Source organism: Onychostruthus taczanowskii, unplaced genomic scaffold (assembly GCF_017590055.1).
Source record: "Onychostruthus taczanowskii isolate IOZ18803 unplaced genomic scaffold, ASM1759005v1 scaffold35, whole genome shotgun sequence".
Classification (NCBI taxonomy): domain Eukaryota; kingdom Metazoa; phylum Chordata; class Aves; order Passeriformes; family Passeridae; genus Onychostruthus; species Onychostruthus taczanowskii.
Window position 1 is genome coordinate 3,197,261 of NW_024500905.1, and position 57,539 is coordinate 3,254,799.

The 57,539-nt window shown below is 38.3% G+C and overlaps 1 protein-coding gene across 4 annotated transcripts; it reads right to left on the reverse strand.

Annotated features, from left to right (window-relative positions):
- Positions 1-1,754: 1,754 nt before the first annotated feature.
- On the reverse strand, positions 1,755-33,419 carry CPSF6 (cleavage and polyadenylation specific factor 6). 4 transcript variants are annotated; one of them, XM_041411180.1, is made up of 11 exons: positions 33,283-33,419; positions 22,777-22,986; positions 21,523-21,626; positions 20,644-20,789; positions 19,824-19,997; positions 18,227-18,731; positions 16,923-17,015; positions 15,814-15,929; positions 15,328-15,481; positions 14,547-14,735; positions 1,755-7,079 (listed from the first exon to the last, which is right to left on the reverse strand). In XM_041411180.1, the coding sequence occupies exons 1-10, from the start codon at positions 33,340-33,342 to the stop codon at positions 14,549-14,551; spliced, it is 1,749 nt and encodes a 582-aa protein (XP_041267114.1). In that variant the 5' UTR covers positions 33,343-33,419; the 3' UTR covers positions 1,755-7,079; positions 14,547-14,548. The 4 variants fall into 4 exon arrangements, with proteins under 4 accessions (XP_041267114.1, XP_041267113.1, XP_041267116.1 ...); XM_041411179.1 differs by having other exon boundaries at positions 14,547-14,738; XM_041411182.1 differs by lacking the exon at positions 16,923-17,015.
- Between the last annotated feature and the right edge of the window lie 24,120 nt (positions 33,420-57,539).

Here is a 57,539-nt window from a genome sequence, read left to right on the forward strand (position 1 = left end):
AACAAGCAGAATTAAGCAAGAACATTTTCCTAGTAAGCATTATCAAATTATTTCTATGCCTACAACTCAAAGGACAATATTTTCCCTAGGGAACTCTCAAGGAAGAAAACAAAGCCCATACTTGTTATATTACCTTCCCCATTCCCAATACCATTTCAAAGCATACCTTGACGATCCTGCATCCTGGTTAGTTGACCTATGCTTGAACACCTCCACAATGAATTCATCCACGTACTACTGAATCCTCACTGTGTTTATCTTAGAGTATACATCCCATGTTTTGGGGGACAGGATGCCTTACACTTGTCTCACATTTCAGCAATTGGAACTGCTGAACACCCTAACCTGGAGGAAAATTGCAGGAAGACACTTTCAAAATCAAGAGTTCACAATGATTTCCCCCTCTGCTCTTAACCCAGAAGAAAGCCTGGAGTCCCCTAAACCCCACCAACCACAGCCCAACACCATTTCCATCTCTGTCTGAATTTTCAATGTGTGTTGTAGCCTGGTCAATGAAACCAGGCTACAGCACACAATCGCGTTAAGAACTCAGGTTGTTATGGCACCAGACAGTAAACTGACACAGGACAGTAAACTCAGTGGCCAAGTTGGATTTGCTATTCTATTGTTTAATATTTGGACAAATAACGTCTGAACCCTTTAGAGCAAGTAAATGTTATTTCCATTACTGCAGGTTTGGAGTGCTACCCCAAGAAATTCAGGTTAATTTTCTAATGAGCATTTTGTTTCCTCTACAGAGACCTGTACAGTTACCCATTGGGTTTAAATACAGTCATGAATGTTGTGTTCTTCCAATTAGATTAAATTTTAGACTTTTTTTTGGAAACTATAATTTTTTTTTTGAAGGGAACACCAGCGTTCTCACACAGTCTTACCATTGTCAAATGGCAAAGGCTCATCACAGGCCAAAGGTGGAGCCAACAGCACCAGTAATCTAACATGGTACAATGGATCTAGCTCATTTTGTGCCAGTGAATGAACTTTGACAAGTATTATGAATTATGGAAGTTCACCACTAGAATGGCACAGTATGGCAATGCAAGTGGTTGTGTATGTAGGCAGTGATGTGTTTCATGTAACACAATGTTCAGCTTTAGCAGTTAAAATGTTTGCCCATGTAACTCCCCTACCAAAAGTAGTTTTAAATTATCAGGATCGATACTCTCATTGGTACCAAACCAATATTTTGCATGAAATGAGCTGACATCAGTTCAACCTGCCATACAGCTGTTTTACAGCTGCTGCATTTAACACTCACATGCTTGGCAATGATTAATATTTGCCAGATTTAGTCAAAGCAAGATTTAAAAGTTCTATCATCAGCAGTTTAATGCCTCCTATAGAGAAAGCCCACAGCTCCAAACATTACCACACTGATGTCTGAGTCTGAAAATATAATTTTAAGAGACTGAAATTGCTTTATGCACATGCTTATTTTATTCCCTTTAGTTAACAGACTCCAAGTGGGGCACTGTATTTCACAGAAAAATAAGGTTAGCTTAAAAAAAAAGTTTGCACTTCTCACTGGTTGTAAATGCTGCAAAAAGTCCAGGCAAGGATAAGAGCTAGTATAAACTATTTATAGATTCAGAAGTAATTACAGCACAGAATCTAGCTGTAACTATCTTAGAGTGTCCACCCTCCAAGTTTCAATGTCTGAAAATTTGAGAAGTCTGGCAGTAATGAGAATTGCAAAGAAATTAGACAAGCTGAAATGAAGACAAACGAAAGTATTTTTTAATATAAAAATGGTCTTTATTTCTTCAATACAAGGTAAACTACTATTGCAGTTTAAGACCAACACAAAAGTTGGACAGCAAATTGCTTAACAGTCTCCTAAAGGCTGAAAAAAAGAAACCTATGAAAGCTAAAAGTTGTGCAATATTTCAAGTATAACATCTAAAAAAATGAAATTATCCCTAAATTTACAGATTATTTAAGTACCTCTGCTCAAAATGTATTGAAATCCACATTTGCTAGGATACCAGCTTACCTTGTGGAGAAATAGAGGTCTCCAAAAACTGCAGTATTCACAGACTCTTTGGCCTGCCAGCATCAGGGAACTGTTTACTATATATATATAAAATCCTTTGGAGTCAAGCATTCTGACAGGCATCCACTTCCTTACATTTTGCATTGCAATTCTGCATTCCAACTTGGACAAACCCTCTCCTGTATTTCAAACCATTTCTTGAATATTTACTCATATATCCTTGTGCAAAGCGGGAACCAGGAAATGGAATGGTACAGGAAGACAATACAGCCTTTTGTTTAGAAAGTCAGCAATGCTGGTATTCATCATAAAAATGTTACAGTTTACCAAATAGGAATGTATTTCACCTTCAAAACACTTGGCTTTTTTTTTCCTTTCTTTATTATTTTAAAAAAGGACAACTGCAGTAGTAAGGAATATGAATTTGCAACCACTTATATTTATAAAAGCACACACATTCCTCATTTTCTTACATCTGAAGATCAAAGGAATGTCTGTTTCATAATGTGATAATAATATACACAGTTTAAAATATTTTCTATTACAAAATACTGTGTACAAGAGAGTGAGGCTGAAGTCTATTGAGTATATTCTAAAGTGTTATTTCTGAAATCATGTAAAAATCACATTACATGGTATGAATAGATAGGAATTTTTACAACTTAAATGCTCCATTCCATCGGGATCAAAGGTATACGTTTACTACTTTCAAGAGACTTCTGTAAAATTAGTGTATTTTGAAGATTTAAGCACAGACATATGCATCGTCCCAGAACCCACTGCAATCACTGGGGCTACAGAAAGGGTTCATGAATTAACAAATGTATCATATATAAATGGAATAAGGAGCTTTATTATATTTCTTCCAACATGGGGGAAAACAAATCCCACAAGAACATCAAAGTGATGAGCTTCTATACCCCAAACTGCTCCTTAGTAAATTTATCCTCTATAGCTAAATGGAAATCTAAAAATACATGGGATGTCAGACCTTAATAGGGTATGGGGAAGAAAAGGGAGGAAGGCAAAACAACTACAAAATGAAAAAAAACCCTAACTCAACACCCCCATACATCCCAAGCTAGTCTGAAGTATTAATTGCAAGGCATCATAATTGCAAGAGACAGTATTTCTGCATAAAAATCATGATTCATAAGCATGCTGCAACCATTATATTCAAGACCTGTGCAGTCAATTACCAAAATAATATGAATCTCAACTGAATCCACATTGCTTCTTTTCTATGTTACAATTCTTATTTTGGAAATTAGTTCGTATTTTCATATGGACATTGACCTGCAATTTCCTTCTCTAAAATCTTGAAGGGTTTGTATTTCAATGCAGAAGCAATTCAGTGTTTCAGATCTCTGCAAAGTACCAGTCCTAAACGTGCATGTTTAGATTTAAATCTACGTGACTGACAGTATCTTAACGAGCATTATATTAGGAAATTTAAGGCTGTATCTCAGTTCACACAAGAACCAAAGACAATTTTAACAGGCTATGTATAAAATTCAATAAATAAAAATGGGAGCAATGTTTGTTTAACCTGTACAGAAAGAGCAAGTGGATAAGGAAAGAAAATCAGGAATTAAGTATTTCTACAAAGAATGCCATGTATTTTACTAGAAACACAGATGACAAGTATATACAACACTTAAATCTCCAATTATCCACACACAACTAGGAAAAAAACATTTACAAGGGTCTGGGTATGCAACTAAACAATCAGGTAAAAAAATACAGTTAGAAAAACTAAGCCTCACTAATTTCAAAGAAACAAAACCACAAAGTACTCAGTCCATAAAGAAAAAAGCTAAAGTCTAAATTTAATAAAAATATCTTGTTTAACACAAAAAACAACAGCTATCCAAGCTTATACGCCACACTGTAAATAAAAATCTGTTGTTCTGACAAACATTTTCCAAAATGTCATCAGAACAAAAAATATTGGCACAGAAAGCAAAAAAGGAATGAGGGGAAAAAAAGAAGACTGTACAGTTTCCAAAATGCTATGTTCTTCTTCTTAAGTACTTTGCCCTGTCAAAATGTATAGTCCTGTAAAAATTTTACTGTAAAAAAACCACCCTCTACTTCTAAAAAACAAATCACCAAAACAAGTTCTGTTGGTAAAGCACGACCACCCCTAAGTCACTACTTGTTAGTTTTGTCTTTCAAGATAAAGGACATACCCTTAAGATAGTATTTTCAATGTGACTTATACACTCAATGTTTGAAAAAAATTAAGTATTTCTTCACAGATTATTTCATCCTTTCATCAGCAAAAGGAAATGAAATACAACTGAATGAATATTAAACAGCAGTAGCCATCATGGCAACACCACCACTCAGCAAGTTTCCAAACTGCCATTTCCTGCATGTGCACACGAAATTGCAGGAATCTTTAGTAAACCAGACTTGGTAAAAATTCTACTACAGATCCAGTTACACATGATGTACATTAGGCATATTCCTTTTTGGTGTTTATCAGGGTCTTTGGATTTTTTCTGAACATTTTTTCGTTTTCTAAAAAAAAAAAATTAACAAAGGAAGCTCACAACAGCAAGAGAGTATTACCTAAATTGCAACACAGTACATTTATCGGACTAACAATCTGGAGAACAGGCAGAAATAATGGGCTTCATACAGGGATCTCATTTCTCAGGTCACAATGGTCACTCTGTTTAACTTACGTTATTTACCCCCTGCTGTTGTCTCCCTGCTATTTCCATTGCCAGCAATGGAAATATGTGAGTGAGAAATGACAGTCTATGTAAAAAGAGCAACAGTCTCAGATCTATTTCAATGTGGGCTAAAATATCAGTTTCCTACATAAAATGATTGTAATGTTACTTTATTTTAAAATTTAATATATCTACGCAATGGAACATTACTTACCTGCTGCTTTTCCAGTATTAGCTATTCCCCATTTAACTGCTACAGGCAGGTAATTTCTTCCCTAAACTTACTACACACAGTAGTAAACAATGATTTTAAGTAAAGAAAACGAAGTTACAGCAGTACTGTTTGTAACCAATACCTATTCACAAAGAAAGCAAGAAGTGATTCATGACTTGCTTGATACAACTTTCAGTTTTACAAAATTTTTAAAGGCAGTTTTCATTTTCAAACAGGATTAAACAAACACGTGAAATATCTTCTCAGAAGCAAATAGTTCAATAAACACCAGTGATCCCATGCATGAGGAACTGAGGTACACAATTTAAGAAAAAAAGAAAAAGGGGCGAGTCTGAAGCTGTAGCCAAGTCCAAAAGCATCAACCTGGCTGCAAGGAAACCTGGTTCAATAGTAGGTGCCAAAAATATTAGAGCATTTCAGGCTTATGCAAAACTTTTGCAGTTGCACAAGCTACTGGTCCCAACTCAGTAAAGCATAAAAATCACTCACATATGCAACACTTAAAGCATATGTTCACATTTCTTGAAATCTATTAAATGTAAGCACATGCTTTATATGCTCTGGAAAAAAAAACCAGATTTAAATGCTTTCCTGAACAGGGTAACATTTTAAGTCAGCTGTAAAATCTTCAAAATTGGTAAAAAAGAAATCAAGAGGCTTCTAAGAGTTGCCTCTTAAAGCCATCTGAGGTCTTGAAACTTAACTTAAAACATTAAGTGCAGCTACTTGAATGAGTGACAACTCCAGGAGTGTGTCTGTTACATAACACTTTACAATAGACTAAAAGTGAGCCTTTGTGCAAGGCTGATGGAAATGAAGCTTTTGCAGCTTTTATGAAATTTCTATTTGCTGGCATTTCACACTTGATGAAATTTAAAACAAATTCTTTAATTTGACGCCTACTTTCACTGAGTGCTCCAATAATTTGTTTTTAGGTAAATTTACAAAACCTCATCTGACAAATTTAATCAGTGCCATTTTTTGCTGAGACATTTTAAATATTGCCCACTGGTGAACAAGGACATACAAATGTACCTTCTCTTTTATATGCACGTGTGAATAAACCCCGAAGTATTAAGAAAATACCAAACCCATGAAGTCATAAAAATGGTAACATCTTGTTTCTTCTGGCACATTTCTAATATACAACTATGTACAGACTGCTACGGCCTTGGGGGTGGACAGGGAACACACACAAGCACTATTACTATAAAACTGTAAACAACTGCAGGATTTTGGGTGCTTTAAACCTAACCTTTCTACCCCTTATTATGGGCAGTTTAAGTTCATATGAACAGTTTAAGTTTATATTAACTGTAGTGTCAATCAGGATCAAGGTTGTATGAGAGGTAAAATTTTCAGTGTGCTAAAAATTGCAGACCTGGGACTATCTCTCCTCAGAACAACTGACCAGAGAGAGCTGCAGTTTTTACAGTTTTATAAGTCAATTAGCAAATTCACAAGCCACCTAGGTAAACATTGCTAAAAAGCAAAACAGAATTAAAGGTTTCTCATAACCACCTATTTTTGTATCAAAATTGAGTGGGAGAGCGCAACATTAGTATGTTTAAATCGCTGAATCCAAGATTACGTTGAGGCATAGGTAAGAACTATTGCGATGTTTCTGAAGACAGCAATGTTTTCATTGTAACATTATCCTTAAATATTGCTGAACACATGACTTTCCCTGAGGTGTAAACATCAAATAACTTGAACAGCTTTACACATCAGCCCCATTAAACAGTTTATTACAACACTACATCTCTACTGTAATCAGTGGTGCTGTGTACAGACATTATATGAACAGTTTAACATGAACAAACTACTATAAAAACAAGCATTTACTTGACTTTTTTCAATTGCTTGCACATTATAATTGCCAAATGTATATAACCAGTAATAAAGTTGCAAAAGCTATAAGGTCTAAATCATACAGGTTTCCCTCAAATAAAACAGTTAAGCAACATAAAAAAGTAAAAGAGCTACTGGTTACCATGTATGCAGATTTGCTTTATTCAGATCTATTCCTGTTCATATTATCCATGAATCCTTACAGGCTCAGTTCAATCACATGAAGCAAACTGCCGGACAAGCATCTTTCCTTGAAGAATGTATCTTGTCTTGCACGCTGTTCCTCTTCCTTCAGCTGTAATGTGTCAAAATTTGTGATGTAGATTTTGCTAGTCCCCAAAACACACAGAAAATTGTTGGCTTATCTATACATACACAACTCGTGCATCTATTTCACCGTGATGCTAACTAACATAAAACACCCAGAAGCAGTAGCTACTCACTGAAGTTGTTTTCTAATACAGCAATTAAAAATAAGATTAATGTTGTTGTACAACAAAGTTGAAAGAATATAAACTTCACAGTTAAAGTATTGATGATAAAGAAATAACTACTGCTTCTGTGACCAACTGCCAAATTTATATAGAACACTTCCTAAAGTATGCATTCTGCAAGAGTGACTGAACAAGAATTTAAAGTAATTTTACCACAATTAGATTTTTACATTTTTACCTGCCCACTTACATAAGTTTTAAGCTGGTTTGACATTTAAGTAATTAATTGATTATATAATGAAGTGGATGGCTCACAGCTCAGTAACATTTAAAAGCACACAGAATCTGACACCAGTACTTGAAAAGACTAGTGGCAAGCTAGATGGGGTTCACATCTAAAAATACATACTTGCAGTTATGCACAAGAACCCTCTTTTCAACTAATACAATGTAGATTTGCAGGTTTCCTCACCTACTTGCCCTTGAAAAAACCCCCCAGTCCTACTTCCTGCTCTCCTCTATTTTGGCAAATGAGGGAACCACACAATTCAAAGTTAATTACTATAAGAGTTCACAAATACTTGGGAAGGTATAATTCCATACACTGGATTTCAGTTGAATTCCATTACAAAACAATTAGCTATCTTAATTTCATTAATAATTCACAGTATCAACATTCAATAATTTCAAAATAGTTTCAATCAAGTTCTTTTAAAAACCCAACACATTAAATTATTCATTTGAAAACCAAGACATTTAGAGAAGCAATTTCATGAACGTGCAACAATACACAGCTGTCAAATATTCTTCTACTAGTACAATAATTTCAAAGCTAGGAAAACTAAGTAAGCAATTTTTCTTCTTCATTTCCTCAAAGTGGCTGTTAACAATAACTTTTAAAAATTCCAAAGTATAACCAAGTATATCCTATACACTATAGTATGCACATAAACTAATCCAAATCAGTGAGTGAAATTTCTTCTCTTATCCACAGGTCTTGTTCTCAGGTCCTGAATGCATCAACTACTTTTGGGGAAGTTCCTTCCCCAGAGGCTAGTGTTTCTATGGGAGTTATGTATTTTTGAAATTAATTACTAGCAAAGTGACAAGGTGCTACCTCCACAAGAAAAACATGTTCAGAGCTGTAAGCTAAGTTAGCACAAACAGACAGGAGAGAATCTCAGTTTTCTCGTGGAGTAAGTCAGTACTTGACAGCTGTGACACTGCACATCAGAATTTGCTGCTCTCATCATACAATTGCTGCGGCCAGAATGATGGATCTTGATTAAGTCTATGGCAACAGTTAACAGATCCAAAGTGCCCTATATATGATTTAATACTACCATAAGAAAGCTTCAGTTCCTGGGAATAATTTGCTATATCTGTACTTATGGATCTACAGGAACTCTAAAGAATGCACAATAAAGGGAATGTAGGATTAATATTTTTTTTGTATAGGGCTCTTAAGATGGTCAGCACCACACTGAGCCTTCATTTTCAAAAACATGACCAACTAAAATCCAAAGTAGTGTACATTTCAGTTCCATATATTCTGCCACTATATCTTGGCAAAATTGGAAACCCTTGTGGCTCTGAAAATAAATAAATCTGTATGGATTATACCTGTGTGCTCAGCCTTTTTCAGTATTCTACAAGCAAGTAGAATATTGAAGCAACAAAAAACTTTTAAAAAAATTATATCTCTAGTCAGTATTTCTTGGCATCTTTCCATCTGCCTCAAGCTCATACATAAGCTATCTGTCCCAAGCACGTGTTAGATTTGTACGATTTAACACCAGACAGCAATCAGTTTCTCAGCATTTCTACCAAAATTTACCAACTCTATCCAAATTTCAGACTTAGGTGTTGAATTGAAATTTTGTTGTTTAAAAGTTAGGGGTTTATGTCAGAACATTTCACAATTGAAATCCCAGAACCTGAGTGATCAAACATTTCTATATTTATGCAAGATGCAACTTGAGCACTTTTTTACTCACAAAAACACTTTCTTACAACAAAACCCCAGTAGATTTCTTATATATATATATATGCATCAAAAGCATCTTGCAATAGCAGCTCTAATTTTTCCCTTAATTCCAATTATCAAAATATTTACATAAAAGCTTTAAACAGCCTTTAAAATTTTGAAAATTCTACAGCAATTTTAAAGCTGTATATACATACACCCATCAAGTTTTATCATTGTAGTTTATTTTCAGAGATTGAATTTCAATCTCACACATTCACATTTCAGTAAAATGCACAAGATACATTTGTTATATCCTAGACGCTCCTATGAATTACTTCATGTAATTCTCCTTTATTTTATTCTATACATGAAGAAAAAAAATACACAAACCAAAAATCCCACAGAAAGTACCAGCTTAAAATCCAAAAATTACTTTTCAATTTAACCTACATTCCAGAACATCACAAAATACCCCAAGTAGTCTCATGATTTAGCTGTAACATAGTAAGAAATAAAGAATTTCAAGCTTGTCTTTCTATTTGTCTTTCAGCATGTAAGCACAGATACTCATGTAGTTCTGTTCACTACACACGTACAGACTATTTTACCAGCACTAGCATCTTCTCACATTTGCTGCCTGTTCCCCCCTCCTATTATGAGCGTACTTACCTGCTGTCTTTGTTCAGTCTTAGTGTATAATTTAAGATCAACACAGCAACAATTTCATGACTCTATATAAATAATTTTACATGGGGGAAAATCCTCCTAAACTAACTTAATTTGTCAGGTATTTTATTACCCCAGCCTGTCTATTCATCAAAACTAACTGATGTACAGAGAGGCACATTCAGAAAATTCAATATTTAGTTTACAAGTTAAAAGGATATTAATTATTGGCAAGTGTTTTGCACATTCATATATGAGGGAGAGACAAAAAGGTAGATCGAGCTGCCACAGGTAAACATAAAAATTAAGATCTCTCATGGTTTTTGTTTTTTTTTTCTTAATCTTTGGTAAAAAGAAATCTTAGTTCTCAAACCACAATGAGCAAAAGTAAAAAAGTGCATTTTTTTCATTCTTTGAAGAACACTGATTTAAACCAACATTTTCATTTATGTGTTTCATATGCCTAAAAGTTTCTTAGGGAACTTTTCACACAGACCAAATTTGTCAAAACTATTGAATTCACAAATAAAGGAGCCCAGAATATGAGGAACAAAAAATATAAGTGTGTCTGCAGACACCTCAGAAGTCAGTAAAATTACAGCAACATATTCACGGGAAAAAAGTAATAGAAGTCATTAATTTGAAAATAAGTAGCATAAGACATTCTGTTCATTTTTTAAGTCCCTATTTCACCCTCAAGAAAATCAGATTCATCACTGAACATTAACAGACAAACTCTATGTTTCTGCAAAGCACCAGAGTAATGGTCAAAACAGATTTTAAGAAGCATATAAACCAGTGGCACTGCTTGCCTCTATTCATGCTATGCTGGATTGCAAATACTGAATCAGATGCACAAAGCATTATTTCTCTGGTGAATGCTAAATACAGAAGAATAGTGCCAGCCCCACATAAAACACACAGTTAAAAAAAAAGATTAGGTAAACAATATTATTAATAGCTTAAAACTAAGACCTGATATAATTCTAGACAGGTATATATACCCAGGTCTTGAACAATGTTACCATATGATTCACTTAATATTAACTAGAAGCTTATTATTAAAATAGCCTATTAAAAGCAGGCATTTGCAAATTCGTTACAAGTTTTCTTAAAAGGCTAATTTCACTTCACTTGATGTTTAAGTGGTTATTAGCACAGTTACAGGACCATTCCAACTTAGAGAAGCAAAAATATAATTAATACTATGTAAGCCATCAGTACCATTTCCCCTCCTACTGATACAAAAAATTCCAACCATATTACTTCTTGAATCACTCTAAAGCTGAAAGAAATTTCAGAGTGATCTGAGAGCAGTTTTTGAAGAAGCATATGAGCCTCAAAATTCAATTTTGCTTACAGTGGTTTGAGAGCAGAAAAATCAGAGAATAGACATTAAATACGGAGTACAAAGTCTACATACATATCAACTGTTACAATGTTGTGGTTTTGTCTTTGTAATTCAATCAAAATCCAGTTTAAATAGGAAATAATCAACCCAATAACAAAAACATAAAATGAAAAACTTAACATTCAGCAGTTATAAAAATTCAGACAGATTAAGATTGGGACAATGTATCACCTAGAAATACATTACTGATTATCAGTTAAAAAATTCTGCCTAACAAGTTCAGGACTCATGCTGATGAAGTTACATTGCTGTTCTGTTTGTACACATTAATTCTTCTAAATGTCATTCTATTGGGTTCTTAGTTTTTTTGACTAATACAGGTTAGACACTTGTCTTAAATCCATTGTTGTCTTTTATATTTACAGGCTTTCTATGAGCAAAGGCAAGATGTTCCAAGGAAGCATTCAGTTTATAGTAATTCAGGAGAATGGGTTGTCAATGTACATGAAGTCTTACTCACATGAAGGCACAAAAATCTTGCAACAATTTGATTTTAAATCATGAAGTGTACAAACAGAAGTGTAAATACCTGATATGGTACAACTAAACTTTTTTAAGTTTTGCTGTTATAAACATATTTTGTAAGTTATTCCAATTTAACCCATCTCTATAAATGTAATACAGAACAAACAGAATTTCACTGTTCACAGAAGTTTTCACAATGGACCCTTAGAATCCTTCTGAACTAGACGTGTAACACTTTGGAAAAAATGCCAGTACAGTATCACAGTCATGACTATAGGTACACAATAAGGAGAAATATAGGTGCCATTCATAGGTTGCAGGCACAGAGGCAACTTCATGTTTTCTGGCAAAACACAGTAATATGGGGAATAACTCGTTTCAGCACTGTTGATATTTATTAAATGACTGAGTGTTAAATCAGTTTATGAATATTATTCAATGTAAAAAAATGAAACAAAAAAATGTATGGGAACACACATCTTAGTGAAAATGAAACATACAAACCAGGAGATAACTCTGTTTCTTTTATGTGTGTGTGCGTATAAATATATAAAAACAAAACTACAATAAAGCTCTTCTTCATTAAGACAGCAACAAGACAAACTGTTTACAACTTAACTTAAAAAAATACCAAATGCTTTAATTTACATGTAGTATACTAAATTTGCCATTTAAATCAAGTTCTTAGGACCTATTTTCTTTGCACAAGGGAATTTTACCAAGTCACCCTATTGAAAGAAAAGAGAAATCCCAGCACACAACAAAGCTGAAGGATCTTGCAAATATAAAACCCACCTGAACTGAGACTGAAATCACAGCCTCAGTGCAAATTGTGCTTCAGAAATTATAAACGCAGAAATTAGAAATTAAAAATTATAAAATGCAACCTAATGCCGTTTGACATATATTCTTGGGGTAAGGGACTAGGAAATCTGTACTTGGCACAGTAAATCTGTATCTATGTGCAGAGCACTAAATACACAAAAATCAAAGCTAGATTAGTAAACTATGCCAAGGGTTAAAAAAACACCTGTCTTTCACTCCAGGCTATTAACCATTTTTAGTATGGTTTGCTAATCTCCACCAGAAGTAAAATGCTCTGGAAATGCATCCACTACTCAGCTCAATGGTTACTTCTATTAGTAACAACGATTCACAAATATCAAAAATATGCAGCTATTATAAAAGCTAAAAACCCAGTTCAACAAAAGAAATTACATTTCCTTTTGTTATATCTGTATTTTTACATTCTCTTATTTTACAATTAAGAACCAGAGTTGATATTTTTACTAAATTCCAGAAATATTTCTACCAATCCATTTTTGATGGCAAAAAGTGGCACTAACAGAAATATACTGCCAACATTATTTCAGCTGCCATGTTTCACCTTCCTACTTAAGCCTTTGGCTCCCCTTCTCTAGGTCTGTTATTTCTTTTTGTGTCCCCTGCTGGTATATGAACCTGAGACAACATCCCACTTAATTCTCAACACACTAGAGCGTATCATACTATAATTTGTTCTCTCCCAGAGGAGTGTCAGTGACACAAAAAGCCTGACTGAAAAACTAACATTTAACACATACAGAACTGTATTTTCACTTAGGACTGTACTACGTTTTATTTGACTTTTTAAGTTTTGCTCTGTAACATCTATAAATGAACTCCCATGAATAAAAAACACATGCAAATCTGGAAACTAAATCTGAGGTTAAATGTAAGAAATGGAAGCTGGGCAGACAGGCATGTCTATGAGCTTCAATTTCAGTGCAGATGTAGTGGAAGTTCTTTCAAGAAGAGTAAAGACCACTAGAGTCATTACTAGAGAGGGTTGGTTTTTTTCAGTTGTGAAATATAAGGAACCATGGGTGGCTTTAATTCCCAACCCTACAAACAGTACATTATGTAATGTCAACATTTCTACGTATATTGAAGCAGTACATTGAAAAAAAATCATTGTTTAGCGTGCTACTCTAGCTGTCTAGACATTTGATGCATACAAGATTTCAGATACATGAAATAAAAGAGCATGTTAGTTTGTGAACAACCAGAAAAGAATCAATTCTACATATTTGTTTACTAGTCTTCAGAAAATTACTACCAGAAGGGGGACAGACTGAAAAATCAGGGTGGTGGGCAGCAACTGAAAATAAATTTTACTGAAGGTTAATACCTGGATTTAGCTAGAAGGCAGAAGATACTGACAGGTCACATTTCATAAAATAAAGAGCAAAATCTGCTTATATTTCCTGAATTTGACTAAAACTCACCAGGAAAAAAAATAAAACAAAAGCAACACAAAACAAAACAACAAAACCCACAAAATCACCACCATACCTGTGCAAGGACAATAACTGTATGGACACTGAAATAATCCACACACAATCTATGAAGGGCTAAATGCTACAGTCTTTACAGAAGTAGAATTTAAAATACAAAATTAGTATTTTTAAATACAGTTAAGAAATAAAACTGTAAAATTCATATAATCTTTCAAGAGAACGGTCTGACTTATTGCTTTTTTTAAGAAGTCATTCAATCCCATTTCATAAAAACTGGGAACACAATTATCAGCCAAAATAAGGGAAGTGGCATGCAGAATGCAGAAGATAATTGCACAAATACTTGCTCCCTCCCAAGATGAGTTAATTACCTGTTATTACTTACCTATTTTCATGTCAGGTGCTGCAAGAAGAAAGTGATTCAGTACCTACCGCAGGATCATTTAAATACAGACATGAATGGCACAAATAATCTCAGACCTAGAGCGGTTACTTTTAGTAAGTCGGTAAAGTTCAAGAAGAGGAAAGAAACGCTCACCTTTAGCGGTGACGATATTCCCTCTCTCTGTCTCGTTCTCTGTCACGATCTCTGTCACGATCGCGGTGCCTCTCCCTCTCACGGCTCCTTTCCCGGTAATAGTCATCGTGACGGTCTCTACTACGTGATTTGTGCCGCCTACTTTTTTCTCGTGACCTACTGTGGTCCCTCTCTCTGGATCGCTCACGTCTTCTAAAAGAAATTACTTCATTAACTTTTTCTTCAAAACACTTGTCATCCCCACGCCAGTTTTGTACTCTGCTTATGAGTATGAATTTGATCTAAAATAGGTACGAGGGAAAGATCTGATCATTGTGATGCAGGTATATTTTTGTATACAACATTAAAGATGCCTGGTACAAACAGTGGTGGCTAAGAATTCAGTAACAAGTAGTAAGGTGCTCCCGCTTTCTAATGTGGCAAGGAAAAGTCAAAGTACATACTCAGAATGGAGGATGCCTGACATCAGCTAGGGGAAATACACCACATATCAAACGATCACTACAAAATGGCTGCTAATCTGCACATGGAAAATATGGGCCAAAACCACTAAATAAAACTAAGAGTTAAATTGAAGCTAGTCAGATCAATTTTGAAAAGAGGGTTAATTAAAAGGCAGCTTTCCTAGGTTCAGGAAAGCCTTATTTGGTTCCTTCACGTATTTCCTGTGCAACTCAGCAAATCACTGACTTCTCACAAGCCTTAGTTTCTTCCTGTAAACTAGTGCTGCACCACACCTTGCCTTTTTTAGGTAAGAGCAGATGGAAGAGGAAAGTTTTACCTGGATCCAGACCCATAAGACTTGGACTCAATTCCATGAAGGCAGTCCTGAAGGGAGCTAATAAGTACTTTGCAGCGATCATCTGCAGATACTTTGGACTGTTTGATTAAGGAAATCGCAGTTACCAAGGTCTCTATAGCACTTCCATAGTCCCCTGAAAATTATGTAAGAACGGGATCAGAAAATTATGCACATTAAAACACAGATTTTTATCTGTAACAGTATTACCATTTCGAGTATCTTCTCTTAAACAGCCATCTAGACAACTTACTGTAGCACCAAATATTAAAATACTGTCCAGATCAGTACTCAGGTTTTCTTAGAAACTAACTGAAGCACAGTACAAAATCAGTCATAAGTTGTATCTAAATTCAGCATTCTAACAGAAAAATGTGGCTTCAGGCCTTTCAGAATCCTAATTTTAAAAAAACCCATAAATTCTTTTCAGTTGGGTAGAATAACAAACACACATTGAGTTTTACTAACCAGCGCTGGCATCTGATACAGCTCTTGAAATGGCACTGCTTGAGATTGCCCTATTTCTATTCATGATTTCTTCAAATTCTGCTTCACTTAGAGGTGTCCTCGCAGCATCCATTTCTCTGCAAGCAATAAAACTAGTATTTAAAAGGTAAAGGAAAACTTCAGAAGCTATCATTGCAATTTCAACAGTCCAAGTTTGCAACTTTAAGCAGTGACAAACAGAAAAGAAAGCAGGATCTGGTTTTGGTTTTTGTTAAGGACCATCGTTACAATATAAAATCCTGAAATCTTAAAAAAAAAAAACCAAAAAAACCCCAACAAACCAAACAAACAAAAAACCCCAAAGAAACAATTAAGACATTGCTGTATTAAAAGACTTTTTTTTGTTCATCCCATCTATTTCAAACATTCAGCAGCACTTAATATCGTGCTTGACAAATATTTACAATTTTCGTAAAATCCTTGAAAGTACGTAAATAGATATTCCCAACTGAATGGATGTGGAAATACATGTACATAGGCAATGCAGCTTTGAGCAAAATTAGAGAAAATTTTCATAACAGTACTGGAATCAGAACTATATGATCCTGTTTCCCAGATCTTAACTAAGACCAGAATGCTGTAACTTTTGAAAAACAAATATAGTTATCATCTTTAAAACACTCAATTTTCTGAATGATATGTCAGCATTTTACAGCAATTTTTTTTTTTTTTAATTTCTGGTCAAGTTCAAGGTACTCCAATTTAATCTCCCTACTAGTCACAGTAAGGAGGAAGCAATAAAGCAGAATCCTCATACTCATTACACTTCAATTATCAGCTACCTATACAGGGTTTGCAAAGTAACAGAAGTAAACCTAAATTTTCCCAAAAGTTTTGCAGTGTCCTATTAGCCAGTCTCTGTGTCACATAGAAAATTTGGAGAAATGTGTTAAGAGATAAATGCTGAGACTGTCAAACTGGCCCACTGCTTGATATTTCTAGAACAGTGTTAGTTCTTCTGGTAGAAAGAAAATGCAGAATAATAAGCAATGCTATCCTCTTAATTGCAAAAAGTGGAACAAGATCCTATAGCCAGTTTAGCATAAGAGGAAATGTCTAAAAATTCATACCTCCCTGAGTTTTGAGTATTATTTTTCGTGTGCCTCCCATAGAATGGAATATGTAATTTTTCTCTTATGGACATGTTATTTCCAGTGAAACGCCTATGATATATAATTAATGACAATTTAAATAGTTATGGATGATAGCTTCAACATTATTAATGAAAATACTGGACAGTAAGTTATACTGTCCTATTCCCACTCCTTCCCTCCCCAGACATTCTATAAACTGCAGACAACCTTGATTTAGTCCATAAAATATCACCCAACACCTTACAGTCTTATATTTCAGGCAATTAAGCCAAATGCTTGAATTTCTACAGTTTTTGTTTTTTTTTGTATGAACATCACATGTACACAAATGCTCGGGGAGTTTTAAACTTTGTGGTAAAAAAAGAATCAAAGCACAGTATCTTTGCAGGAAACATTTTAAGCCAGAAAAGTGTGTCTTATGCTAGCAGTAAAATTACTACTGAAAAATTCAAATCTAACTATGTAAAATCGTCTCTTACAATTAATGCCAAAATTTTTGACAAATAGAAATATGGTGAAAATCAAGAAACAGCAGCAAGACAGAGATGCTTGAAACCACAGATGAAAAAAATGTTTCAACCAAGATGTGAAAAACTTGACAAGTCCAGTCAGGGACTTAAGAACTCCATCACAGGTAGGATTAACCACAGGAAAAGCCACTGCTACAAACACAGCAAGACTGCACCAAACGAGCAGAAATATCTTGATAGGAAAGGAAGGTAAAAGTCTTGCAGTAAATTCACACTTGGCTTTTAAGACAAACACTAAATTTTAATTAAATCCTGAAGAAAAAAGGGACAAGCAACACTGCTGGAAGATGAAAATGGTATGACCTCAACATATGCACTACTCAAAAAAGAAAATTCCAGAGCATTCTTAAAAGGCAGCCTGCAAAGCACCATGATACAGTTAAAGTCAGAATTTCAAGTTAAGACAGAAGCACAACCAGAAGCTGCTGCATAAGAAATGATATGTAAGTTTACATGTAGAAGACATGGAATGATGACACTGCCAAATACAGCGAAGACAAACAGTTCAGAGCTGAGAAGGGAAGTGAGATTACTAGTGTTGCATTTCAGGATTTTCCTCCTGCTGCCAATATGTTTCTCAGATTTAATCCCTTGGAGAAGTTAAAAGGGGCAAACTACAAGATCAGTGGGATTCCCTTCTGGCCCTACTTCTAATTGTTCCTAACATTTGCATTAAAAGGGAAAAAAATCAAATGCTTTCAACAAGGAGTATAATCTGCTACCCAAACACATTAGACAAAAAGAACTCACCTTCCAGGTGGCCCATAGTCACCTCTGTCATATGGTGGAGGTCGGCCATATGGATCTGTCGGAGGTGGCCCACGGCTGTCTGAAGTGGGTATGCCACTATTGGCAGGTGGGGGGAAGAAAGCTGGATTCACATGTGGTGCCGGTGGTGGAGCACCTGGCGGTGGCCCAGGGAGATGAGGAGGAGGAGCAAGAGTCAGGGGTGGCCCAAGAGGGCCAGGTGGACGAGGGGGAAATGGACCCGGAGGTGGAGGTGGACCCTGCTGAGGTGGTGGTGGACCTGGTGGCGGCCCATAGCCTGGAACTGGTGGTGGAGGGCCTGGAGGAAGTGGCCCAAGTGGAGGCTGACCAAAAGGCTGTCCTGGAAACAGAACTGGTGGTGGTGGACGATCACCACGATTAGGAGGTCCAGCTAATGGAGGTGGGAGGACCTGACCAGGTGGTGGAGGGCCTGGTGGACCTGGTGGGCCAGGAGGACCTAAGGGTGGACGTGGGGGAGTTTGTCCAGCTAAAATAAAAACAAACAAAAAACAACAAACAAATAAAATTGAGTGAATAAATACAAAGAAATAAAATTATTTAAAATTCTTCAGTTTTTTATCCCAAAAAACCAATGACAAAAAAGAAACCAATCCTCCCTCCCTGAACACAGTGCAACATGTACAAGATATGGATGTTCCTGCTTTGGGTCCAGTAGCTTAGAAAATTTTTAACTTATCTGTATCTATTGATACTAGACATCTAAAAAGAACAACATTATCTTGAACACTGACAACTCCACTGCTCAAATCACAATCATCTGCTGTTGTTTCCAAAACCCACAAGAAGATTACAAAAGCTAGAAAACATTACATCTTACTGCAGCATTACATCTTACTGCAGCTAGTCATTCATATGAGGCTTAAGATAAAATATGTATTAAAAATATGGGAGAAGCTGTACTGAAGAAAGTAATGTAAATGCAGTATCCAAACATTCCTTTAGATTCTCAACTGTTTTTTCTATTTGACTATGTCCCTTAAGACTGTTGGTAGACAATCTATTACTGAATGACATTTACTAAAAAATATGTCAGCTGATAAAAAAACTTCACTGCAGTGCAAACCTAACTGTTTAATGTAATTCTTCTATATCAGATACCTAACTCAACATGAAGACCTCCTCTTCAAATTTCTGGAGTTTTAAGTGCCTACTAATTGACCAGAGCTGAATTTATGATCACACGCAAACTTGTACTACAATAAGGAAATTAGTTACTTTACACTCTACAACACAGGCAATTCTCAGCACATACAGCAATACACTACACTAAAGCCAAATCTACTTGCTAACATGATCTATTTTAATTTTTTTCATAGTTAAATATGTGTATTGACACAGTATAAATAATCTATCTAAAAAAGCTCTTGCCTTGCTACCAAATTTACTGGATCCAACTTCCTGTTGAATATCAACAAACGAACAGTCAAGTCCATCAGTCTAGCTGTTAACGCTGATTTATGGCTCATTACTGAATCGCCTTGATCTTTATCATTTCCCAAATAAGTACGCCACATTGAAACACATGTAAGACTGTAACTCCATATATGCATAATTTTACCTGGGAAAGGTGGTGGTGGCCCTCCTGGCCCTGCCGGTCCAGGGAATCTGTCTCCACCTGGAATGGCACCTGGAAAACGGCCCCGACCTCTATTACTAGGTGGAAATGCTGCTCGTGAGCTTCCTCCTGGGGGACCAGCTTTACCTTCCCCAGACATCTGGCCAGACTGTGTGGCTGCAATGGAAAAGCAAAAGTGTCACTACACAGATGAAAATAGGTTGAAGTATTTCAACACTTGACCTAAAGTTTTACGCAGTGCTAAAGTGTGACCTTATGAGTACCAACTTGCTCCCTGTACCCAAACCCAATGCATTTGGGAAGGGAAATTCTTTGCTAAAATACTATGCCTCATACTAAAGGAAGAGGATCTGGAGAGACTGCCAGTCCTTCCTTCCATGAAGCCCAACACCACACTGAGAAACACAAGACATGGTGCTAAAGTACAACACGGAACCTCTTTTCCCCATTCTATCAAAAATACAGACCATCCACACATTAGAATTTAGCCCAGTTTGACTAGAAATGTTAAAATTCTAAAAACTCTTGTCCTTTTTTTTTTTTTTAATTACATCCACAGGAAATTAAGAAAGCACCCACAGCTGTTAAGACAAGAGCTGCACGAAGCTGCAACCTGGTTTCAGAATGCAGCAGCTCTTCAGTGTATGAAGTGATTTCTTTAAACAAAGATAGAAGTTCATTCACCTGGACTCTAAGTATTTTATGGCTATTTTAAACTGCACAGAAATTACAAGACACTGAGCTAAAAACCCGCCATTCTACTTTTTCTGCTTTTCCAAGACAGCACTTAAGAAAAGCTTACTTTTCCTTGACTGCATTTCAAATTGACTCAGAAACTGTTTATTACATGGAGTTACAACAGGATTCTGCCCATGCAATTCTCTTTTAGGCAACAAATCCATCAGCTTTTTGGAGGATGCTTCCGATCCCACACCCACAAGGGCAAACCTGAAAGGAAACAAAAACAGTTACACCACAATTTGTTCATTTTCTGACATCCTGACATCTCATGAAAAAGATTACACACAGTAAGCAAAGGAATACTTGACAACTAGACACCAACAACGTCTCACAGGTCTTAGTCCAGATTTCAGAACAGATGAAATAACTTATCCTAGGACATAAAAAAAGGAAACAAAACTGCAAGTACAGGATGCATCAAAATTTATCACAACAAAGGCAGCTTTTTGGCGGAGTATCAACAGAATACATAATTAATTCATATGAAGAAGTTATTAAGCATACACTCATACACATTGCTGCCAAAGAGACAGAAAGGCACATTTATGCAGTGAAAGTTAGGCTGTCAGTTAAAAATGGGCTCAAGCACTTACTTTAAACAGCTAATAGAAAATAAAGATGTAATGAAAAGATTTAATCATGAAGGTTAGAGGAACAGCATTTACACTGAAGAAAAACAAGCATCACCAGCATACCAACTAAAAATCTAGGAATAGTCTTATATGAAGATCACCAACAAGCTTTAACTGACAAAATAATGAAATACACAGTACCATCACAAAAATTTATACCTGAAACTTAAGTCATTAGTATGAAATTATATGCCAAACCATTTTTGGATCAATAAGGGATGAGCAGTCCAAAGATTGACAATTATGAAAATGAAGAACTCCTTCACCCCCAAACTTCAGTCCACATATAGAAAAAAACAAGTTCTTACCCTTTAGACTGGCCATTAGCACGATTTTCAAAAAATTTTATCTCCAAAATGTCATTTACCCCCAGTGAATGAACTGCTTCAGTTAAGTCTTCATCTGTTGTCCACTGAAAAATATTTTTAATATTCAACTATGAGAGCTTATCTAAAACACCAGGCAAAGGGCAACTAAATTTTCCATGGATTTTTGAGTGTGTGTGTATGTGTGCGAAATTGATCCAGAGGAATATTTTATTCAGACTGTCAATATATTCTGACTTTTGGAGTAGTCATTTTCATTTTACAATTCAACAATTAGTTCAGCTAATTCACGCACATTTTACTGATTCCATTCATGTACTTCAAAATGGGAAAACTTAAGCCAACAGACAGGTCCTTTACTTACCTATTAGTTCCTGAAGTACTGTAATAACTAAGGAAAAAAACACCTACAGTAACAAATTATCAGAATTTTTTTAAAAATTAAAATTTTTTATTTATCTTTTAAAATAGAATTTTGCATATGTGGGCCCTGAAGAACTTGATTTCATGTAACCAGATAACAGCTCTACTTAATTCAGCTACTGACCAGCTCTTGCACTGTTTGCTTTCCTGCAATTGATTTTAAAATACTTGCATTCTAATAAAAGTAATTTTCCTAAGGGCAACTACAGTTCAGTCAGTTATCATCAACCTGTTCTTCTCGGACAGAGAAATAAGCCTCAAGACAAATACCTGAAAACAGTTATGCTGAAAAAGTCACTGCAGATGAAAAAGGCCCTGGGAAAATGTGAAAAGTAATTTCAAGAAAATCCCAGAGCAATCTCCTTTTAAACTAAAACCTTCAGCAAGAGTTTACTAAAAATTTGGCTTGTTTAGTAACCTTAAAGTGTTTACAGGCATGAAGTATTTAACAGTTTAAACTTGTTCTCTTCTTTCATTTGGTTCTCTGAAAACCTTAAGAACATAGTAGCACAAATATCCTTTCATAACATTTAAAACATGACAGAAATTCTGAAGCTTATATTTACTGAAGATTTTCTTCATTTTTAAGACATCATGACAGCTCCAGACAGGCTCTCTGAATTTCAGGTAAAAGGAAAAATGACCCCACAACCAGAAACGAAAATTAAAGAAAATCAAACCAACAACAAAAACAACTGCGTTTTGATACACATAATAATTCATATAAAACATTTTAAAGCAAAAAAGTGTTACAAGCAGTTATGTCTATAATTAAAATTCCTGTCTACAACTAAACAGCAGTAAGACACTTACCCAAGTGAGATTTCCAATGTACAAGGCAATTCTCTTTCCAGTATACGTATAGACAACATTTGGTGCAGCTCCTTTACCTACATCATCCCCAACAGACGGCGGAAGAGAATCCATGTAATCACGATCCTCTGGAGCATCTCCATTATTTGCAGATGGAGAAATTACATCATCATATAAATCAATCTGATCATGCCCACCATATTCAGCCTCCTAAAATAAAAAAGACATCTTGATTATAATTAATATTACTCTTAAAACTTATTGAAGCAAAAGTTGTGCTAATTGCCATGTTCCACAGACACAGTAAGTCCAATCAACCACCTACACAACAATCCTGTTGAAAAGCTAAGCACCAGTTTCCTCCACATCAAAACACAAAATTCTTATGACACCTATTGCATTCTAAACTTTTGTGGAAAAAAATACTTCTGGCCACTGTTTTCCATTCCAATACTTTTGCCCTTGTAATATAAGCAGAAATCAAAAAATCCACAAACCCTACTCCCAGAATTGTATACATCAGAATGCAGAAGTGTTGTGCTTTAATCCCAGATTGCAATTAAGTACCACACAGTTGCTCACTCACTTCTCCCTCCCCAAACACTCCATCAGACAGATGAGAAAAATCAGAAAAAGGTAAAACTTGTGGAATAAGAACCGTTTCAAAACCAAAATAAAATAAACTACCCGTCCCTGATCAGCCTCTTCCACCCAACTCCCACCAGTTTATGTACTGGGCATGGTGCTCTTCCATCTGATGCTTTCCTATAACACAGCAGCACCCATCGATAAACTAGGTATATTGCATCTCATTTTCTGGTAGTTTATTATATAATGGGGTCCCTTCAGCAAGTGTTATTTCCTCCTCTGGTGACATTCTGAAATCTTTGTCTTTTAGACAGTCCATGATCATTTCCAAGATTCTTGGGCAACTGGGATTTCCTATTTGAGCTTATTATATGGTCACTGCAACCCACTTATTTCATGTAGCACCAGCTGCATGATGTGTAGAGAAGACCCTCCCTTTGAGCATCCAGCCCAGCACTGGCTGGGGAGCTGGAGGAGCTGTGCTTCAGCACCAATCCCTTCCAAAGCAGCTCCTTGATTAGACTCCAGTATCTCTTTCAGCAGGAGTATAGGAAGCCTCAGATACTCTGTCTTCCCAGTTCCATAAGAGAGGGCTGGAGATGGCCTGGAGTCTCTCCTGGTGCTTTCTGCCTGATACTGCAGGTAGGGCCATTTGCCCTGCCTGCAGTATAGAGCACATTTTTACATCTTACCCTGCCCAGACTGGCCTGGGGGCTGCTGCATGAACTATGTCCCATTTAATTTGTTCAAAAGCTTGTTGTTGCTCAGGGTCTTATTTGAAATCATTCTTCTCCCAGGTAATTTGATAGAGAGGGCTTACAATTAGACTGCAATCTGGAATATGTGCATTCTCCAAAAACTCACAACACCTAAGAAAGCTCGTGTTTGTTTCTTACGAGTTGGTGGAAACATTGCTGCTGTTTTGTTGATCACATCCATTGGTGTCTGACAACATGTTTTAGGGTAAAATCAGTTTTTGGAATAATTTGGACTATTTTCTTCCCTTTCTCAAAAACTTCTCCTGCTGTATAGGCCCACATGATGATACAATCAATGTATTGCAGGTGCTCCAGAGCTTCACCCTGTTCCAGTGCAGTCTGGATCAGTCCATAGAAAATTGCCAGCGCTGTGTTTCCACCCCTGGGGCGCTGGATTCCAGGTCTACTGGACATTCTTTAAGTGAAAGTAAATTGTGGCCTGTCAAAGCTACTGAAACACATTAGCAATGGCAGTTGTGGCAAACCACTTGGCAATTTTTGACTGCAGCTCATACTGGAGTTCCAGCATGTCCAGTGCAGCAGCACTCAGCCACAGTGTGACTTCATTCAGGCCACCAGTTCACTGTGGCTCTCTGTTATATTTTCACACTGGCCATATGGTCCTGCTGATCACTGCTTGATTCTCCAGTTGATAAACCAGCTTGTGAATGGGAATAATGGAGTCTCGGTTGGTGCAATGTGGCTGCTGGTGCAATGCCATGGTAGCAACCAGCACCTGTTCACTGACCTTCAGCAAGCCCAACAGAAGTGCCCTCGACAGAACAGGCAAGGCAGGCAGCTGCTTAACTTCCTCCACCTCCAAGGCAGTGGTTGTGAACACCCACCTTTTGGGTCCTTGAAATACCCTCTCCTAAGGCAGTCTGTGCCAGGGATGCACAGAACCTTTGGGCAAGAGACAAAGGGTTCTTCTCCCACACATTCCCAGTCCAGCTCACTTCAGTCTCCAGTTTAGTCAGCTGTTGGGTTCCCCCTCTCTCAGAAATAGAAATAGGTTCTGCCCCTGCAGAGCTGCATGGCATTGGGGTACCCTGTGCACTAGAGCCTTCCACTCTTGTGGGCCTGACGTGCAGGATCCATACACTCCTGCAAACCCAGCATATGAAAATGGCATGCTCAGACAAGTTTCTGCCACAAGGGTCACATGCACTGGAATTCTTCTGGGTCTGTGGGTGATTGCACACTGTCTGGGTCATAACAAAGGTACTGGATACCACTGTGGTGGCCCTGGGTGACACAGAACATCTTCCTTGAAGGGATGTCTTTCCTTCACACTCCACAGGGATCACCTCCTAAAGGCTGAGGCCCTTTGCCAATCACATTGTCAATGCCCCTTCCTCAGAAGGTGATCCCAGCTGTTTGGTTTCCCTACCCTCTAATTCCAAGCTACTAGCCCTGTTCCCCAGCATCCAAGCAGTCAGGTGATCCCCTGCTCACCTGGGTGGTGGCTGAAATCTTTTTGCATATCCCACAGCTCTCTCAGGGATAGGGATTGAGTGGTTGGTTCCCTCTTGTTCCGCCTCTTCCTCCTGCTCTTGTGGTGGCCCTGCTCTGTTCTCCTTTGTTAAAGGTGTCCATTTCTTCTGATGAGAAGGGGTGACTGATATCAGCAGGGGCTGGTGCTCTGGGTGAGCTGCATCACCCATCACGAAGGGTCTGAGCACCTGCAGCACCTGCCACAAAGGCCTGAGTAGCCACAGTGCCTGTCACAGGGTTTGAGAAGCTGCAAATAGTTGTCTAATGCTAAACAAGACCTGGCACACAATCACGATTCCTGGCAATAGGGCCATGTTTCAACATCCCAAGGATATTCAAAATTTTCAAGAGCTGTTGTCATTAGCCTGGCAGAGAAGGGGAATATGTAGGATCACGTCTCCTCCGCAGGTTAACTCTCAGAGTATGAAAGGTAAAATGTGTAATCATTAATAGTTTACAGTAGATCACTCGCAAAGTACAAAGATGACAGCAGAGCTGAGTACAAGTAACAGATTACTTTCACAACCAGCAATCCTGTTATACTATATGCCAGTGCTCACAGGATCATCAAATGCCTTGAGTTAGAAGAAACCTTACAGATCATCTAGTTACAAGCGTCCTGCTGTGGGCAGGAATGTCTTCCACTAGACCAGACTGCTTGTGTTAAAACACAAGATAACAACCTTAGACCAGTTCCCACAGGTGAAAAACAGCACAGGGACCACACACTGGAAGTGCAGAGTTAAACTGCTTGAGAATAAGCAGAACAACTGCTTGAGAGTTGAGAGCAGAAAATCAACAATTATTGATCGTGTCCAACAACTATTAAACTAATTAACAAATGCTTAAAGCAATTTTATTCTAGCATGTTCTAGTCAGATTTGCTGTTTTCTCAACCTGTCAAGCCCTGTGATAGTTGATCAAAAAAGGGCTATTGTGCTTTAACTCCAGTTGGTAACTAAGCACCACACAGGCATTTGCTCACTCCTCCCCCCCAAACCTTGCGGAACAGGGGAAGAGAATCTGTAAAAAGGTAAAACCCGTAGGTTGAGACTACAACAGTTTAACAACGGAAATAAAGTAAATTATAAAAAGAATAATGGTGATGATTAAAAAAAAAAACCCAAAAAAAGAGATGAAATAATGCACAAGCCAGTCCAGTGATGCATAACCACTGATGCTCACCACCCACTGACCAATGCCCAGTTCATCCACAAGCAGCAATTGCCCCCCCGAGCCAACTTCCCCAGCTCCCTGTACTCTCAATACCTTGCTCCAGAACAGAAACTGCCTCCACCAGGTTTTGGTATCAGAGATATTTCAGCATCCATTAAGAATCTGTATCCAGAATCTCACTAAAGCATCCTAGACAGAATAGTTCAAGGTGCCATATACGGCAGTTACAGAGAACCAAGCTGGACTCCACAAAACACAGGCTCCAAAGGTGGCAGTGTTTGCTGTAAACCCAAGACACCCACAACCATGATCAAAAGATCCACTCTCTTGAAAATATAAAAATATTATCAACTACTGCTCATACAGGGAAAGTGTAACTAAAACAAATAATTTAATTTTTTAAAAAACCCAAACAGGGAAACTGAATTTTGGCATTATTAATAAAGTACATTTAATCCTCAGTAAACTGCATTGTCCCAATAAACTTCAAGAGAAAAATCTCTCTCTAAAGGTAAGCTTATCACAATTAAATTAAGGGTTTCATATTTCACCTAGTCTATCCAGTTCTCTCAGTTTGATTCCTCCTATCACCATAGCTAATGAAATCAGGTACGCAGAACTGCCTGAGACAGGCCTAAACATGACATCTAAGAGCTAGATTAAGGTTGATGTCACAAGGCAATTAAGGAAATCCTCAGCTAAATGTACAGTAACTCTAGTCATTTATGTATATGAATGATGACTTCAGGGAAGTAGAATTTAGTCTTGGTAGACCTGCAAAAACACAATCACCAAACTTACAGCAGATGTATGTACACTAACCTATCTCTCGGAGGTCAACACTGCCAAAACAACAGAGTGGGCAGCAGTCCACAGCTCTGCTGAGACAAGAAACTCCTCTGAAACAGATCATTTGTATCACACAGGCTTTCAGGTCTTCATCAGTGGACAAAGAATTATTAAGGCAGCAGAGTCTGCATGTAATTGAGAGGGGGGCAGGGCCCAATAGCACCAGTGTCTTAATTTAAATACATAAAGACACAAGAGAAAACCTGATGTTTTTCTTCTCACATTGTGCTGGTTTTGCATCCAGCATGAAATCAATTCAGTTACCAATCTGTCAGCAAGGTCTGTGCTTCAATGATTAAGAATGATCTAAATCAGCAGCTCCAATGGTAAACAGAAGAGAGGTGTCCTGGTGGATGCTGCACAAGATCCAACAACCCTTTCTCCTTCATATGTGTTCTGCAGAAACTTACCTAAACACACTCTCCCTTCCCAGATGCAGAAGAGGAAAAAAGTACAGAAGTGTTGCTTCTCTAGTCTCAGCTATTTAAACAAGTGCTCTGCCTGTATCAGGAACCAGTTTTGACCTCTTCCAACTTCCTTAGTTACAAAAAGGACATTAAGCATGAAGAGAAATTATTTCTTCTCAATTACTGTAACTCACAATCTTGCAGATAAACATGCTAAGAAACAAAGTGAGCACTGTTGTTCTGGCCCCCTCTAAAACCAAATCAGACAGCAATGCATTTCCAAAGGCTATGTTTTCACTAGACCACAGTCTGAAATACTTCATCATAAAATCAGGACTGAAATTCCACATTCTGTGCTAATAGGTGGTATTGGGTGAAACATTCCCATATGAAAGCCATAAACACAATGAACTTCATGTCCAGAAGGGACAAACTTAACATGTTATTTCTCATTTGGAACTTAGTGGCCATGCTCCTCTGAGCTGCACACAACCACTTACTTCCTTTAAGAATGCTGTTTTGGAAATGGCTTTTGTTATTATGTAAAATTTCTTTAAGCTGTCCATACATCTGTTAGACTTGCCTTTTCTGCAGAACTTTGTTCAATTTAAGAGTTAAACACTAACTTACACCTCCAAAAACATATTTTAAAAAACAGCAAGCTAAATAAAGTTTCATGAAAAATATTTACTGCTGCTTCTGGGGAAAAAAACCCCAAACAACTAAACTATCCAGCTTCCCCTTACTGTTTTTTTCACTGAAGTTACCATATTTGTGGTCAAAAACTGTAAACACATGTTAGTATCCTCACTTGAAAAAAATAAAGGTCCTGAAGAATAACAAGTTAAACACATAAACAAAAATCTTTCTGGTCTTGATTAACTGTCTGAACATACAAACTGGAACATGAACAAAAAAGGCGATCTTTGGTACTTCTAAGATCACAAACTGCCTATGGCAGAAGTGGGCAAGTTTGTTAGACCATAGGATTCACATTTCCTGTGCAGGCCCAAATGCTCTTGGTCCTACAAACGGCACAGCACTAAAATTTAAGCAACCTGATCCCTTGTAACTAAAAATTACAGAGCAATTACAGAGTTACAAAGAATAACTAAACATTCACAAGTAGTCACAAATACAAACTAAACATACTTAGTATCACCGTTCACATTAAAACAAAGTGAAGAGGTGCCAGATAAGAAGGTCTGGAGTTATTCTGGAGTTCGGTATTAACCAATATACAGAAGTTATGTCTTCCCAGGGCCCCTTTCAGCAGAACTGACAAAATGCATATGCCATCACACATTGTGTACATATTTTGCAACACATGCAGGTCTGCCAGCTTATGTTTTTTTCTGACCAGGACAGCCCTACTGAGTAGAAATTTATTATACCACAATGTGTCCATCCCCTCTAGCTTTTATTATTTATCACACACAAAAAATGTCCTTTGTGTTACAGATCTGAAGACAATAACTAACACATTCCTAAGACACTGTAGTTTTCAGATAATTAGCCTCTTAACTGCTTATTCCATCTAAATCAGTTTTATTATCCAGTTACAAAATACAAAGTGAAAAGTCTTTCATGCCTAATTTGTTAGCATTTAAATATCAAAACAGAACACTACAGGCACGTTTAGACATATCCACAATGCAACTACCCAAGTTTACGTGCCAAGAGCATAAACAAAGTGAGCACCTTTTCCACTGCACTAAAATATGATATACCTAAATTCTTTTGCATCCTCTTTCTGATCAGAAAGATTTTTACATGTCTACAATAAAAGTTTTTACTGTTTAACTACATGCATGGGGACATGTGAAAAAAAACCAAAAACCTACAAGCACGAAAATGCAAAGCTGATCAGAGCATCAGGGAACTTGATAATGCATGGTCAAATTTTCATGACCATAAAAAAGCAACCCAGTTTGTTGGCCAAACTGGCAGGCAGCCAGACCCAAAGTCAGACCCAAACTGGCCTCCTACACAAGCTCCTTATTATTTCTGTACCAGACAGCAAAATTCTAGGGTTTTGTGTATAAAACCACACCCTAATATATCCCGAAGTACCCCCAACTTACCGAGGGTCTTTGCCATTGAGAGAATGTCATCCCCAGCTATGGGTATGCAGGTAATTTCTAACAAGCATCACAGATCTCCCTCTCCTGAAGAGCAAGATGTGTAAGGACATGTATAGAGATGCTTAAGGTAAAATATTCCATGCAATAGCTATTTCTAACAGGGCACAAGCAATGCATGCAGGAAGTACTACATTTATGAGGCTATCATCTCAAAATGAGACTTTAAATAAATAGATAAGACTGCTGGATGGGAAAGTCAGCTTAGAAGAAAAAAATGAAAAATTACTCAAGCAAGTTCTCCAAGAAAAAGAGAAAAAAAGAAACCACAATTTAAACAAAAATGTAACTGGTCAGAGCCAAACTGACTAAAGCTGTTAGCCCAAGGACAAAAAATATTATTTTGATGAACAATAAGTTAATAAAAGAGTAAGAGGCAACACTGACAAGACGATTCAGCTGGAATAGGAAACATGCATTTTCACTCAAAACATCTGATATCAAGTTAGTCAGCTCATTGCAACCAACACTAAATACAACTTAAGACAGTGTACAGCTGTCATCCATCTTAGCCAGCTTGTAAACCCATGACTCTGTGGTCTTTATTTCACCTTTATAACCTATGGTTCATTTAGTACTAATCAAGCAGAACAATCTTATCTTCCACCTACTTGGAAAAAAGGCATTAAAAATCCCAGAATAGCCTCAAGGATGAGTACCTTGAGGTGTAGAACAAGACAAAACAACCAAGGGAATGTATCCAGTCACAAGTCCTAAATAAAGGGTTAACTCCAGATGCAAACACAAGTCCTGTACCAGCCTGGATATCAATACAATTATGTACTGCATACATAAGAACAGCAAGCTCCACAGTACATTTTTCAGTCCTTGTTACTGCCAAAACCAGTGGAAAGGGTCACTATACTCCAATTTAAAAAAAAATTAGTAAGTCGCATTACTGTAGAGCAACAAAATCAAAAAACAAGTTTGTTTAATAGATAAAGACAGTTTATTTTACAAATATGGTGTCTGTAAAATGCTCTCTACATAAATTAATAACTCAAATAAGTCTCTCCCTAAAGCATTTTTTAATTGTCATCTTTACACATCCACAGAACTATGTTCTATCTTATCCATTCAAGCAGTCAGCCTCAAATCAGGAACAGCATTTCAGGAATAAAAGTTTCTACACACCTTTTCTCAGTGATGTTAAGGGACAGTAACTAATACAAGTCACCTTTCACATATGACAGAAGGAAATGACAAAATGCAAAGGCATCAATCTCTCACAGTAAAACTTTTATATTGTCTCAAGACTTGCTCAGTTCAACAATATTACTTTAAATAGAAAGTCACAGAAATGAAATTTGGAAAAAACCAGCAATTTTTTGGGGGTGTGTGACAAAGACAAAAACACAGAAGAAAATCCCCTAAAACAAACAAACAAAACCCCCAAATTCAAGCTGATGGAAAAAGGGCACTAGCCTCTTCTCACCTTTCTGCCCTATACTGTGCAAGATTTATGAACTGGAACAACAGACTGCAGAAATGCAAACCCAAGAGGGTGAATACAGTGAAAAAAGCAAAAGGGTTCCCTGCCTGCTGGATTAAGCTAAACTAAATTATCACAAGACTCCCTTCTTTCATAGCACCATGGTTATAGAGAATATCAACAGTAATGATGACCTGAGACCTGAGTAGAGCAGGACCGTGTGAGTGAAACAGAACATCCCCATCACTTTCGTTCCGCCACTGTGTCTTTACACTATACTTACAGCACGTAACTATTCTACTCTGGGGGCTTCTGCACACATGAATTTACACTAACAATACCAGATTCAAGCGAGGGTTTTTTCCCTGAAAAATCTGCTTTGTTATCAGTTTTATCTAGAATCAATTAAACCAAATTCAAGTTATCAAAGAATCTGAAAAAATGTACTCTTCTGCTGAATGGTGTCTGTCCTAGGGTTCATTCTTGTTTAAATTCATAGAGTGGGTCTTCAACTGTAAGGAAGAAACCTTCACATGCAGACAAACTAAGAGCAAATCAGTGCTTTTCATCATCTCCTTTTAGTATGGCATTCTTTCACAGTACACCTTTATGAGACTATTAATACTTAGAATTACTGTATTAATCGATATCGGTAGAAATAGTCTACTGAGAAAGCTACAAGTTGCTGAGAAAGTTACATATTACCTGTGAATTCCAAAGCCATTACTTATTTCCCAGTCCTCTGCAGGGCACGCTGGCATACAGCTGTGCCCCCGTAAGTTCGCGAAAGTGCACTTGTTCCCGGCTATTTATGCTCTGGGGCACGAACAAAGCAATCTGGGGCAACTCAACCTGGAGAAGTGCAGCACTCGCTAACAGGACAGACGGCATGCAAAACTGATACAAACATCGCGTTTCGCTAGGAAAGCTGGCACGCGGCTATTTGGTAAAGATGAGGGGCAAAAAAAAAAACAAACAAACAAACAAACAAAAAAAACCCCTAAAAAACTAGAAAAGTGTACTACTTATAATCCAGAGAAATTGTTTATTTCATCTGTATTTCCTCAACAAAATATAAACTCGTACTCTAAAAAAGGCTTACGCCACCTTTTAAAACGGAAGATAATAATGACCAAGAAAAACAAACAAACAAGAAAAATACAAAACGCTGGATACTTTCTCCAGTGCTGCAGGATAAAGCCGCACTAGTTCCGCCTCCCCCGCAAAGCGCGGCCGAGAAACAGCCACCGCTCGGCGGCTTTTGATTCATCTGCGAACAATGGCAGCGCTTCCCCTGCGCCGCCGGCGGGAAGGGGCCGCTCTGCCCGCCGCATCCGGGAGGGTCCCGTCCGCCGAGCCGGCGCGGGAGAGCCCTCTGCAGCGGGCCCTGAGAAGGGAAGGCAGAGGGGGAGGATGGCCGGTAAGAAGCGAGAAAGCGAGCGAAGGAAGGAAGGAAGGCGCTCGGCCCCGGCGCGTCCAGCCCGCCGGCAGCAGCAGCCTCTCAGCGCCAGGCGCGCTCTCCGCCCGGCCGGGCCCGCCGCCACGCCCGAACAATGGCGGCGGCGCGGCCGCCGCGCTGAGGGCCTGCAGGCGGCGCGGCTACGAAGGCGGGCGAGGGAGGGGAGCGCAGCGGAAAGGCCGCGCCCGCCGGCCGCGCGTACCTGGTTGAACTCCTCGCCCACGTCGGCGTAGATGTCGATGTGGTCCACGCCGTCCGCCATGGTCCCCCCCGGGGCCGCCGCCAGCCGCGCCCGGCTCCCGAGCCGCCGCCGGGAGGGGGAGGGAGCAGGGAGGCGGAGCGCGGCGTCACTTCCGCGGCGGCGCCGGCCCTGCTCTGCTCTGCTCTGCTCGGCGGGCTGCGTGTGCCGCGCCCGGCCGTGAGGTCCGTGCGCTGGGTGCCCAGCAGCCAGGGACCGTAATTATCGGCTGAAAAAGGAGCACCGTGCTGCGTCTTCAGAGCAGGGGCGCGCTGGGCTCCGGAGCGCTGTAAAGTGCGCGGAAAGAACACAAAACAGGCACACGCCGGACTGCATTCAGCCAGGGCTGTACTGTGCTGCTGCAGAGCTCTCTTTTGAACATCACAGAGCGAAGATAATTAGTGTCACATCAAGCGGTGTTCTTTTTTTCGGTGTTAGGTTTTTTGTTTGCTTGTTTTTGTTGTACATTCATAACTATTAGGGTTGCAAGGCCGCTTCAAATTAATTTTGAATGAATGTTCTGTTACCCGGATCCATGTTTAAGCACCAGGTGATTTTTAGAAACAACATCTCCTGGTATATGGAGCACAGTGCACATAATGCTCTACGTAATAGGTTATGTTCTGCTTTGTACATTATGTTCCACATCCAAAAATAAACCTGCTTTTTTTACTTTATCACAAGCTGACAATAAGAAGCCTGTGCTTCTCAGACTGAATTAAAATAATATAAAAACATCACTGCAATGAATAAAAATGTTATTTTTAGCTTGACTCAGGTTTCTTGTTTCATGACTGGGAGTGCTTCACAGTGTGTGGATCAGCCTCCAAAGTGTTCCAGCTTCATCTTGGGTCCTGGACCTGTGTGCCGATCATCCCTGTCTATCTTGCAATCCCACACTGAAGTGCCCATGGAAAAGAAATATGAAAAGACCAAAACATAGCTAAAAAATCAGAGATCCAAAACAAGGGATATGTTGTGGAGCACACCTGCTGACAGTCTAGATATATTTCAGGTATGGAGATGCTTGGGTTATTCCTGGTGCTCTTATCCAACTTGTGACATGATGAATTCTTGAACTGCAGATCTTGTGTCATTCCTGCTGTTAATTCCAGAAGACAGAAATACTATATTTAAGGGGTTTTTATTGGAATTTCCTGGTTAAACAAACTAGCAGATTGTGAGCCCTTTGGTAAAGTTCAGAGTATCATCTGGGAAAAAAAAAAAAAAAAACGTTTTAGAGGGAGTAGTTAGATCAAACAAACAAGACATCTTAATTGAACTTCTGGTGCTGGTTGCAGTTATGATTTACACTACTACATTTGATCACAGGTTAAAAGTACATGTTCACATCTGTGAATGCACAAGTTGCTGGTGAATGAAATGGTTGATTGGTTTTGCAAGGAGAATCCACTCTTCTGGATTTCTCACAATCTGTACAGATACTGTTAAAGTATTGAGGTCTGATTGGGCTCACACACTTGCCTTATGGTGAACTGCTTTAGTAACTAGTCTTGTAGAGAATAAAGTGAAGCATGGTGACAGTTACCACTTCTGGCCATGCTAAATAAAGTTGCTGAACTCAAGAAAACCTAAGCCTTGCTATCCTAATGATCAGATTAAAAAATTACAGCAGATGGTAGGTCGTGTGCAACTGAATGTTTTATATGCATCTGAGTATTATCCATAAATAGTTTTGAAGGGTGAGGAAATAAAATATGAATGAAAAAGTCATCATCATCAACTCAAAACCACCTCAGGGATTACCACTGGCATTTGAATTATCTCGTCTGGGGCCTTTGAAGAGGCAGGAAAAGACATCAGCCTCTGCTTTGCTTGTTGCAATAATGAAGGATGATCAGTGAAGCCCATGGACCCCTGTATACTGTTTCATGCTCAGGGGCTTTTCCACTTTGGAGCCTTTTTTAATAGTTTGATTTGTTAGATTTATTTTCTACAGTCATTTACAGAGAAGATTACGATAATTTTTATTCTTGTGTGCGTATTACTAAGCAAATTCTGTAGGCAGTGTAGGAGACTAAATATTATGCAAGCTGTTCTATTTATTTTCTGTTGTGTTTTCATTCTTTCCAAAACTTACTAAATATGTTCTTCCTCTTTCTTGTGGTCATCAATAGCTTCTTTGTGAATTACTGTGCCTCAAGGGAGCAAGTTCAGAGTTGATCTACTCCAGTGAAAATATTAATGCTTTATGTATTGTACACATTTAAATTATTTAGACAAAATGTTGCTGTCCTTCACTGCATAAAATTCAGGAGGCTGAGGTGAAGCAGGGCTGGAAACAGAAATGTGATTGTGAGAGAAAGAATTCTTGGGAGTACAACGTGGTCTTGGAGAAGTGTCCTCATAAGTTTTGTTTGGGACAGCAGGAGCCACTACTCATGAAGTAACTGCACACCTTCCTAAGCCTTAGCCCACCACAGGAACAAATGGCAGCAGATGAACTGGTGTCTTCCTGCAGTTCTTCTTTCACACCGTGGGATGTTCTGTTATTTGATGATGACAGCTGGAGCTCCCTTAATAGTAAAAGAAGGGGGGAAAGGGACCATAGCAGTTCTACATAAGAAGGTAGCCTGCAAGTCCCTCTTTCTCATGGATACACAAAAGCCTATTTATTCGTGTATTGTTCCTTTGGTCTCCTGTGCTGTTAATGATGCAAATTCAGATGTAATCCTCATTTTGAACATAAAAGCAGCAGCTGGTTCTCTGAGGATCTTGTGGCACACGTCTTGTTAACCAACAGAACTCTCCATACCTTCCTCTACAAAGCATTTCAGACCATTTTCTATTAGGATGTTCCTGCTGTAAGACAAAGGGGAGGAGACCTATTTTCCCAGCTCTTGTATGTGATTATCTCAAAAACATTTAAATATATTACTTTAGTTAAGAGTGGCAGAACCAGTTTCAATATAATAGTGCTTTTTAAACATTAACCTATTTTTGCCAATATCAACGTGGCAAAAATATATATTTCTATTTTGAAAAATAAATTTATGTAGAATTAGTCTGAGCAATCAAAACTGAAAATGGTGCAGGAATTTTCAAATGGACTTTTATTTCAATATCAGCATGAACTGTTCATGCAGTAATGTTATAGGCAACAAAGTGAAAAGATAAGCTATAAAAAAGTGCTGTGTTAATCAGGATAGTGCTCAAAATCAGAGGAGACCTCAGCTTAGTTGAGAAAAGCAATGTATGTTTTGTTATATAAACTTCTGTCCTAGCTATGTCAGTCCAACTGCAATGAATATGTTTTGTTTCTTTACTTGTAGTCCTGAAGGCTTTGATCTTTCCCAATCCTCTTGGAGCCACTCGGCAGGACTTTTATTGTTTTTCTCCCAGTAAAATATCCCAATGGTGATAGTCTGTACACTCTAAGCTGTAAGAAATTGGGTTTTTCCACTGAAATGTTTTAGTTTATAAAATTCCACAGACAAAATGTGGGAAAAAATGTTATATTCTAAATGAGATAGCAAATAGGCACAAATCTGCATATTTGCTTTTAGAGGCCAAAATTTCAGCTTTTGTTAACTCTTGTGTAACTGTAGGCTGACATGAAAAGAGACAATTGTGTTCCCAACGAAGGTAGCAACTGCCTTTGCTGGGAAAGAGGGAATATTACCTCATCTTTTGGTTGCAGCTCACAGTTAGATTGGATTAAGTGTAATATAAAACTGCATCCAAAGGGCATCTACAAGAACTCCTACTGACAGAGCTATTGTGGGAAAATAGCTGGCATTATTCATTACTTGCTCAGAGTTGTCTTTTTATAGGTATTCAGTTGTTTTGGGATAATACATGTGAGCATTGTGCTCCATCTTTTTTCCCCTCTATAAGTGCCTGTCAATCCGCTGATTCTCCTGGTTCAACTGTTCACTTTCTGGTTCAGAGCCAGGTTGAAAATTATGGTTAATCAGGATATGATTTGCAAATTGTATGCATATTCTAACCCTCAAGGCAGAAAAGTTTATTAGAGAAGGTAAGTATAGTGCAAAAGGTGATAATAAATTCAATTGCCTCATTTGAATCCACTTTCATATGAGCTGCTAATCAGAGGGCTCAGTTACCTTCAGAAAAAGTATGAAATTGAATTTCCACCCTAATATCACGTCCTATTTTGATAGCTTTGCATTCCCTGGTTTAAAAATCTGTCTCTAAAATTTCTTTTTTACCCTTAAAACGGTCACTAATCTGTTTTTCCCTTCTGCAGTTCAACTCCTCTTCTAAATTGATTGAAACCTCCTAAACTTGTTAAGTGCATTAAACAGTAACAGTTAAACAAAATCTTTCTTTCTCTGAATTGGCTATATGCATACACAAATAAAGGAACAGCACCACGAAGACCACTGTAGGATGTTCTTTGAGATTCCAAAGAATTTAAGCACAAGGATAGCTTTGTTACATAGTCTCTGTTTACTTCTGATACCAGGAATCACTCTGAATTTGGATAAAATTTTCTCTGCTCACTCATGCATTGTGCATGCCTTAGTGCTTTGAGCACAGGCTGGCACAAGTCTGTTCTCCAGGCTTCCTTTTCATCAAGCTGAGCTATTTAGAGATAGAGTTTCAGAGAAGAGAACCCTACTCCATAATATTCAGGTTTGGTCTTTTTTAAACTTGAACACTTCCAGATTTAAGGAGGGGTAGTATCTATCATTACTGTGTTATTTGTAAATAAGCAGAATGAGTCTGGAACTGGAAAGCAATGTATCTTATTCAAAGAGCAGGCCAGCATTCTCCCTCTGGCCCTGATCCAGGGCTCTGCAGCTTTGCTGAGCGATGTTCACGTGAGCACTTCGCAAGGGTCACAGAGGACATGCCCCTGCCAGTGCCCTCTGTGATCTCCTCACTCCTGCTGTAGGGACGGGACAGCAGGTCCCAACCCACTGCTGGGATTGCACCAGAAAAGCTGAGTGTCTCATTTGTGGCACCAGGATTTTGAGGAGAGGCTGTCCCATTTGTACCACGGACATTTTCAGGAGTGGCTGTGCTGGGGTATGGCAGGAGGTGCAGCAGGGTGGGCTGTGCCAGGTACCTTTGCAGAAGTGCTGTAGCGAACGGGGATCACTCTCATCTGCAGCTTTCATAGGGACCATCCTGCCTGCAGAGACAGCAGAGAGGAACAAAGGGTCGGGTTTTCCTTCCAACAATCCCTAAGAGTGCCAGGGACATGAGGCTGCACAGATAGCCAGGTCTTGAGGATACTGCAGAATAAATAACCACTGTAAGTCCCATGGCAGCTTCTTTCTGCTCTACAAATCAGGGACTCATCCCAGAGGAGGAGCCACCATAAAACAATTATGTGTGCACTGATAACAGTTGTTAGAAGACAGAGGTTTAGATTTAAACACCACAAAGGGAAGCAAATAAGCAGAATATGAATCGATGAAAGTCGTGTGCACTGTTGAGCTGATACCACCAGGCTTTCTGTCAGAATACTTGTATGTCATACAGCAAAGTTATGGTTTCCCAGGCCATTCTCAAGGACTGCTTCACGTGCTTGTTTTCATGGGTCTGAATAGAACATCCTTTTGCTACTAATGGCTTAGTGGCAGAAAAGTATTCCTTATTCTCAACAAGGTTATTTCTTTAGGAATTTTAAGGGTATCTTAGGAATAAAAAATTTGCATATGTAACAATTAACTTCTGACATAGAAGGTGTCATTCTGAATTAGTCCAAATTCATTTTGAGTTACAGAAAAGACACAAAATACATTCATAAATACTTAGCATTTTCCCAACACTTTAAATCTGAATTAATTATATAATTTACAAGTGTTATGATTTACTCATTAACTCTCTCTCTGGAAGTTAGTTAAGAGTACCATGATATTTATTTTAATCAAAAGGAGACATTTGAGCTCAGATTTCCAAAAGCACCTATTGAATTTGTGAGAATGGGACATCTAGAATGTCAGTCATTGCAGTATCAGCAGTACTCAGGAAACACTGGTGAAGTTTAGCATCTTTTTATACTAGAGTTGCTCAAAATCAATTTAAAAATATTTTTTAAATATTTTAAAATATTTAAAATATTTTTTTAAATATTGGTTTTTTTCTTCCTGCAGGTGTGAGGTCACAAGATATCATTACTAAAGAAAAAAAACCTAGAAAATTTCAAAATTAGTGGAAGAACACCTCAATCAATGAAAACATTCACCAAAAAATGTAATTTGACTGATTTAAAATGCAAGTAACTGAATATAAACTCCTGGTTTGTGCCTCTAATCCATTTAGGATAACTGAAGAGGAGCAAACTAGGAAAACTGTTGGGAATCTATTAGAAGAAAGATCTCATCCTAATATTAATCTGATACTTTACTGCAAGAGAAAAAAAACAGTATCTATAATTGTAATCTTGTTTTATATGTGTGTTTTCTTTATTTTCAAGTAGAAATATATAATTTTATTATGAACTGAGCACATATATATTAGGAGCAATGGAGAAATTCACAGACAAAAATAAAAGAAATTGTATCTGTGTTTCAGGTAGGAGTTATGTCTCTGTCAGACATTTTGCACTGAATTAAAAATCAGACATGAAAAGATTAAAAAAAAAAGAAAGAGAAAATAAAGCAAGACACATCAGAAAATGTGGGGTTTGTCAGCCGGATATAAAATGGCTCTAATGTTGTTTCTATGGCAACTAAAAATGAATGGCTCTGAAGATAAACTCAGTATATTTTTTTTTAGTAGAGGCAGTAAGGTTACTGTCTACTGCCACACACCCCAAATAATATTCTCTGCCCCAAGGTTGAACAGGTAAAGATTCAGTATCACCAGCATATAATTTTGCACAGATGAACTGCAACAGCTTTTAATTGGCAGGATTTCATCTATGACAGACACTCAATTGCTCTGCCCTGAGCAGTAAAACAGAGCCCTAGTTTACTGAAACTAAGTGATTTATTTTCTGAATTGATGCTCACCAGTGCTCACCCGTCTTTTACATTTCCCAAAGCCAATTCAGCAGTTTTTAATTCCTTGGAATTACGTACCCTTTCTTTAAGATAAGTTTATTACACATCATTGCTACGGGATACACCGCACCCTTCCAAGGGTGAAGCTGAAGTCCTTCAAGTGCTCGAGTGGAGACTGCCACTGGAGGAAGGGAAGCTGGCCTTCTGCAACCCCTCCTCCTCTGCCTGCTCCTTCCCTGTGTGCATTGGCTGGCTCACAATACAGTTTAATCCTGAACACCCCCGACTGGGTAGGACAGATAAGACTTTGTTAATTCTGGGTCCCTCTATCCCATTTTCAATGTCCTCCCTGCCCATGTTATCGCAGAGCGTGCCACACATGCTCACTGTTTCATGCAGTAGAAAACCTCTCCTGGTGAGCTGCAACATGGCCATCCCATTCTTTGAGACTCTTTGAACCGAGGAAAAGCAGACAAAAGAGCAGTTATGACTTGGGGCCACAATGGTACTGTGTGAGAACTGTTCAAGGGCCTGGGATTTGTGGGGAGGAAGGAGACATTCTGCGGAGAGGACCAGCTGTAATGAGAGTAGGTACAAGTCCCCCTGCACTGCTTGGCACTCTCTTAAATAGCAGTAAACTCCTAACATGTGTGGACCGTGGTGAACTGGGACACAGCAGTGATCTGACTCAAAAGGGTAAAAAGAATAAAGCTGACATGAGGCTCTAGGATCCTTTGTGTGACTAGATGGAGTGGTGGGGACTGCACACACAAGGGTCTGGAAAGGGCAGGGCAACTTCTCTCAGTGGTGATTCTGGTTTATGTTTTCCAAACAATAGTGAAAATAAGGTCTTGCTTAGCACCTTAGCTTGTCTGTTTTGTTGAAGTTTTTTTGGGCTTCTTTTCCTCAGAAGTTCTGGTGATAAAGCCAGTGAAAAATTATTTTTCTTCTTCCCTCAGGTGTATGTGCTGTAAACATGAAGAACAGAGGACTTTCAAAGAGCAGTGGCTTCAAGCAGTAACATATTTCACACCACCTTATTAAAAAGCCCAGTGTCAAACCAGCTGATATGGAATTAAATCCTTAGGGGAAGCCCCATCTGAGACGCAACCAACTTGCATCAGTCTTTATATGAGATGACCTCTGGTGAACTACAGCATCATGCGTTTTATTAAGGTCTGTTTTCCATTTCTCAGTAAAACTTCCAACATTTACATTCACAATACAAATGAAAAGGAGCAGGGTGCATAATGCAGTTCACTGGAAAGAGGGAATTAACCAGCTGTAAATCTTCTGCAGCCTTTGCAGTGCATCTGTCAGCTGCCAAAAGGTCTGAGGAATCAGCAGGAAGGGCAGGCTGGTTTGAAGAAGTGGAGAGGAAAGAGAAGGGAGCCCCATCAGTCTAAGACACAAAGCAGTATAGTCTTGTATTAAATGTGATGTTTGGTAATGCAACCAGGTACATTTTGGATGTGAATTCTCCTGACTTTATTTGGAAGCAAAGGTGTTGAGGAAATATGAAATACCATTTGGCTGCAGGTTCAGTAAATTAGTGGATGTGGTCTAGAGTATGAACAGAAATCATATCCTACAAAACCTCACTTTTCAGGGTCATGGTTTCTTTCTTTGCATCTAGAAAACTAAAGCCTGATACAGAAATAGTGCTAGCACCTTTTACTTCATTCTAATATGTGATGTATTTATACATTTGCATGAGAGATGTATTTATACATTTGCATGAGAGAATTATATTCTCTGGAACATAATTACCTCTGATTTAACAAACATGTAAAAATTAGATAAATGCTTATCATTGATTACTCTGCAGGGCTGTCCAGGCTACAGCAGCACAATGAACATGGGCAGCAAAATCGTGAGCTGTGTGTGTACTTCACCTGTCCTAAGAGCTGGTTATGTCCCAGTCATGATACCAGCATGCCTGAAAGATCTCTGAAAACTGGTCTCTCTCTGCCTTTATCTTGCTTGAATCAGAGGAACTCTCTCTGACTAACATGTGTCCTTTCAGTGTGTTCCAGTTATCTACAAAATGACAAGGTTTCCATGCCCAGTTCTGTCTTTGAGATTGCAATGTTAATGTACTGGGATATTTCACGTGTGCTCAGTGTATGGAGCACTGGGATTCCTGTGTATGGAAATCTACAACTTTGCATTCCTGCTCTGGCAGATAGGCACAAAATTTGACTTTGTGGCCACTCTTTTGGTAGGGAAGTATTTAAGATTAGCAAAAAGTACATTCAGTGGAGTACAGAAAAAAAAAGCCTTCTGTTTGGCCATTCTGAACTCTGAAGCAAGATTTACACACCCTCAAAAGGTCTTCATTATAGTTTATATGTCTGTCCTAAAACTGTATTCTAACTTTGCTGGTTTAACTCTGAATGTCCTTCCATTTATATTCATATATGATATGACTTTGAGTGCTTGTAAACTCATAGATTGATTTGCTTACAGTTACAGTGGAATATAAATGAAAAATAAACTCAGGAGAGGGAAATTTTAGAATAGATCTGGACTCTCTGTGTCTGTTACTACAGTAGATGGCACTGTAGCTTAAGTCAAATGAGTAAGTCATGTACTGGGGATCTCACAAACCTCTAAATAGTATTTGAGCAATTTTAAAGAGCACTCCAACAAGGAGTAAGGGTCAGGCTTTCGGCATGCATCTGTTGTGGCTGAATCCTGGTTTTAGATTTTTCAGGTCAAATTGTTTCCTTAGGAAAACTCTGAATCATGCATTTACATAATATTTTTTTTCATCTGCTTGCATTTCTCAGCTCAGAGAGTTTTTTTTTGTTACTTTTAATATTTCACCTGAAAACACATGCATCTTGTTTTCTTTATTAACTTCTGTTACAATTTTGGATTGTTACCAGCAACATTCAACATGATGATCTGAACTTGCTGTCTTGTTATTACTAACTGAAACAGTCATGTCTTGCTGGAAATTGTGAGGATAACATCCTGAAAAGATACTGAAAGCACTTGGTATTTACACATTAATAAGATTATCTGATCTAGAATTGTATATATGACTCTATATTCCTAATATTAGAGTACCCCAAAATTGTTTATTGATTGGACACTCATAATATCCCAGGAGGTAGGATAGCAATGTCATTCATATTTCTGAATAGAAAATCAAAGAGGAGACCAGATAATTTCACCTCATTCACACAGGGACTGTGTTAGAGAGGAGATTTGCATTATATATGGAATGTATCTTTATCTCAGATATACATAGAGCACATTTTGGTTCTGCATATCCTATTTGAAGACAACAGTGCACTTTCCTCTGCACTATTATTTAGGTTTATTAGGTGTTTTACAGAATAAAGGCTCGGTCTCAAGTGATGGTTTCTGTTAAGCCACATATATTTTGGAAAAGTTTGATATCCAAAATAAAGATTGTTAGAAAAACCTAAGGCATTTGTGGCTGTTGCTAAACTTCTTTCTTGTTACTGATCTTTTTTTCTGGTGTATTGAGAAAAATCATAAAGCTGTAAATAAATAAATTCTCTAGCTAGATAATGTATTTAAAAGACAAGCTGAATCTCTCCAAAGGGCAGAGGAAGAATTCCACAAGAAAGCACAAGAGATGTAAATCTTCCCATGATGTATCATTTTGTTGTCCAGTGTATACAGAAATACAGCTGTGGCAGCTCCTACATTCCATCAGGGTCATCACTTTCTTCAAGATAATTTTAGTTTTCTATGGCCCTTTGTTTCTTCACTAATACACAGCCAAGATAAAACCAGATCTTGAGGTGTAAGGTTTTTTCCTAGTGTTCAAAAAGAAATGCAGAAAGGACTCTAGTAATTTTTGCCATATTTTGTTGGCGTCTGTACGTCTGTGTTCATCAAACAATTATGCTGCTTGTAGTGCTTCCTATAATCCAAGGACATGTTTTTTTTCTAGTATAACAAAAAGAATTTTAAGACAACAACAGCTAAATCTGAAAATCAGAGAGAACAACATATTGCTGTCTTACTATTAATTTGGCAAAGACTCACAAAGCCTTTCCAAAAGCTAAATCTTCTGTGATTCATTTGCACTGGGGTACACCAGATTGCCAGAATGAAAGTGGAGAGCACGCTTCCATGCAAAGAAGGAAAATCCTCAGAACTGTTATTCATAATGTGGTTTTTTTCCTAAGACTGATTTATTTTTTCTTACCTTGACGCATAAACAATCACAAAGGAAACTTCAAACGAGCAACTATTCATAACTGAGACATAATTTGGCACTGTAAACAACAGGGCCTGGATAAGATAAATAGCTGAAACAGTAAAAGATAAGTGCAAACTGCGGGCGAGGATTTTATTCCAAAAAGAGCAGTTACCAAGGACTATTTTAAAATAAAAAACTGCAATGAAAATCTTGAAGGAAAATATGTCCACTGTAGTTTCACAGGTGTCATATATTGCATATTTAAAATCTTTGTATAATGATTGGTAATAGGCTGCTGAACAAGATTATGTTAGTTAACCTTCAGAGGAACTTTACTCGCTCCATTAAGAGGGAACTCCTGAAATGGATGCCTTAATTCAAACAGTGTGAATGTTCTTCTTGGGCTGCTATGATTTTTAAAATATATTTCACTGAAACATTACATATGTAACTTGTTTATCAGATGGTACAGTTACATCATTAAACTGCAAGTATTTAATAAAATACTTATTAAATAAAATCCTTAGATACAGGATACTGTTTTAACTCTGAACATTTATAGTTTACTATGAGGCATTTATATGTATAATTGAAAAAATAATCTTGAAAATAGATTTTTATAATAGTGGTCATATTAATATTTTAGTCAGAATTATTCTTTTCATCTGACCATAACAGATTTACGAACTAAAACAAGCTTGCCATGTATGCACTGAATCTCTGATTCTACTGTGCCAGAACTTATATTAAGTTTTTTATTTCTTCCACAAGTCCTGTGAGGTTATGAAAAGACTTGAAAAAATTCTTCAGTACCAACTCCATATGGGTAGGCAGTGTAACTCTCTGCTTTTGACCCCTTGAAGATTCTGGGGTGACTCAGACTAACAATTCTGCTTACGGGAAAATTCATTTTAAATTTATTATATCACTATTTAAGTACATTATTTGCACATATATTTTCTAGCCTCTCAAAAATTGCGTTACAGTTTGCTTCTTAAAAAAGAAATTAATGAAGAGAGTGCCTGTCCCTGCTCTTACATCTTCAGCTTTCTCTTCTATTGAGGCTGGAAAAAATTTGTCCTTTATATTTCTTTTTCAGGAATGGAACACCTATGCAAAACTGGAATAAAATTGAAGCCTTATGTTTTAAAATGTTTTCTAAGAGTTAGATTTGTGTACTGAGCTGCTGTACACTCTGGCTCGGTTATAATCTGATATTTAGTGAAATTTTTTACCTATATGATCAAAAAAAAGTGACCCACAGATCAAAATGATAATTGTTCACTTTCCTGTTATGGGGAACACATTTTCATATACAGTCAAAGATGTTTCTTAATCTAGGATTTTTCTTCTTCTTTTTTTTTTTTTTTGGAGAAATTCTTAAGGTTTTATATTGTTTTTAGTGTCCTTACCATAAATAGTAATTATGTAATAATTCTTTGATTTCACATATTACCTAATATGTGACAATATTGACCATGACTGACATGAGAGTTACTGGCATTTTTTGTTATTTTTTCTTTCATTTTTGTGGGAAATTCAACCTTTAAGTACTCAGTAGCTTACTGTTTTCTTGTAGGCATGTTGATGTTACACCTGCTAGGATGAATTTAACAGCCACATGCCAAATGAAGCACATTCACTTAACAGAAGAGCTTAAGGAAGTAGGAGGGAAGGCTTCAATGTAACACTTTCATTTGGAGATGGCAGTAATGGGCGATGACATGGGACTTTTGCTTTTGTAATGCTTGGTGCTGTGCCAAAGCTGTCAGAGTTTTCAACTGTTTTTTTACCCAACTTCTAAAGCATCTCCCAATCCTCAGCAAACTATCTTTAATTGAAAACAACTCATTGCTTGTATTTTCTGAAAGGAGAGAAAATACCAAAATATTTATCTTAGAAACAAAATATTGGATCAAACTATGTCCTGTAGATGATTTGTTGGGACAAAAGGAAACTTGGCTGGAAAAGGGGGGTGATTATGCTAAAAAAAGATTTATGACTTACATAGTTCTCTGCACTGGAGTCAATTCTCCAAGTAAATGAACATTTCTTCAGGTTCTATCTTATATTGTGTCATTTTAGTGTCTGTGTGGATGAAAGTGGGAGGAACATCAGGGAGGAATATCTTGAACAAACAGCAGACCTTTCTGTTTGCTTTCAGATATTTTAGGTAATGATTTACTTAAATAAAATTTAGGTGTCAGCTTTTAATTGTTGGATCTCAAAATAGGCGAAGCATGAGATAAGCAGATAGGGAATCTAAAAAATCCCTATAGAAATTAATATAATCCTTCTGGTGATTCAGGAGCAGCTTTTGAAATTCATGCAAACCTCAGGAAGTAAAAGACCTTCTTGGTGAGATGATAGACACAAATGGTTGATTAAATCTGACAGGAAAATAAAAAGACCACTTCTGCAGGAGATAGGCAATACCTCTCCCAGTTAGAGCAGAGTGCTTGAGTTTCTCAAATGAGCTTTTGTTGTGTTCATGCTCACAAGGGGAATGCTTAATGTGGATAATCTCTCTAATCACTGAGCAATCTGAAAGTTTATTTTTTCTGTAAAGGGCACTGCAAAAGCTCAAGAGAGAGAGGATGAAAAGGGTGTGAACTCTGAGGAGCTGTAAACTGAGGGGCTAGAAAAATCCTGTCCTTGTAGGGCAGTGGAAAGGAGCAGAAGAAGGATGCACTATTAACCTGAGATCAATAGGTAATACAGCAAACATGTTCCAGGAGGCATGGAATGCTTTGTAAGGGAATCAGGGAGTTGTATGCTGTGTGTATGGCTGGCAAGAGAGACTCCCAAGAAAATAAACAGTATTGAACTGAGTGTGGGAAGATATCGCCAGATGTTTGTTCTCCTCTCTTGCATTCATCGTTCCTTGGTCTGTTGAGATTTCCTTTTGGTTTATAGCCTGTACTTCTGCCCTTGTGGGTGTGAACAGGTACACCCCTACTCTAAAAGCACTCTTAGTCCTGTGTACTGGGAGCTTGCAATTGGGATAACTGGAGAAACTGGAATGTTTTCCCTATGCAATCCAGGGTGGGGGGGAGGAAAGATAACTTTAATGTGTATTTTCAAAGATACTTTGTAAAAATATTTAAACTCTCTCATTGTTAGTTGGAATAGTTAAAATTAGTACTGTAACTTCAAGGAAAACAAGGCTGTTGGATGGATTTCATTGGTTTACACAACCAGGACTTATAATGTAGCAGTGTATAGGTTATTTAATATTTATCCCCAAAGGTTATTTAATATTTATCCCCAAGGCCACTGAAAAAACTATTTTATATCTGTAACTCTCCACTACATAGTCCTAGAATCCCAGGATTACTCAATAACTGAAACTGGAAGACATGTCAGGGGCTGCTCCAAGCAACATGAGCCATGAGTTCATAAAAGGTTACTCAGGGGTTGTTCCACTGGGTTTTGAAAACTTCGAAAGATGGAGGCTGCCCAGCATCTCTGGAAAATCTGTTCTGTTGTTTGACTTCCCTCAATGTGAAAAATGTGTGTGCATATACTGGTGTGCATGGCATTTGTAAGGCAATGTTTTGGTAGCAGGGGAGCTACAGGGGTGCTTTCTTTAAGGAACTGCCAGAAGCTCCCTCCATGTCCAACCGAGCCAAAGTCAGCCCATTCCAGGATGGACTCATTGCTGGGCAAGGCTGAGCCCATCAGTGACAGCAGCTTTGACATAATGTGTTTAAGGAGGGGAAAGGAGTAACTGCACAGGATGAATTGCAGTCAGAGCACAGAGGAGTCTGAATACACGAGAGAAACAGCTCTGCAGACACCAAGGTCAGAGAAGAAGGAGGGGGAAGAGGTGCTCCAGGAACAGAAGCAGGCACCCTGCAGCCTGTGGTGCAGCCCATGGAGAGAAAGGCTGTGTCCCTGCAGCCCATGGAGGGCCGTGGTGGAACAGAGGTGCACCTGCAGCCTGTGGACGACCCCACACCAGAGCAGGTGGATGCCCAAAGGAGGCTGTGAACCCACAGGGAGCACGCAGTTCACAAAGAACTACAGCCTGTTTCTCATTATCCCGCTCTGATTTGACTGTTAGTAAATTTAATAAATTTCAAAAATTCAAGTGTTTTGCCTGTGACAGAAATGAGTGAAGGATCTCTCCCTTATCTCTACCCACGAGCCTGGGGAGGGGAGTGATGGAGCAGCTTCAGTGGGCACCTGGCACCTAGCCAGGGTCAACCGACCACATGGCGTATGCCAGTGAGCCAGTATTGTTTTCAGGAAGACACACAGGTCTGGAGCATACAAGGCTTCATGTGGATACTTCAAAATATTCATACCAGTGTTCCTGAATGATGTCTTTGAGCCATTCTGTGTGTGTATAAATGTATATACTTGTGGAAGGATGAAGAGAAGGCAGAGGACTGCTGGTTAAACAAAGTGCCTCAAAAATGTCCAGCTGGCCAACACCCAAATCAGATTAATGTCTAAGAAAAGCTATAATCTTTACATTCAGGTGAGTATTTTATGATATGTAATACAAGAAACATCTGTGGCTCCAGCCAGCTTCTCATGAAAGGAAGTTGTTATTACAAAGCTGTCATAGCAGTCTAATGCTCATCTTTATACTTAATGGAAATTTCAAGGAGAGGAGAACACTGAACAGTTCTTACCCTCTGAAGCTGGGAAGTGATGTGAATCGCAACCCTTCAAAACCCCAGAGACCCCAGAACGTGATGATTCACAGGAGTAGTTTAAAAATAGAGGGATTAAAAATAGTAAAAGCTCTTTTTGTTGGTATGCTAGTTTAGATCCATATAGCTCACATTTTCTGGCTACATAGGCCTGAAACATTTTGAAAAATGCAGCTACTTAAAAATAATATGAATAGCAACTGAGGCCATTGTATAATTTCATAAAACTATGAACTTGGTTTTATACCGATGAACAGGGTTTTGACACTGTAAAAGAGCCCTGGTAAGAGTCAGGCTCAGGAATTTTATTCCACCCAGATCAATACCTTCTACAGGAGGATGATAATTAAACCCACAAAAGCTAGGGCATGAGTTTCTGCTTTTTATTAACAGGAATCTCAGCTGAGAAAAAAGCTGATGATTTTGTTTGAAACACTGAATTACTGATCCTGCTGTACAGACCAGCCCTCTTTCCTAAGTCATGTAAAGGGTATAGCATGAGAAGATGGATGGGTCTGACACGGACAGTGTTCTGCATGCTACCCTGTGCTCCCTGAGAGCTTGCCTGACATCAGTGCTGTGAGCTACAACTCTAGTCTGTCCTTGAAATGCCCTTTGCACTGTGGTTTGGTGGGGTTACTGGAAAACGGTCCTACAGCTGTTTTCCTGAGAGCCTGTCCATGCTCCAGAAACCATCTCAGTTACAGAGAATTAAGGATTCTTCCAAAATATTTTTTTTTTCAGGGTGTAAAGGTTTTAGGGTGCCAATGAAGATCTTGTGACAAAGCAAATCCTAACATCCTTCTTCAGATGTCATTTAGATTTGACTTAGTCAAAACTCCCACTGACTTCACGGAGCCATTTGAGATTTGGCACCAGGACATTAGCACATTGCAATCAGCTATGAAAGCAGCAACAGAGCTGAATCCCATAGAGTAACATCAGAGTAACATACATTATTTCCATCCAAGTAAAAAGGTCTTCCGTGACTTCCTTTTCTGGCCAAATCTAAATCTAAACACATTATTCATCTGTGCACAAATCTGTTTGCTTTCCAAGACAAAGCGCACTAGGAAAACGGGAAATAAGATATAAAACTAGGTTGCTCTGCTCTGTTAATTTGTCAAAGCCACAAAATGTGTTTTTCATTAGCTTTCAAGTATGGGGTGAAATGTTTAGTGCATCTGTCTACCCATCCATGCATCTTATTTTTTCTGAGCAGAGCAAAAGTTCAGCACAGTTTTCAGCTATATTGCTTAGCATCTTTTGTTTAGAGAAAGCAACTGACACCAAAATTTTGATCGTGTTTTGATCTTACAAATTAGTTTGTCCTTGTGAAAGGGGAGCAAAACAGAGTCAAGAAACTCATGCTTAAATGTTTGGATCTGTTGGTGCCAGTCTCAATGGTTCAGGAGGAAAAGTCCTTCCTGAACGCCTTCCTAAAGGCAGCTGAGAGCAAAGGAAAGTCATCAGAAAAATCCCATCAATTTCCAAGTGCACTGCATTACTCCCTAGAAAACAGTTCACCCTTTCCACACCCCTTAACTTGCAATCCCTTACCAAATGCCCATGCAGTAAGACACCCCTATATCTCCATCTACTGACTGGGTTTTCAGAACTGAATGAAATTATTTGGTGACTGATGACTTTTGGTAGAATCTTGGAGAGGTTGTAAACATGTGTGTACTGCATTTAAACCTTGGAAACTGGCAACTTTGGCAGCCTGTGCCAAAAATAGAACTCCATAAATTCAACATTGCTGTTTAATTTTGTACACTCCAAAATTGTATAGATGTGGGAAATGCTCATCACTTAGTCACAATACCCAAACACTCCAAATAAGTTTACTAGAAATACATGGTGGTGTTTCACTTACACATCTATATTCACTGTGTTTGTAAGGACTCTATGTGAGAGATCAGAATGTCCCATTTACTTGTAATTATATTAATCCTAACTATAGACCTAGACAACTCTAATTCAAGTTTTCCTCTTAATTTACTCAACTGTGTGTTGCTAAATACCATACACTCCAAAGAGTGTCCAAAAATCTTAAGTAATTCCACTATACTTCACAGAAGTAGAGTTTCAAGATAGAACCCAGGACCAAAGCCAAAATATATCCCAAAATGTACCTAATTTCTGTGGCAGGAATATATTCTTTCAATTGTAATTGACATGAGTTCAATGTGGTGTTGTCACTATAGGACACGCAATGACACGATGCGGACATGCTGCTCTTTTAAGGTGAAAAAGGGAGTTTTTAATTTCTGACTTCAACATTTATAAATTTCCAAAAGTGATAGTGGATTGGAGGGTGAAAGTGCCACCTCTCCAATGACACTGGACAAACCAACAGTCCATCAAATTTCTCCTCCTCCATAAAAGAACGCAAAACAATAAGTTATTTACATAAAGTGTGTGAGAAAGTTCATTACAAGAATGTAAACATCAGGTTTGGAAATTCTTAAAAAATCAAGGCAACATTATGTTGTACTTTGCCCTGGATTTTTCAAATCTGAACCATCATCTACTGAAGATCACATCTGTTCCTAAGGCTGGAAGATCACCAGATCAAGTGAAGAACTTTGATATTCACAGTGGACCATGAATACCCGCACCCAAAATTGTTACCCTTCAGACCAGGGCTCAGATATGACCTCAGCTGGGAGGCCTCTGAATCCTTGGCTTTTCAAAGGTTCTGAAGGTTCAGCCTCTGGACATTTGCAGAAATGCTTCAGTTTTGAGAGGGCTCAGCAATTTGTTTTCTGTCTCATGCATGAACTGCTTGTGCCTCACCAGAATTCAGAAATGAGAGTTTCTGTGGTCAGCTGTGTCTGGTGCTCTGCTCTCAAAGCCTCCTCTCTCATGCACCAGTAGACACAGTCTTGGCTACTGTTTCCACTTAAATCATGGTGACACCATCGCCCTTTTTTCACAGGATTGCCCCAGAGTTGAGTTGCAGTTCTCTCCTTTGCCTGGGAGCATTAACAAACTCCTATTTCACATCTCTTTTAGAGACTGCCTAACCACTAATCTGTGATTTACTCCACCTTCCAGTTGAGTCTGTGTCCCTGTGAATATAAGAATTAATCATTTCTGATGCCTAAAAGAATACCCAGACAGAGCCTGGCTTTGTGGGCAGGATGCAACTTGTCTGTCTGCTGGCTGCACGTGAGCAGTACAGGAGCCATAATAAGGCCAGGGTGGGAAGGGAACCTGCCCTAGAGGCGACTCCTGTGATACTGGAGAGGGACCAGCTCTCACCAGCTGCTCTTTTCCAGACAGTGGCTGAGACTTGCCACCGGCAGCAGTGGGACAGCTGGAGAAGGCTGGGAAGAAGGACACTGAGGGGGTGTGGGAGGGTGGGGGGTGGGCACCAGCACCAACTGGAGGCAACTGGAAGGGGCTCTAAGGAGACAGAAAGCATATCAGAGGTATGAGTGTGCCCACCTTCCTCCCCATCCTCTGCTCCTTGCACTCTCTGTGACAAACACAACAGCACGGCTGGACCTGCTGGCTAGGGAGGAAGGATATCAGAGTCTTGCATGTCAAAGCAGGCAGTGCTGGTAAAAGCCACTTGCTGTGGCACTGATTAAACCACAAAGAGCTTTCTGGGAGCAGTTACTGGAGGTGGATGCCCACCTGGGCAGCGCTCCCACTTTCCACCAGCATTTTTGCTACCCTTGGATGTTTCCTACACCCCAGATGCTGAGCACATTGTGCAAACACATCCTCACTTTCCAGGCATGCTCTGTAACTGAGGGTGTGTCTGGCCTTTATGTAATCTCTGTGATTTATCATTTTCCAGACTGAATACCCTCATCAACATCCTTGTGTTCTCAGTGAGATGTTATGTGCTGGTGGGTAGGAGGCTTCATCAGGGTCCTCCTTCCACATTCCTCACAAACAGGCAGCCTCTTTCCTTCTGCCGTGCAAAGCAAAGGTTCAACTATCAGGGGGAAAATCTAACTTCTAGGACAAATTGTGAACTTTTACAGCAAAAAGCACGGACAATTATGTCCAGTGACTGATTCTTTATTACAGACTTTTCACTCCAGGTTCACGCATGGGAGGTTTGGATTCATGTGGTGGCTGAAACTGAGCAAAGGAGCATAGAGAATAAGGGATTAAATCAAAGGGAGGGCTTGGTGGTGGAAACCGTGGGAGGGAAGAGCGTGTGGGAAGAAAGAAGGTAGGAAGAAAGGGGAGGTAGGAAGGTTCAGGCAGTTGAAGAATAGAAATAGGTTAGTGGGTGATTGTACAGATGGTGTGAATCATCATGTGCTGATCTCTTCTTCCATTCTGTTGACTGCCGGAGCTATCATTTAACATTTTTTCATGATGTCTTACTGAAAATAGAAGTAACTCTCCTGTTTCCAGAAGGTGAGCTGTTGAAAGTTAAAAACTAGAAACCAGTAGCTTTTGGAAGAGATGCAGCTTCTCACTGATCTGAAAGTAGAGCTGAACTGGAAACTTCATTAAGAAGTTTATGTCCTTGCCACCTGGCAGATTCCCTACTTTTTAAAGGGGTGATTACAGTCTCATAATGTGTTTTGCTAAATTGCAGGAAATTATTATTTTTAATGTGGCATCCCCAAAATAATTTTTTTGACTGAGTTGTATTTTTTCCTTCTCATAATTTGAGATGTGTAAATATCAGTACATGGTATTTGCAATTGGAGCCAGTTGCAGAGCATGGTATTTGCAATTGGAGCCAGGTGCAGAGCTTTTCCTGATTTAAATTCACCATCTACTAGGCATCTGAGCACTTCTGTAAGGAACAGGAAGGCAAGCTTCAAGGGTTTGTCTTTCCTTGTGGTCTGCAGGATTTGGCTAGCTCAGAGGATATATCTGTCTGAAGACTTCTCTGGATCTGGGCAGGGATCTCTTGTACTTAATTTTCCACCACAAATATCCCCCTTGAGGTTCATTTGTCAGTCCCAGTAGTGTTGCCAAGAACTAATTGAAGTAACATCTAACAACAGCATTGTTAGAACTGTGATTTTAATTTCCAAAGTGACTACAGTAATTTTTTTCAGCTGGGCCTTGCTGCTCTTGTTGGCAGCCATTTTGAAATGCTGACTCCTCATCCTTCTTGTTGATGGTATTTTTAAGTATTGAGGCACCAGCTGTTCTAGTTTGGAGGATTTAGATGAAATCTCTGGAGGTAAATGGGTATCCATAGACATCTGACCATGTCAGAATACGTCTCTCAAGGCCACACAGCCCACCTGGAGTCCCAGCTGCACATCGAACAGCAGGTGGCTTTATTTTGCTTCCGCTGCCAAATGTAGCAGCAGCCTAAAGGCAAGTTTTACTATGTGTTCATATAATTTCCTATACATTATCATTTAGAGGAAGCTCTCTTGACCTCAGTTTTGCTGATGGACCACCAGAGTCACGTCAGGCATTACAGAGGAAAAAACCTCATGAACTAGATTACCATGACTGTATCCATAACACAACCGTGTGTTAGGAGGAGCTATGTATGTACACTACAGGGAGATCACCAGGAAAAGCTCCTGTGCTGAGCAAAACAAGTGAAACCTGCCCAGGTACTGCTGGTAAGGCAGAGCAGAAACAGCCTCCACAGTCTTTGTGTGTCAGATTTACCTCTGTGACTTTGGAATTAAGAGCTCTGGAAACCAAAGGGATGTGTGATCACAGAAGCACAGTTCATGGCATATTTCCAAATAGAACCAGAAGAATCATCACATTAGACCCTTTAAATTATTTATATCTTCTTCATCAAGTTGGTTTCTCTAAGAATGCATTTCATCTGTGTCTCATTTAAAAAGGATAAATAACCTATAGTCGTGACTGGCTGGATAATGTTGCATGGGCAACATTCTCATGACTCCAACATCAACATGCAGAACTGCTGTAATCCAGACCTGGAACGGTTCACTGAACAACAACAGGCCCTGACTTTGTTCTTGGTTTTTAAACCTGATTGAAAATCCCTTTTTTATTTTTTCCTGAATGCTGCTCATCATACCAGTAAGACTGGACATCTCATTAATTTATCAGTTATAATTTATCTCCAGGGAACAGTTTCATGCTGTGAAATTTATTTCCAGGGAACAGTTTCACAGTCATGCCTGCTGTCAGAACTTTTCAAACTGGAAATGTGTCAATTAAAATGATATCGTATGTTCCTCATAAGTGTGTGTGTTGTGACAAAAAGATAGAAGAGAAAGATTTATCGGAAGAAGATTGCCAGATGCCGTCCAGAGAGTAGAGAAAACCATTAGCTCTGAACTGGGTGAGTCCCTCTTCTTTACCAAGCCAGTAAATTCCAGGCATTGTATCAAATGTTGCATGTGTCTTTGAAAGTTTGAGAGGGAGACAATTAATAATAAAATATCTTAACTGGATGGGGACAGAATTAGCTTCAAAAGTCAAACATAAGGGTTTGAGGGTTTTTATCAAATTAAAGCATATCTCTTTATATATATACACATAAAAAGATCCTCAGCATTCCTATTATATATTAAAACTACATCTTTCATAATTTATGGAGACTGTGAGTTTTCGAACTCTGTTTCCCTTGTATGCCCTTGCTGCTGCTGGAATAAAATAGAAACTTTGGGTTTCCAGGTGACAGCTAGGTAGCAATCAGCTAGTGATCAGTGCAAGTAGTTCATATGAAAGATCAGGCTTGCTCCTGAGCTGACCAGGCTGCTGTGTCTTCCACTAAACACACAGACCTTTCAGGACAAGAAAATTAATTTTCTACTCTCTATTCTTGGAGTAAAAGGCACAAGAGAGGAACCATGTGAGAAACTGCCAACAGGAATATGGAAAGCTATACCAGCCTGCAGAAATATGAGCATATAAAAGAAAACCTCCAGACAAAGGAATTATCTATACAGGCTCATATACAAAGAGTCTGCCTGAGGCATTCACAGTAAAAATTTAATCACTGTTAAGTGTTCACCTTTCTAGTGGAATTTTGGGGTGAAAAGTGAACAAGAAGTTCCTGGAAGCTGCTGCATATTAGGATTTTTTTTATTATTAGCTGCCAGATATTGACTTATCCAGCAGCATGATGAAGAAATCTGGATACAATACATCTATTCTGATCAAAAAAAAAAAAAAAAAAAAAAAAAAAAAAAAAAAAGGAGATAGATGAAAGAAAGAGAACCATTTACTTTTATTGGGGTCTTTTTTTAATCTCTTGATTTCCTGATTTATTTCCTGATTTATTTTTGCATTCATGGAACCTGTAACATGCCTTCCAAAACTTTTGGAAGAAAAAGAGAGCAAAAAAGTTGTTAGCAACTTTAGGCAATTAAAATGAGGGGTTCAAAGTAAGCAAATCTGAGAGCTATCACAATAAAAAAAAAATGTTCAGGCTTAATGACAGTAGTGTTATGAAAATCTTTTATATGTTTTCAATTAAACATGTGAATACATCCATAAATAAGATCTGAGAGAAGTGTGTACATCAGCTGCACAATAGCCAGTGGAAAGAAAGAGAGACACTGAAAATGAGAGCCCAAATAAGTGCTGTTGATACTGAAGTGGTGAAGAGCTGAGAGAACCTTGGGGACAGCACTATGAAAAAGAAAAGGTGAATCAGTTAATTATAGAAGTGCTCATTATGGTAAAAGTACTTGGCATAGCATCATGTGTAGTTTTGTAGCATTGAGGTTAGAAAAGAAAGTCACTTTGTACTGGGCAATACTGGGGGTGTTTTAAAATGTTTGTGGGAGGAAACTATACGATCAAGGAAATATATGATCAAAGCCAGAGGCTGTGTGTTTTGGAGAGTTTTTTGAGTTTTGGTTTTTGGTTGGTTTGGTTTTGTTTCTTGTTTTATTTCTCTCTCTCTCTTTTTTTTTTTTTTCCTTTTTTTGGCTAAAGGAGCCTAACTGTTGTTAGAAATGTACAACAATACTAGAAGAAAAGTACGTTGCCATTGGAGTCATACAACTGAGAATTGACTTGCTCACTTAGGGTGTGGAAATCCAAAATATGTACTATTTTAACCTTGTTTTTTTATCTGTCAAGATAAATTAGAGCAAGAGAAAACTTTCTGGATGGTTTTACTATCTAGATATTGCTGTCTTAAACTGCAAATCAGTGTAGAATATCTGTCAAGTCCCATACCCACAGCTGCCAGCTGATTGTTCGTATTTTAACTTAATCATATGTGGCTTTATAGATTGTTTAGAAGTGGATGAGTAGTGTATTTCAATCTTTGCAACACAAAAAGTGACAAAAATGTCTGTATTTGTAGTATACTTTCCATGAAGGATCATGATTACAGTTACAATAGGCATAGAAATGACCATCAAACTCCATCAGGTAAAGGCAGCTGTGTGTTAACCTTAATCTAATGCCTTTAGGTACCTGCTCAAGTACTGAGGGACATGCTAAAACATCCTACCTTTACTGGCTTCATCAGCCAAGTAGCTTTCA

What these genes read in the sequence shown, in the direction of transcription:
- CPSF6 (XM_041411179.1), bottom strand. Translation starts at nt 33,342, where the DNA reads ATGGCGGACGGCGTGGACCACATCGACATCTACGCCGACGTGGGCGAG. An exon ending in GCTAATGGCCAGTCTAAAGG is followed by an intron (nt 20,790 to 21,522) that starts GTAAGAACTTGT and finishes GTTTCCTTTCAG; the next exon opens with GTTTGCCCTTGTGGGTGTGG. An exon ending in GCCACCACCACCTTTCCCAG is followed by an intron (nt 18,732 to 19,823) that starts GTAAAATTATGC and finishes TTTTTATTTTAG; the next exon opens with CTGGACAAACTCCCCCACGT.